Source organism: Ambystoma mexicanum, chromosome 10 (genome assembly GCF_040938575.1).
Source record: "Ambystoma mexicanum isolate Mex_15411 chromosome 10, UKY_AmexF1_1, whole genome shotgun sequence".
NCBI classification, from domain to species: domain Eukaryota; kingdom Metazoa; phylum Chordata; class Amphibia; order Caudata; family Ambystomatidae; genus Ambystoma; species Ambystoma mexicanum.
The window spans coordinates 782,347,331-782,419,419 of record NC_090932.1 but is presented as its reverse complement, the minus strand read 5'-3'; positions in this window follow the sequence as shown (position 1 = coordinate 782,419,419).

Sequence of the window (72,089 nt, the reverse complement as noted above, 5' to 3'; positions counted from 1 at the left end):
ACCAAAGGGCACAATACAATTCTAGACTGGTCTGTAGGCGACCAAGGGGCACAATACAATTCTAGACTGGTCTGTAGGCGACCAAGGGGCACAACACAGCTGACATGTGGTCTGTGGGCGACCATAGGGCACAATACAATTCTAGACTGGTCTGTAGGCGACCAAGGGGCACAACACAGCTGACATGTGGTCTGTGGGCGACCATAGGGCACAATACAATTCTAGACTGGTCTGTAGGCGACCAAGGGGCACAACACAGCTGAAATGTGGTCTGTAGGCGACCAAGGAGCACAGTATATTTGTGGTTTACCATGAGGCACAGCACTAGGCATAGCATGAATCATATAACAATCAAAAGCACAACATAGGACAATGGGTGTCTGGGCCAGGGCAAGGGGCATAGCACGTGACAGGGGTAACAGGGGAGCACTACTGTAGCTAGTTATAGCATAGCAGTTTAGCAGTAACAGTACTCACGTGGGTTAAAGTCCAGTAAATAATCTCTCATCCGCGTACAATGTGCTAAAAAGTTTTTACCTTAAGAAGCAGTAGCTCCCCGGAGCGAACAGGGGCAAACAGGGCAGACGGCCTTATGTTGGCCTTGGGTGGCCGCCGGCTTCCGCCTGCCGGCGGATGTGTGGGCTTAAAGGCAGCCTACACACCGTTGCTAGGCAACGTGTGATGCCAAGCCTCGCTTTCGGGCCGCATCGCGCCCGACATTTTGTTTTTGTTTTTTAAATAATGTCGGCGCGCGTGTTTCTCGGGGTGCAGGAGGCGGTAGGGGCTTCTGTGCTGGGGTGCCCAGGGGGAGCAGATAGCCAGAGCAGGGGGGTGCCTCTGCGGATCCTGTGCTCTGCGGATCCTGTGAGGGGATCACGCCGTCTCCGTCGAGTCGGGGGTCTCCGTTGGGATCTTGGACGTCCTGCGGTCCTGGACGGTGGTGGGGGGCTCCTGCCCTCTCCACGTCGATGGGGGTCGATGGTATACACGTTTGAATATAAGTTGCAACCTCTGTACAGTCTCAGAACTTGCATAAGTGTTATAATAGAATCCCCTTCAATTCCTACCACCTCCTGCTCTTCCTTCTATGGCATATCAGTGCTCAGGGTTATCTTACTCAATTACCCTCTTTTAACTCCAAACCTCTGATGGTAGAGTTTTCAGTTTGTGTGGGGTGTGGAAGGTCTGGGCTTATTCAGCTATCACTGTGGCGTTAACACATTGGCCCAATACCCTGGCATTTACCTTCTCTGTTGTTTTGCCTGATTCGGCGATCCATATCTTATACAAATTGATTACATTATGCAATTCAGTGGTACCCTTCAACATGCTGGGCCACAGGGTTATAATACAGATGCAATATAAATTCGGGAATATTTAAGAAAGGAACACGATAGGTGGGATATACATTCCTTGAATTGGGAATGTCCTGGCTATAGGGCGGTTCACTTTTGACACTCTGAGGAGACCAACAATGAAGTTTGGAAATTGTTATGCAACTAGGAATGTGCACATTCTTTGCACTAAATGATACTCTTGTCTTTAACTTACTAATTAATAGCTGATTTCTGGTATCAGCATAGTTCTGCAAATTATATCTCTATTTCGGCACATGACTTTATACATCACAGCGGAATTGTAGTTATAAAATCATGCCCTCTGTGACAAGTGCAGAAATTCAGACGAACTGTGACAGGCATAGACGTAGAATGTGTATGTGTACATAAAAACAGATATCCCACAATGTTGTGTTCAATTAGCTCAGCATTGGTCAATAATTCAGTCCAATCATCCCATAGTTCACCTAAGAAAGATCTGAAACACTGCTCCACATACTTTTTGCTACCTAAAGTCTGCCCACAAAACAGTGGATGAACGTTAGGCGACAAAATGCAATTCTAACTTTCTTAAACCGGGCATATCAATTGGTCGTCAAAGCAGAAGAGATGAAATAGCCATGCAATTTCCGTATTGATAATAAACCTTGCATTGTGAAAACATTTTCCATTTCTGAAAATATTACACAGTATGAACGCCCATGCTCACAGCTGAGATCCGTGACAGAAAGCAAAATCTGAGCATGCAATTTCAACCAAAACCAGTATCATGCCAGTGTAGAGGAGAAGCCAAAAGCCTCTACCGGAAGTCCCTCCCCTAAATTGCCTATATGTTGGGAACCGGAAATGGTGACAAGCAAGATACCTGTAATGATACCTATTACACGATTAGTCTTTGAAGCAAAGTATCCATTAAGGAAACCATTCTTTATGTATCCACGACAAGCTGACAGCCGTGTGGTGAAGTCACATGAAGCACAGTGATACACCTCAGAAGAGATGACAAGAAAGAAGATGAATAGACCATATAGAACATGATGACGAAGTAAGAATTTCATATATAGGATGATGATCACACGTGTGAAGAGCACCGAAGAAAAAGAAAAGCATTTTATAATTATACAGATGCAGTAACGCAAGTAGACAAAGTAATCATAAGGCTGGCTATGTAGTGAATAGATTGTGGAGATGCGCCAAGGTATACATGCATAGGAATCTGGAAGTTTTATATCGTATTTGGGCAAACTGGACCCCAAGAATAGAAGGGCTGAAAAAGTGTGGCGCAGCAGAATAAGCTTGGCTGGCGATGGAAGAAGAATCAAAGAGGCCTGCCGCGCCCAGTGTCAAGGGAAGAGGCAGCCAAGAAACAAGTTAATTATAATGAAAAGATACAATGAACAATGAACAAGAAGGCGAGAGCCGAGCTCCTGCTAAGGTGCAGCAGAAGGACATTGAGTGCCAAGTTTTATTCATTTAATATTATTAAATACAACAAGGAAGTCTCCAGTCATATGGTCAGATGAAAATAGACTTTGGGCAAGCTACACTGAGACCAGAAGATAAAGTCATGCTCACATTCCCTTTTATTCCGAGGAGCAGTGCTACTTGTAAGGTCGAGTTCAAAAGACTATTCTCATGGCAGACATCTTGAGTGATGATGGATGATGGGCTAATTGGGTGGGGAGGCCTCACCAGGCCGAAACTACCAGCCCCTGGGGTACCAGCTTGTATGCTGTTAACGAGTGGAATATTCCAGAAGGGTACAAGCGTGCCAACCAATTATAAAGGGCCACGTACCAATGAGCCCTATAGTTTAGAGATCCAATGAGACGTTGTGTATTTGATGATGCTCACAATGACTTGCACTAGTGGTAGGCAGAGTTGTCCACCTGACAGTAGAGATCCAATCACAAAACCAACCCTCATAGAAAGTATATCTAGATGTCCCCCGTTACTCTATCATAGTCTCACATAAGTTTTTTCAGTTTGCCACGTATTGTGACGTCAATGATAATGAGTTTTTAGTATATAAGTTTGTTTTTTATGAAATGTGCTGAGATCATGCTGTCAGACATCCGATGATGTCCGTTGTACTCCCTGTTTTAGATAATTGTTATTAAGACAGACCAAGGCTTTTGCCAACTTCCTGAGTCGGTTTAATGTTTGATGTTTGAGTAATTTCTCCATCCCATCCACCCTGTAGAGTGTTACCTCATCTTAAAGAGACTAAGGGTTCCCCGGTGTCTGGGAAACAAGATGCTTGGGAACTCACGGCAGTGCCGAGCAACCTAAAACAGGACTGCCTCATACTCTGGATGGAACTGAAGACCATCCTATGTCATCATACTTTGGTGACATCTGAAACCCTACCCGAAGTGGCCCACGAGCATATATGTTTGCCTATGAACCTGTAGGCAAGAAGAAGTTTCACAGAGCTTAGCAATGAATTTCTATTACAACTGAGCCAAACTTGTATGTTTGGTCATATGTCCCCATGCTCCACTCTATGCAACCTTCTAGAGGAACTTAAATGCACATTTTGTGTTTAGCTGTGAAAGTGTCCTGGCTCGCCAGTAAATGATTTGTATATGTTCGCCTACTGTAACCACTGCCCCATCCTTTTGAACTCCTTTGCATTCTTAAGTGGCTGCAGGCATAGTCAGCAGCAATGCAATACATATAAATTGATAGGTAAAAATGCAGAAATGTATGCCATGACTATCTAGGAATCCTTAACCAGAGAAGGCCAGCAGCCACAGGAACAAAACAAAATCTTCTTTATTAGTTACAGCACAAGATAGTTCAGCCCCAGTAGATACACAGGACATACTTTTAGGTAATGAAGGGACAATCCACTGGCACGCCCTCGCACATGGCCAGCCTCTCTCTAACTGGCATACATGGAACACTCAGCAGACACCACATTCCACTCTCAGAACTCTCATGACATCACCTTTCATGTATAGAAGACAAGGCATGAAGAAATCACATTACAGCACATCTCCCACATTATCAGAAATCAGACTTTGAACACAATCACATGAGATGTACGCAATCAATAGTAGAACCACATAACCATTTCACTTAAACAGCCTAACCTAAAATCCAACGCCTCTACATGGACCACACAGGCCTTCATTCTTACCTCAACCATGTGCAGTTACACTTCCATTCACACAGAATATTGCTTACTTCACCTTAAGTAGGTGAAGCACTGCAGAATACTGTCACACCAGCCAGAGACTAGTACCCTCAAAACTTCCTCTTATGCCACACAAAGCACACGCCCATGTGACACTGGGAAAAACTCCACACCCGGCTACCATCATGCCAAAGCAAAAAGGAATCAAAGGAGAGGCTGACAACACTCAAAACAAATATAAAAGGATACCCTGACTAAACCAAGCAAACTCACACCTAAGCATTCTACCATCACACTTACTATCTGGTAACCACCCTTCAGACAGCAAGTATGCTCACGTGCACCAGGACTCAAACCAAGTGACTACTGACCCTGCTCCTAAAACTATGTACCTACAGTGTGATGCCATACATACCTCCAAGGAATACTACCAGCTTCACACATCCACTGTGTGAGCACACGATGCCTTCAGTGACCAAGTCACATGGTGTACTCCCTCGACTGCAGCTCTAATGCAAATGGTGTCCAACACCTCATGCATACAAAACCAATGGTGTCAAGCACAACATGCATGCAAACAACACAGTGCCCAACCCTGAACGCACACAAACTACCAGAACCTCCTACCATAGGTGTACAACACCCGAGGGCAGTACATAGACAGTACAATACACCACAAGATCAGGCAAACATCAGTCTATAATATTTCACACTACCACCACCCTCTCAACCCCAGCATACAGTGGTCAACACTTGGTACTGTACAAATAACATATCAACATCTAGACATCGTGCACACTTCCCCACCAACACAAAAGCAATACGTAGGTTAATATAGACATAGGTAACTGTGGATGCATTGCAGAGTGCCTAACAAGATGCATAGTCCAACCTAACATTTGCTTAATTTTTATGTCAGTGGAAGAAAAAGCATATGAAACCAACAGCCAATTATGATAATTACAGTCAGCACATTAGCTTACAATACACCTTTGCAATTAATCATAACTAAACAGAGGCCACGGCATACATAGTCACACAAACCCTACACTTCAGGCCTCAACACAAATTACTCCAGTGCAACAGCAACATAGGCACCCCATTACTCATACACCAACAAAAGTCACAATTGCTACACTTGCTTGAGAGATTCATGAAGCCGCAGTCCCCTGTAATTAGTCATAGTAGCGGCACGCAGGCATTCTGGAAAAACTAGGTGAGAAATGGCATCACAGGAAATACTCACCAAAGAGTACCCACAAGTACTCCATAAGCAGCCAAAACAAACTGTGCCCCACCAACCCACATTGCACATAACGGCATCCCATGGCCAGAAAACTTAATAGGTTCCCACACCTATACACAGTTCCAAGGTATATGGCCACATGCAGCAAGAGTACCTGACTACAAATATTAATGTTCCCCTAGGCAGACTTGGGGAGGTATCCTGCAGCAGTTATTGCTCCCTCTCAGCACTGAGAGCCCTCTTCACAAGTGCTCTGGTCCGTCCATGAAAATTGTGCACACATACGCATGTGTACCCATGACCTACATAGTAGCCGTCATGCAGTGCATCAATGTACCTTCCACAAGCGGTTATCCGCTTGTGCCGATGTCATCATTTGCATTTGAGCCCCATCCAGCAATGAGTGAAGAGCTCCCCAGTCTGCTATTCAGTGTGTGGTGACTCCTTGTTGGGTGGGCAGTCAATTTTGGCATCAAGGAATCAACAGGCAACTAGGGGAAAGAACAGGGGAAGCAGATTGCCCAGTCTTAGGTTAGATGATGAGTGTATGTGAACCTAGGTGTTAGGGATGAGCCATTCCTTGAAGAAGAGGGTATTCCACTGCCTTTTTGAAATTTAAAAACAAAGAAACAAAGAAACAAAGAAACAAAGAAGCAAGTCTTGTATTGATGGGTAGGTGGTCCCATATTCTGTGGCATAGATAGAGAAGGCCTCGCTTCTTGTTCTTTCCTTCCTTCACCAGAGGAGTTCAAGTCTGAACATGTCCTTACTTTTGGTGGACCGTAGACCTCTGGAGATGTGGAGCTTGTCAGTAAGTACTTGAGGGCAATGATCTTGTAGATGATACAGCAAGATCTGAAGGTGATACATGCTTGTTGCGGGTGACAGTGCAATGTGATGAGGGTCAGGGTGATGTGATAACATTTGCAAAGTCTTTTGAAGAGTCATGCTGCAGCATGTAAGACACATTTCATGTATGCCAGTGCGGTCGCCTAAAGGACTTCCAGAAAGGCATTGACGCCATCCAAGTGGAAGAGGATAAAGACTTAGACAGCAGATCTGAGATGTTTGCTGGGATGAAAGGCTTGATTTTCAACAGGAGGACAAGTTGGCACCAAGCTATTTGCATCTTCATTTGAATTTTCAATGTACTCCTTTAACCTTTAAGCAGAGATGTCTGTCATTGAACTCAAAGCACTTGGTGCAGGTGGTCAGCTGGTGTGTAAAGCCCTCGAGAACTATAGCAGAAAGCCTGGTCTGGGTGTTTGATGTTGTTGGTCAGAAGTAGTAATTTGGTGTTGAAGTGCTTGACATTCAGGTAAGCACTGGACATCCAGGACTGGATCAATGTGAGGCAGGCATTGAGCCTTAGGATGTCTTCAAAGGAGGATATCTTGAAATAGGTCTGAAGCCTAATTAGTATGACGGAAGGAGGCTGTTGGTGTCGGTGTGACAGAGGAGTTGCATGGCTACTGCTTTCACAATGACCTTACATAGGAAGGGAAGATGGGTGATGGGGCGGTAGTTGCTGAGGTAGTATAGGATTCAGATAACAAACACATATACAATATTGCCAACATATCCACAAAACAGCAATTAGAAGCAGAGCATTATAGAAAGGTAAATTGAACAGTAATGGACTTCATTTTCGGCTCAATTAACAAGCCAATGAGCAAAGACTAGCACTGGACATTTCCCAGTTATTAGCAAATGGGGAGAGTGCGATCTCCTCCGCCGTAGTCACAGTTATAGCCCAATTAGAAATTCCACCAGCCAGTCACGTGGTGGTGATGATGGTCCCTGTGAAGGAAATGGAGAGCATGTGTGTATCTGAGGAGAGAGTGGCAACAAGAAGGGATGCATTATGGGAGTCAGTTTAAGCGGTACATTAGCAAAAGGGGTAATTAGTAGAGGGGTCAACTAAAACTCATTTTTCAATACAATTGCCCCCCAAATAGATCAAAAATACTCGCTGTTTTCAAGGGTGTGCCCTCCTCGTGAATACTCTCCTCAGCGGTTGTAAAAGTAGTAGAATTTCATGAGACAGGATTTCTTAACAAAGGCGTGGTGCACTTTTATTCCTAACTGGCATGGAGTTTGGTCAACTCCTCATATGAATCTATCCTTTAAATAGGTTATGATTCCTATCAAACTACAGTTATGCGTGTATTCCTGCCCTTGCCATCAGCACAGAGTAACGCCATGGAAGAGAGGAGTTTTGATAATAGCAATCCTCCCAATGTTTGTTGTAGAATTGATACAGCAGGTCAGAGGCTTATCTTCATTCCCAATCATGAGACCAGCCCTATGAAAGACTGAACTTCGCTTCCAGCCACCTTGTCATCCCACATTAGATCTCGTTCAGGATGTTAACAGAAATCTGCTTTCGCTCGTATGCTGGAACTCGCATGGTTTTCATGGTTTTTTAAACAACAAAATGTTGGAGTAATTTAGGAAATGTGATTATTTTTTTACAAGAAGCTTTTAGATACCCCTATCATTGACGGTTTTACATCTTTTATTAAAAAAGCAAAAAATTGTGAGTGTGGTAGATCATCGAGTGGGCTATTGATCCAAAAACAAAATAGCCTGAGGTTGGTTCCTGAGTTAGTCGATTCTGTTAATCAAATTGCTTAATTATTTTAAGAATAGAGTGAATGATATACTATTTATCAATATCTATTGAAATCCAGGCTTTGAATCTGATCAACATATTAGTCAAGAGCTGGATGGCATTTTATTGCAGTGGATTGCTGCGTATTCATTGCCTTTGATTAAAGGGGCCGGGACTTTAATTGTTTTCGACAATACAGACATCTCTTACTTGTCTTTATTGGTACCCTCCAAAAAATAAGGAAGCAAGGGGTTTGGCATGGGCTAAGTTTTGGAATAAATGGAACCTCTTGAAAGTTAACGGTAATGCTCCTGGGACTACCCCGACAAGCCCACTTGGTTTGGCCCAGTATCATGCACCACAATCAACTTCATTTATATGCCCAGCTCTCTCAGTGAGAATACAAAGGACCTGATTGACAGATTTGTTTTACAATGACGCAATCCCCTAGGAAAATGTTCTGTGAATCAGGCCCAAAGTTTTCAATTTGTTAAAAAACACAAACAGTGATCATGCAGTGCTAACTTTAGGGGCTGTGATGCATTGGTTGAGGTCTAGTAAGGATAACTTTGTGTTCAAGAACATTGCTGTTAATACTCCAGGTACCCGTATATCCCAGACTTTTTATAATCCAAGAGGGTTAAACATTAGGGTGAATAGAAGCGGAAGCAATTGTCTTCTTATCTCTTCTCCATCTATGACAAGGGTCCCTCCTGCGGCACAGGATACCATCGAGCTCAGACAAACTCTCGGAAAACAAATAGTCTGCATGGTTCCGCCTGGAAAACTGGGACCCGCATGGGAGGGCTCCATGTCCTGAACTCTCTGGTTCCGTTCTGAAGCTATTATGGGGCCTCACCACTGTGGTCTGACTGGTATTTGGAAGTCTTTCTTCTGGCTCTATCCACAAGCAATGGCAGTATATTGTCTGCCATTTCCGAAACTGGCTTATTTGGAAGGGTGCTGCGGTTTGGAGGGTATGAGGTCTGGTAACAGGACCCTGATATGCCAGAGTTGCTGGGCTACAGAATGACCTCCAGGATTTGGAATGTTTTCAATCACCTAACTACTTCTTAGTACAAGAAGAGTATGAGACTCTGACGAACAACCTGGTGATGAGTGATAGACTTTGTCCAGGTCTGCACATACAGCTCACGAGGAAGTCACAAGGACTGTCAAAAAGCGGATCTTCAGAAAGTACAAGATAAGGGCCTCATTAAAAATATGGGGCTGCCCACAAAAAAAAATGGAATATCAACTTCAATAAATACCATTGTTTCGATCATCATATCCATAGCTAGCCTGGATTGTTAACTTGGGACAACTGTATTGTCCCAAGTTTAAATAAAGTTTAAAATAACTTATTCGAATCTGAAAACATTCAGGTGGTTCAGAGTTTGTACAAATACGTTCACCCATGTCAAGACCTCGGCCCATTCTAAGATCTACCTTTTTTAAGGCCGTGCCTCACTTTTACAGAGAAACGTCATATATTTATTTAAAAGCACATAAGATGCGAAGCAAAAACTCAGACACAAGCCTCCGTTGTAGTGTTAAAGAAGGAAGCATAAGGGTTGTAGGTTAGGCAGATGGAGTAATTCGTGCAGAGTGACTTGATTTGAATGCACAGCCTGTTTTTCTAAGCATTTGACACGCCTAGCATGTCCCTGCATTCTGTGGGATGCCAAGGCAAGAGGAGGAACAATGAACAGCATGCATGGCTTGGAGTGAAATGGAAGTCTTGGTGGTCAGCACGCCGTGACGGACTGTGGTATCTGGTTTAAAGGCTGTGTCCATGAGGTGTGTATTCATAGGTGGTGTGTGTGCAAGAGGCGTGAGAAGGTACAGCCATGTGGAGGGTGGCATGAGAATTTGACATCTGTTCAGCCATGGCGCTGGGCATTCAGGGGACTTTATCACCTGAAACGTATGTTGAGTACATTCGACTACAGCCCTGTGTAGCCTCTAATGAGGACACAGATGCGGCAATATATGTATAACGTGTAACTATTTATTAACATGTTTAAGTAATAGGAAATAGGTAATGCGAGCTCCACCTCTCCAGCTCCTCTCTCCCTACCTTCGCCCTTCATGCTCTCCGCCACGCGCCTCATTCTCTTCCTTCTCCCTTCCACACCGTGTCATTAGGTTCCATGACACAGTGTGCGACGTATGCTACAGTCTGAGGCTTAATTATGCACTCACTGAACTGTCAAGTTGCTATATGGGCAACCACATAAGCCATTTCCTTTCTCCCATCCTCTATAGCCTTTGCTGCTCGTAATCCAGGGCCACAATATATTTAATTTCATTTTCCCTTCTCCGTCATTTGGGCTATCAAGGTTTGGGATTTATTTCCCAATCCAACCAATTTGCTAACCATTCTGGTGCTCATAACCTATGCTATGAAAGCCATTTTTTGGAAAAGCTCTTCCAATTCTTTGTTCTTGTCAAGTTCCCAAAAGTATTTTGAGTTGGTTGGTTGCCTCTGCTTAAGTTAATTCACTTAGGAGCTGGCTGCCAACCGGTTTCAGACTTTTAATAAGGAATGGAATCGTTCTTCTTCCCCCAGCGCTTGGGCTTCAGCTGAGCGCGCGAAGTGTTGAATTTCCCATCCACCAGCCAGGAAAATGTTCTAAAAGTATTATCTCCAGTGTAATTGGCTAAATCCTTGTCAAAACAGAAAACTGGACTGCTCACAATATGTCTATAGTGGAAACTAGATTAGAGATTAATTGCTGCCCCATGCGAACATTAATGGAGCAGAGTGGGGCAAAAATAATAAATCTGCTCACTCGGCAAGCCTATTCTTTAAAAGAAAAGATTACATGAAAAAAAGAAACCTGCAAACCCTGATCAGCTTCCTATGTTCTCTATGCACGTCATTATATTCTACTGAGTGCTCATAAGGAAGTCCCACTGAGGTCCTCATTATGAGTATGATCGAAAATGGGCCTACATTATAAGTGAGGCCGGAACTGTAACCTCATAACTGGCAGTATTTCTTAATACCACCCGTTTTAACACACCACCTGACTATGGGCTTAGATACCCACCCATTTAAAATCACCTACGTCGACACAGTGGTAATACCTCCATGATAGTAGCAACCATTTTCGAGGGAGAATTACTGCATGCATTAATTCTGTTGCGATGCAAGTCCAACACCCCAAACGTGAGAGAAAGTACAAGTTAAGGAAATCTCTCTAACATGAGACATGACCTACATAGAGGGCCAGTCACTTTGCTATTTCGCATGACATATAAGCCTTATGTGAAGCTGACAAAGGGATGGACGAATTTCTGAGAACAGTCAAGGACGAAATACAGATTAGACACCTAAAAGCATCTAACATTGAGAGTGCAAACTGTGTAGGAGGCGACTAACATATAGCAGCACAGTAGAAATAGGGTAAACTTACAAATAACCGAAGGAGGCACATGGCACTTCCTAGAGTGGAAATAATATGTAGAAACATTTACTAGACAACAGTAATAGAAATAATGGGGAACATATAGAAATTCATATTGGTAAGATGCCATGAAACAGCTGGCGTTTGTGCCATTCTAAAAAAGAAAGCATTTTGAGAAGCAGCCCTCCACAGTAGTTAGAAAACTAGGCCACAGAGAAACGTTCACATTTCCAGTAGTCAGATACAGCTAATTCCTGCTTCTCTCAGACGCTGTAGAAAACAAGGTCAGAGCCCATGAGGGAAGATGCAAAAAGCTGCACAGGGATTGGCTAGGAGCAAAGGGTGCAAAAGGTTACCTGAATTATAAGAAGCAGCTGTTGGGAGGCTGTTGAATACATCAACCATAGCTTCTGCCTCTCCCCTGCATCAAAACTGCAAAGGTGAGAGACCTTACTCACTGAGACAACCGTTACACCCTCATCCCCTGTAACAGTAACAGAACATGCATTAAGACACAAAGCAAAACATGCACTCCACACATACAATAGGTAATATATATACTTAGACATGAAAAATATTAACATAGCATCCACAGACATGAAGAACACTAACATGACAAATGTATAAGGTGAATGTCACATGAACGACACCCGAATATAGTTTGACAACACAGAAACAAGAGTGTAATTGGGCAGCCATCTTCTTAGAAATGGAAGTAACAGCCAGGGGTTGAATGAGCAAAGGCCACACCACCTCTGGAAAACTTGAAAGGCTGAGTCCACAGAAATACATATCCGTGCAAAGCTCAGACAGTATCTGACAACTAATGCCAAGGTTATAGTGAGATAAGGGAGGATTGGAACGGCAGAACGAAGACATGAGATTACAATTCCCAACATGCAAGCAGTATATTCCCAGATGAATTAAGTTTTTAAAAGAGTACAACCAGTCTTTGTTAGCCATGTGCAGCAAAACAGAAAGCTAAAACCTAAATAAATAAGAGGCCATTCAATTTAATGCACAGTCTTTTAGCACATGGCCCATAATTGGAGAGTACTGGCTATTCATTAGAAGCCAACATAGATAAGACACCTGCAGTACTCTATAGATGCATGTTTAGATGCCAGGTGCCACACAAGGACAAGTACAAAAGGGATTGCCAGTCTCATGACCTAGGAATGAGGGATGGTAACTTTTAATTGATGAAAGAACAGTCCATGGGCCTCTCTCACCCTCGTCTCCATCTGGCTAATATCCTGATGACCTGTTAAGTGTCCAAGGTTGGTTATCAGAGAGCCGACCTATCAAAATCCCTAGTATCATGAGACCCATTAAGGAGTATGCCAACAAATCACTTGTAGAGATTATGTATGTTTTTATGTTTTTTCAATATAGGGGCGGCATACACACTCGGCAGCAACCAAGCATGTATGCACAGCCCCCTTTCCCCCACTGATGCTACTCAGCACCTCAACCCTTAACCAAGGACCATCACTGTATTATACCGTATTGCCTTGACAAAGACCCATTGGTCAAAACATGTGTTGACTTTATTTTCATGTTACTGGCAAAAATGTTGCTCACTAGAATGCAGCAACCGCTTTCCCATTAAAACCTGTACTACGCATACCTAATAGTCTCGGGACTCATCATTTTGCCAACCTTGGAGGAAACAACATGAATCAGTGAAAACCAATAGATACTTCACCTATTACATTCGGGGTTCCAGCACCTTTCTCACTATCTCAACGCACAGGACTTTGGGAGCATTTTCCCGCAGGAACCCTGGAAAGGCTGCAGGAGCAGCTAGAACTCAACCAGACTAGCGCAGGGATCCGTCATTCCCTAAAGCTCCCCCCTCTATGCCTACATATATGCATACCCTGTCACATGGCAATACAACATAAAGAAATACCACAAACAGTATTGACTGCCACAGCAATACCATCACAGTTATATGAGGACATGGCAAAAGTCTCCTGTCGTATATGGAACGACAACTCACATGAGGTAGAGGCTACTGAACAGTAATCGGAGCAGTAAGTATCAAACTCTAAACAGGTGCAATACTAACTAGTGTAAAACAATACCCATTGTTGAGGGGAGCAGTTGAAGGACTATACGGTACCATTACTGCACTAGCTGAGCAAGGCATTATAGGGCCATCTACTTCCCCATGCAACATGGCTATTTGCCTAGTGAAAAAAAGCAAAAGGTTAATTGTGGAGGTTCCTACAATATCTCTGCCCTTTCAACAACACAGCGGAGTCAGAATATTCATTAGTGCCCTGCCCAGCCTCGATACTATGCAGTATCCCCATAGATGCATCTTATTTCACTGTGATTGACCTCACAACTGCATTCTTTTTAATGCCATTGTATCCAATTCTCAGTATCTCACTGTGTTTACTTGCCACAGACAGCGATCCCAACACACCAGTTTACCACAAGGGCACTGTGAGTCCCCCAGTGTCTTTAACAGGGTCCTCCAGATGAATTTAGGAAACATTCAAATACCAAGCACAGTACTACAGTGCATAGATGATTTGTTAGTATGCAGCTCAGCAGAAGAACAGCGTAAACCAGGCGCCATTCAGCACCTAAGAAGCCTCGCAGACAAGGGGTAGAAAGTTGACAAAGAGAAGTTGCAGTATTTTAAAAAGGAGGTAGTGTACTTGTGACAGAAAACATCCTCATCAGGGAGAACAGTAACCCCAGATAGAGATACAGCAGTGTGTAATACATCAAAGCCCAGTACAGTCAAGGAGATGAAGCAGTTCCTAGGGTTGTGTAACTACTGTATGACATGGATTTTTGACTACTCCACATATGTCAGGCCCTTACTGCAAGCACTAAAAGATGCCCACAAAAAAGAGGGAGCTCTTGAATGGACAGACAAGATGACAGAATGTTTTGAAGATCTCAAAACAGCAATCGGTAATGCTCCAGTGTTAGTAACACCAGATCACAACAAGCTATTTTATTTGCTCTCGCATTCGAAAAGACAGGTAATGACACCAGTTCTCACACAACAATCATCTTTGAAACATGGGCCTTTAACATACTACAGCGGGCTCCTAGACCCAGTAATGCAAGTCCTTTTTCCATGTGGGCAGGCTCTGGTAGCCGCTACATTTGCAATTCAGAAATCTGACACAATCCCAATGGGATGCCCAGTAAGATTATATGCTGAGCATGCATTTTTCACATTTCCGGAAAGAAGCAAGTCAACCCTCACCACACAGAGAGTATCTGGATATGAGGCAATATTGTCCAACACATCCATTACCATAATTCGATGTCAAATTGTGAATCCAGCAACATTTTTAGCAAAACCTGTTGAGTCACAAGATCAGGTACACGACTGTGCAGTGTTTGAAGGAAGTCCTGAATAGAGCAGCAGTGTGAGTGAGGATTCACTCAGTACAGTAGAAGTTCTGTACATTGAAGGTTTATCAACGATATATCAGGAGAGTGGTCAGAGGCACACAGGAGCAGCAGTGGTGAGATATATGAAGGGTCAAGAAGAAGAATATCAGACAGTAATGCAAAACAGATTACCCTCACTCTACTCAGCAAAAGCAGCAAAAATCATAGCACTCGTAGAAGTGCATGAAGCGTCATCAGATGATGATGTCACTATATTTACTGATTACACATGTTTAACATCAACGGTACACTCAAGATGGAGAAGGAGAGGGTACAGAAAGTCAGATGGGTCCCCAGTTCAACATCCAGCACTATTATCTAGCCTAACAGATGCATTGAAATGTCACCCAATGCAGCAACTGTGAAGTGTGCAGCACACACCAGTGGAACAGATCCAATTTCACTTGCAAACGCAGCTGCAGAAGTAGTCACAAACCAGGCAGTGTATATGCCCTTTCCAATGGAAAGCAAAACACCTGTTATAGCAGTGCAACAAGAGCAATTATCAGAATAGTACAACCCAATGTCCATGGTGGATGTTGTAGAGTGGCAGGTAAGAGCGTCACCTCAAGACAAAGCATTATGGGCAAAACCAGGGTGCACATTATCACCCACCAATATGGTATGGAGACAGGACATTACAGGTAAAGTAGCAATGCCTTTACAATTCTTAAACATTGCCCAGGAGCAGCTTCACTACCCCACACATGCACCCAAGCATCACATCGCTGCTGATGTCTGCGAAGACTGGTTCATTCTGAACCTAGTCGAGCACGTGGACACATTTGTGGCCAGTTGCACAATATGTCTCAGATTCAGTTTGGACTATAATGTCTGGTCCACCAACCCCCTCCTCACCTGAATCCGTATGGAAGGCAGAGGAATTGTCTGTGCCGGTGTCCCAGGAGTCGTCTGACGGGATCTCCTTTCTTCTCTGTCTCCGGGTATCGCTGGGTTCCTTGTATGTCCTTTCCCTCTGTTTGGAGTAATGGGTGTGAGCTCCACCGGAGGCCACTTTTCCAGTATTGCTGTTTGCCTGGCAGTGGGGACCCCAGGGAGCCCACCCCAGACCAGGGAAAAGCCTTGCCAAAAACCCTAGCAGGTAGTAAGTGATGTTCCGGATGAGGACTACCGTTACCAGAATGCACTGCTGTGATGAAGATGAAGTAGTGGCTCCAAGAGGGTGTCCAGGAAAGGTTCCAGCCAGATAGAAGTACAGACTAGGCTATGTAGCAGAAACTCCTTGCAGACACGGACAGAAGACTGAGGATGTAGGATACCAAGCACGGAGCAAGAGGGGTGTGGCTAGAGGGGAGTAGCGAGCACAGAGGAGTAATGTTCGGGACAGGGTAAACGGGAAGGAAAGGGAAAAAGCAGGTAAGCAAGCAGCAAGAACGAGGAGGAACAGCAGCCAGAGCGCGGAAGGAAAACAAACACACCGAAGCGCTGGTAACACTTCCCGAAAGCGCGTTACCAACTTCCGGGTCTTTAAAGGCTGAAAGACTAGAGCGCTCACAGCGTTACTGAGGGGTTAGTCCTGCCTCCATCTTCTCCACGGCCGGCGAATCGTGAAAATATGTCACATGTTCCATCCTGGCCATACGTTTAAAACCCTGAAAGCAATGCTGCCCCGCCCTTCTGAGTCCTTCATTGAACTCCATGTTGACTTCATTGACATGGTTAACAAGTGCAGTAACTTTCTTTACATGATTGTAATTATATGCCCATTTTCCTAATGGATTGAGGCTGCTCCATGCGTACACAGTAATGCAAAATCAGCAGCCACATTTTTGATCAGAGAGGTATTTCCTAGGTGGGGAATATGTGATGTCCTGAGGTCCAACAGTGGCCCTCATTTTGAAAACAAGTTCTTCAGCGAGATCACCAAATTATTGGGAATAAAACAGAAGCTTTGCATAACATACCATCTCCAAGCCAACGGGATATTGGAAAGATTCAATTGTCTGCTAAAAAACAAGCTGTCTAAAATCTGTAACATGCTAAAGAGGAGTTGGCTATATTGCCTGACCTTAGCATTGTTCAGTTTGTGCAACCAGTCAAGCAAAGATCACCACTTGTCACCACATAAGGTGGTGATAGGTAGGAGGCTGCATTTGCCAGTTGTCCCAATGCAGATGACTGCAAACATTCACAGGAGTGCAGAGATCCTGGGGGAAGGATTTAATGCATACCTTAGGGACTTGTCAACATGTGCCAAGCTTATATCTCACCCTGTAACCTCCAAAGTACTCCAACCGGCCACACCAAACTCAAGCAGCAGAGAGACATATCAACCTGTTACAGATCCACCCTGGAGAAAGAGTCTACGTGAGAAAGCACAACAGAATTTGGAAGCAGCTGAAATTCACAGGTTCTCATGAGGTGATGTACGCCACCTGTAACACAGTGAAGCTGAAAGACAGATGCTCCTGGATTCACCTGACAGATGTACGAAAGGGACACCAGCACAACAGCAGAGCCTGCGCAAGTACCAGACACAGGAGAAAGCACCATTAACCAATTTTGAGTAAAATAGAGATGATGAAAACCTGTGTGAAGTCTGTATGCCCGTTTCGGAAAACAGGAGCAGGGTAGTCAGCACACATCTCTGAAGCACAAGCCAAAAATAGTAGAAGAATGAAGAAATTGTACATAAGGATAGGTTGTGTATTCTTTTCTTTGTGCATATGTTATGAGAAAAATAATAAATGTAGGGATTAAAAGTAGGAGAAATAATAGAACTGAAGTAGTGAATGTAACAGCAAGTAGAAAAAAACTTGTGACCCGAAATAAAAGATAAATGCAAACAAAAGAAGGTATAAATGCTATTTCATATATGAACACTCTTCAAAGGGAACAAATATCTGGTACGACACAATGAAAGAGATAGGCAGGACCTAGTATAATGAATCATGTTTTGTATGTGGGTTAAGAAGAGAAGGATAGGACAACTATGGCACACCCTAGTGAGGAGAAATATTTGTAAATGGCAAGAGTCAACTTGGATACTAGGTGTTTGGAAAATTTGCTAATCAAGTATGAGGTGCAGAGGAGAGAGGGGCAACCTTGACACCTTGGTTGCACAGTACAATGAAGAGAATATAAGTTCCCAAGCCAGGAACTTACGTCCCCTGCACACTATCTAATATCTGGAATACCAGACCAACAATAAGGTTTATCTAACAAGTAATGTTTCTTAATAAATTCAAGAAAATCTGTAAATGGTAATACATAGAGAAAGGTAATTTGTACAAAAAAATTGACATTGAATCAGATAAGGTTACAAGAACCATTCATCATTGTTTATTCTTGATGTTGAAGCTGTGGAAGGCCCAACGCGTTTCGAGTGCTACAACACTCTTCATCAGGGGCAATAACCAAGGTTTCTAGGAAAAGATATATATAATATGTACATTAGGAATCTATTTACACCAACAACGTTTGTTCAACAACATTTCTAAATAACTCATTTTAGATCAGGATATGTATCACAATAACCCATGACATGCAAGGATTACATATATGGGTGAACGTTTGACATTTTAATTGTACAGATCATACACTAACCCATTTATCAGACAACCTGTCCCTCATTAATATGTATAGAAACTGATGGTAAATTCACTAGGTTAATAGTATCTTCTCTGCTGTGATCGAATGAGAAAATATATAGACAAAATATATAGAATAACTACTGATAGTGGATTCACTGAAATTCTAATATGACAAGGTAAGAAACTGTGCAACTATTTAAGGAGTCTAACCTTGTGGTTTTTTATGAAGGAGGTTCTTCAAGAGAACGAGGGTGGTCTGGGACGGGAATCCCAGGCCTTCATCTAAACAAGACAGCGGGTCTTTAATGGTAAATCCTTATCTGTAAAAATAGAATAGACATCAAAGACGTCTATTTAGACCGTTGTAAGTGACATAGTGAGGATAAAATAAGTTAAGACAGTGATGAGTCACTTACAGCGGTATCGCGGTTGACCAGTATCAAGGTAGCTGAGGAGGAGTGGTAGTCATAAACCGCAAGTGGTCTGGAGGTTACTCAGGACTGGAGCGCTGAGAAAAAGTGGACAGAAAAACGAAGGTAGAGTCTCAGTAATGGACCGAGGAAGTGAACATAGTGTTCACAAGCTTTGTTCTGAAATAGAATCCTGGGTCGAGCCAGTATAAGAAGACTTACATTCTTACCAAGTGCATGTCAGTGTGGCACACACGGAGACCAGCTGCCGAGGGGTTGCTCGACTCCATGTCAAGTACCGCCACTGTTTATAAAGTAATTGGTAGTGTGACGTAATCACGCGCTTACGTGTGGTACGTCATAATGTACACTGAGCTCCAGGCTCAGATGGATGAAAATTAGACAAGATGGAATCTAATTAGCCTCCTATGGGAAGATGCTCGACAGGGGCAGGTCGGGCTATAAGAACTTAATCAGTCGAGTGAAAAAAAGAAAAAAAAGAAGAACGGACCGCGGCGTGTTTACAATGTGACATCATCACGCATGCGCGTGCATGACGCCACATGTACACAAACCTAGTGTCGGGGTGAAAGAAATATAACAATATGACCTCTAGGGGAATGGCAATGTCCAATATGTGAATGACCCTTGATGGTTGGAACTAGTATCATTCATCTGAAGGTAAGAGCTCATGATGACTAAGCTTATAAAATTCATGTGGAGCAACGTCCACGCATTTAAAGTGTCATGAATAGTGTAGAACTAGAAAAGCGTTAGAGTTAGTGAGATGTTCTAGGCAGGACCTGGAGGCTGAAGGACCATGGGAGGGCCAAGGAGCTCACTAAGGCCATTACGACTGCCTGACTGGAAAAAATTGATGGATGTTGATTATACATCGACCTATGTATACTATAGGGGTCATAAGACAAAATAAAATGGCGGACTGTGATTTATTCTGATTATAGTCCTGCATGTGAGATCTGTGTTTTAGGGTCCAAAGTGGTTTGAAGACCTTATCAATAGTTGTAGTAGTAAACATAGTTGATATTAATGGTTAGGTACATTCTTGTTATGCAACCAACCAATGCCGTTCTGCCCACACGTCTGGTTCACAGTCTAGTGAAGGGAGTATCAATTGTACAGGTTTTACATTTCCGAGATAGAGTCAACGGAATGACTGGATATGTATAAACTTTGAAAACATTTTTACATTTCTATCCAACTGTCCAAGTTAAATGGTTCACAGTCTTATGATGTGGTTATGATAATTCTGACCAACAATCCTATCAAATGTTTTTAAAGAGACATTGATGAAGATGAGCAGAAAGAGAGAATTTAACGTAGGTTTTCTTTAAATGAATGGACCTAAATAGTAGTCTTCATTTAGACCGAGTGGTTTTGGTTTTGAAGAGATTGATGAGTGGATTATTAATTTGCGGATGGAAATTACTCTGGTTCTTCATCTCTAGAAAATCATGTTTTTTGGCTGCTGTTATATCTCCCAGATTATCAAAAAAGACTTTTAGTTCCATTCTGCGTATCAACTTGAAAAGATTAACTTCTTCTTCAAACAAGTTAGTTGAGTTCGTGGGGATAAATGATATCCCAAGACTAAGCGTATCAGTCTGGGCTTTAGATAGCTGTCTGGAAGAGATATTAATGATCAGGGGTGAGTCTATTTGTTTTTTTGGCGTGGTTTTCTTTTGCCCTCTTCTGGTCGGGCGTCTCCTAAAAAAGGCTGCGCCGGGATTGTTGGAATAGATGTATCTATTATCCTTGGGATTGGAATAGTACTGCCCATAAGTCCCAGATTCGAACAAAAAATGTGAAGTCACCTGTATTCCGGCATTTTAGAGACCATAAGCCTAACATCTCGCAAATGAGATTTGCAATACTGGAAGTATTACACCCCCCCCCCAACGAGGTGGTGACCTACCCAAACTTTTGGCACAAAAAGAATTGTACTGGATTCATAGACTAGATGCAATGACCCCACTCGGTCTAAATGAAGACTACTATTTAGGTCCATTCATTTAAAGAAAACCTACGTTAAATTCTCTCTTTCTGCTCATCTTCATCAATGTCTCTTTAAAAACATTTGGTAGGATTGTTGGTCAGAATTATCATAACCACATCATAAGACTGTGAACCATTTAACTTGGACAGTTGGATAGAAATGTAAAAATGTTTTCAAAGTTTATACATATCCAGTCATTCCGTTGACTCTATCTCGGAAATGTAAAACCTGTACAATTGATACTCCCTTCACTAGACTGTGAACCAGACGTGTGGGCAGAACGGCATTGGTTGGTTGCATAACAAGAATGTACCTAACCATTAATATCAACTATGTTTACTACTACAACTATTGATAAGGTCTTCAAACCACTTTGGACCCTAAAACACAGATCTCACATGCAGGACTATAATCAGAATAAATCACAGTCCGCCATTTTATTTTGTCTTATGACCCCTATAGTATACATAGGTCGATGTATAATCAACATCCATCAATTTTTTCCAGTCAGGCAGTCGTAATGGCCTTAGTGAGCTCCTTGGCCCTCCCATGGTCCTTCAGCCTCCAGGTCCTGCCTAGAACATCTCACTAACTCTAACGCTTTTCTAGTTCTACACTATTCATGACACTTTAAATGCGTGGACGTTGCTCCACATGAATTTTATAAGCTTAGTCATCATGAGCTCTTACCTTCAGATGAATGATACTAGTTCCAACCATCAAGGGTCATTCACATATTGGACATTGCCATTCCCCTAGAGGTCATATTGTTATATTTCTTTCACCCCGACACTAGGTTTGTGTACATGTGGCGTCATGCGCGCGCATGCGTGATGAAGTCACATTGTAAACACGCCGCGGTCCGTTCTTCTTTTTTTTCTTTTTTTCACTCGACTGATTAAGTTCTTATAGCCCGACCTGCCCCTGTCGAGCATCTTCCCACAGGAGGCTAATTAGATTCCATCTTGTCTAATTTTCATCCATCTGAGCCTGGAGCTCAGTGTACATTATGACGTACCACACGTAAGCGCGTGATTACGTCACACTACCAATTACTTTATAAACAGTGGCGGTACTTGACATGGAGTCGAGCAACCCCTCGGCAGCTGGTCTCCGTGTGTGCCACACTGACATGCACTAGGTAAGAATGTTAGTCTTCCTATACTGGCTCGACCCAGGATTCTATTTCAGAACAAAGCTTGTGAACACTATGTTCACTTCCTCGGTCCATTACTGAGACTCTACCTTCGTTTTTCTGTCCACTTTTTCTCAGCGCTCCAGTCCTGAGTAACCTCCAGACCACTTGCGGTTTATGACTACCACTCCTCCTCAGCTACCTTGATACTGGTCAACCGCGATACCGCTGTAAGTGACTCATCACTGTCTTAACTTATTTTATCCTCACTATGTCACTTACAACGGTCTAAATAGACGTCTTTGATGTCTATTCTATTTTTACAGATAAGGACTTACCATTAAAGACCCGCTGTCTTGTTTAGATGAAGGCCTGGGATTCCCGTCCCAGACCACCCTCGTTCTCTTGAAGAACCTCCTTCATAAAAAACCACAAGGTTAGACTCCTTAAATAGTTGCACAGTTTCTTACCTTGTCATATTAGAATTTCAGTGAATCCACTATCAGTAGTTATTCTATATATTTTGTCTATATATTTTCTCATTCGATCACAGCAGAGAAGATACTATTAACCTAGTGAATTTACCATCAGTTTCTATACATATTAATGAGGGACAGGTTGTCCGATAAATGGGTTAGTGTATGATCTGTACAATTAAAATGTCAAACGTTCACCCATATATGTAATCCTTGTATGTCATGGGTTATTGTGATACATATCCTGATCTAAAATGAGTTATTTAGAAATGTTGTTGAACAAATGTTGTTGGTGTAAATAGATTCCTAATGTACATATTATATATATCTTTTCCTAGAAACCTTTGTTATTGCCCCTGATGAAGAGTGTTGTAGCACTCGAAACGCGTTGGGCCTTCCACAGCTTCAACATCAAGAATAAACAATGATGAATGGTTCTTGTAACCTTATCTGATTCAATGTCAATTTTTTTTGTACAAATTACCTTTCTCTATGTATTACCATTTACAGATTTTCTTGAATTTATTAAGAAACATTACTTGTTAGATAAACCTTATTGTTGGTCTGGTATTCCAGATATTAGATAGTGTGCAGGGGACGTAAGTTCCCGGCTTGGGAACTTATATTCTCTTCATTGTATGTGGGTTAATACAGGATGCAGTTGGAACCCCCTGATTGTTCATACCAAAGGAAGTGTCGAAGTTAGAGGCACAGTGCTAAGCACACTCAATACTCTGCAAGCGACAAGGGCAGTTTCTGGGACACACAGTACAAGCAAGATTGGAAAGAATATATAAAGCTGAATGTGCAGGGAAAGAAGGACAAGATTTTATATGATGTGCTATCAGACCACAAATGTACATTGATGGTGCAACTAACTGGAACAAAACATGGGTGAAGGGGAAAGCAGTGTTCCAAGCAGAGGGACTGGTGGGGTATACAGACGATGCCATAAAAAATGCTGATGAAAAGTTAAGGAGTTTATGGGCGGCACATGTAGATTGACAACCTTCCAGCAACATGATCAACCAGTTAAGGTAAAAGAAACTCACTCGATCTTCATTTTGTTTCAGGAGCAAAGGAAACGTACCTGTGGGTCAAAATGTAAACTGCAACAGAAATGTTACCATGCTAGCGTTACATGACAGATCAGCCACGTTAATGGATATCTTCTGGCACTGTCGCAGCAAGGCTTATTTGCATTAACCGTCAACCTGGAATGGCATATGCTGCCTCGTGACACTTCATGTGCCAGTGCTACTCATCTTGGAGAAACACCTTTCAATCCCAGATGGACAAAAGGCCATAGACATTACCCCATAGAAAGAGATTGAAATACTTTAGTGAAAAAGCAGACGATGCCCTGGAGAAGATATCAACACAATACAGGCTTTTCTCAAAGACAGAACTATTTTTTACATCTTGCCTAGCCAGAGGAGTGCAAATGCCACCAATTCTAAATGGCTCCAAGTTGTCAGATGGAATGTGGTCCAGTTGGCGAATGCCACAGAGCACGACTTCAATGCTGTGTGAGAAGAGTTAAGAGCCCTGCGAATTACACAAAAAAAATATATGTTATTGGACCCCCTCACAGCCAAGGAGGGAGGGGTTTGTAAGAAGATTGGGGCAATGGCTCATTAAGCATAGCCATAGCCATCCATGCACGCCATAATTTGCTAACAGGAATGGAGGCAGCAGGAGGAATCACTAAAGAATCTGACTAGTTGGCCGAAATATTTTCCTGGATGACAAACTGGCTAACAAATATATGTAGAATACTTTTTCCCATTCTGATCCTCCGAATTTTTATGATTTGATGCCTGTGTCAAATAATAATGGTGTGTTGTGTTACCCAAGGAAATACAGTAAGATTGCTTACAATAAAAATATGAAATGTCACTTCTCTTTGCAAAGATGAAGACACTCGGAGAGGCGAAGTAGAAATAAAAGTAAAACCAAAGATGGTACGAATTAAGCACCCAATAGGCCCACCGGGAACACTTTGGTTACCACCCCCAAATCCAGAAAATTATCTTCAATGCTATGTAGATCCCACAGCAAATGCAAATGGTAGCTTTCTAGGATGCAGCCCATGGAATTAGGCAAAGGGGATGGGGGGAATATGAGAAATGGAAGCAAGATATGGGTCCCCAAAGGTATATATGACAGGGCAAGAGAACCTGAATTGAGGAACAAGGAGTTATGAAAGAGTTGTTACAGAAGGAACGAAAAGGTGTAATGTTGCTATGCAGGCCCAACGCCCCAAATGTGAGAGAAAGTGCAACTTAAGGAAATCTCTCTAACATTAGACATGGACTACATAGAGAGCCAGTGAACTTGCTCTTTCCCTCAACACATGGGCCTTATATGAAGCTGGCAAAGAGATAGATGAATTTCTGAGAACTGTCAATGACAAAATGCAGATTAGACACCTAAAATCATCTAACACTGTGAGTGCAAACTGTGCACAGTAAAGTAGGAGGTGACTAACATATCGCATCACGGTAGAAATAGAGCAAACGGACAAGTAACAGAAGGAGACAAATGACACTTCCCATAGTGGAATTTCTATGTAGAAAAATATACTAGACAGCAGTCAGAGAAATAGTAGGGAACATATAGAAATTTATATTGGTAAGGTAACATGAAACAGCTGTAGTTTCTGCCATTCTAAAATAAAATGCATTTTGAGAAGCAGCCGACCACAGTAGTTCGAAAACTATGCCGCAGAGAAACATTCACATTTCCAGTGGTCAGATACAGCTCCTTCCTGCTTGTCTCAGACACTGTAAAAAACCATGTCAGATCCCATGAGGGAAAGTGCGAAAAGCTTCACAGGGATTGGCTAGGAGCAAAGGGTGAAGCAGGTTCCCAAGCCTCAAACGAGCAAAACATATAAAAAAAAGAATGTTCTTACATATCACTTAAAAGTAGCAAGATGAAGGCCACAGTTTGGTGGGAATGAGGTAATGTGCTGAGGTGGGCACCAGGCAAAGTTGATCAAGCAGCAGACACACACTGCCCCCTGGCGGAAAATATTCACCTAGGATTGGAGCTACAAGTACCAAGTAACATGGGTACTTTGACTAAGAATATAAAGAAATAAGTATTTATGACCATAGAAGCAAGGAAACGCTTGATCAATCCAGGAAATATAAAAGGGTATCAGGGAAGAGTGGGGGATACATCAAATGTTATGATACCAGATATATTCACATGAGCTAGGACCACTCTCACCCACACACACATAAATGCACAGTTCAGATTCACACATGGTCGTGGAGCAAGGGTCCCATTGGAAAAAGATGAGCTTTCTTCCCTATTGCCACACTGTCTACATCTCACAAAATGATTAGTCAATGAATAGTCAATTAAGGTGAAAGAAACCAACCCTTTCCAGGGGACAGCCAGTGGGAAACTGAGTTGTATGTTTCAAAATGTTAGAATGTTTATTGTCCAATTAGAAATGGAGAAGCTGGATAACCCCATTATTAGGTCATTGTCAAGAGGAAGCATTAGCATGCCCACGAGTAATAGGATAGGCCAATAGGGCAAGGCATTGAATAGAAGCCTATATGGGACAGCAGCCACTGTCCAATTAGTGAATGTGAATTTACATCTCGAAACAAAGTTATGAAACTTGATGTCACTCCTTCCTATAAAAGCTGACATTTAATGATGAAATGTTGAAGGATTTTTTCAAATATTCCCGGCCGAGGCTGCATGTAATAAAATTTGTTTTATCTTGCTTCTCGTCCACTTTTATTGGCTCCTTGGATTGTTTTTGTACGCCTCTGGTTTTTGGGCCTACCTTACATTTCCACCTATCTGCAATGGAAAAAAACTAACCCTAAATTAGGCAAGCTCTAACAGTAATTCAGTATAAAGAAAGCTAACACCACCATACTTGCAATGAGACTTGTGATAGTTTAAACCGCAACTTGTGTTTAAATACCACCTGTTTAATAGTTGGAATCTCATGGAATATTCACCACCTGGGGTACGTAGAAAGTAATGCATGGGGTTATTAACCCATATTGTCCCCAAGCATACTGTCTCTGTAACCCATGAATATCCCAAATGGTCCCAACTCATAATTTGGTGATATTTGGCATTAGAAATAGCACCTGTGTTTACCGTTACCACCCAATTCATAACAAGACCCTAACCTTACCATAAGACCAGTTCATTATTCATTAAATACTTTGCACTACAAAGGACCTATCTGAAAAGCTATATTCTCTATGCAGCGATGTTGTGGATGCCTGCCAAAGACATTTGAAATCAAAATATAGTTAAAATAATAAGAAAGAGATTTCAGTGAACATACAATAAAGCCCCTGCGGTCCACTAACGCAAGGAAGTTATGCAGAGTTAGAGCCTGCGGCTATAATTTGGAAAAGCGTAACATGCAATTTTCCTTGTAATTCGCGACTCAGTGCTGAGATGGACGTTTTAGGAACCGTATAAAAAAGCAACATCTAAAAAAATCTTCGAGCCTTATTTAGGGTAGTGTGTAAAAACAGGCAGTAATTCCGGAATTAGTAATTACCGTAACCACACACAGCGAGAAGAGGCATGCTGGATGAAGTCTCCACCACAAGACATGCAGAAGTGACAGTGACACCAACCTTCCACATGCGAGGATACCGGAAACAAGTCATCACATGCGGAAATACCGAAGCAGAAGCACCACTTCCACAAACCCGAACATGTATTTACCGGTTAAAAAAAAAACATTCTGCATCAGAGCCATGGTCAACTATCCGTCCGAAAGGAATGGGCCACCAGAATCCTGAGACGCAACAGGAGCCAAAGGGGGTGGTCAGTGCAAGAGGGGGCCAACATTCACAGAAGAGGTGCAGGCAGTTGACCAAGCAGGGGCCCCAAGCTGGTGGGCAAGCTCATGTCACAAACACCAAACACGCATGCCCAGCTGTGGCGCAGGGTGTGGGACAGTGTGTGGTTTATGTTAACCCATCCATGGAGCACTTAAAACTGCAAAAAGAAGTGGGATGATCTTCAATGGCTCGTGAGCATCACCATGTCAGAACACCTGCAAGAATGCCTGGCAACACGAGGAGTCAGAGTGCCTATATCTTTCATCATCCAAACATGCGTGCATGGGAGCAGAAGGCAGCCAGTATGGGGAATGTAACAGGAGCAATTGGAGCCAGGGTGTGGTGGTCAGAGCAGGCACGCAGATTTCAGAAGGGTAGTATGCATACAGCAAAGTGATGCAACTACCCTGTGTCCACCTGGTTGCAGTGTCTTAGATAGGAAGATGCAGATGCATCTGTCCTGTAAGTAGAAGCTATGTCAATGCTGCACTATAAGGTTTCAGATAGTAGAACAGCCCCACCCCTCATGCAGCCCATGCCTGCTGAGTGACGCAAAGTGAAATGGCAAACAGCAGAGAAGCCACAGAAGCAGACTGTGTGACTATCACGTGTCATATAACCAATGTGCATGAAAAAAGGAACGCCCACTATTTTTGACAGACAGTCCAAAAGTGTGAAAACTGCATCCCCACCTACACAGATGAGACAATACCCTTTGGCAGGCTACACTGATGTGGATTCCGTCTGATGACCATAAATATCAGCACAGGTCTACCACCAATAATGCTTGATCAGGTTACTGCAGTCACATCATATTCACTCATGTATATGCTTTTTTATTTTTTATATTTGCATTTTTAAGAGGCGCTGTTACAAGAAATGTTTGTTTTTTAGTTGCGTAATTGTTTTTGTCTTAGTTGCGTATTTATAACACGCTTAAACACCCAGAGGCTTCTGAGCGCGGACCCTTGCTTCGTGTCGTCTTGCTTCCAAGGCACGCACCGCACGTTGCTGCTGAGCTATCCTCCCAGGACAATGTCCATGTCAGCTTTGACGCAGTCAACACCCACTTGTCACCCGTATTTCCCAATAGAGAATATCACCAGTGAAGAGGAATGTCCATCCACATCCAAGACACCAGCCACCTGAGGGACGTCGAAAAACACTGGGGCACCTAGGATCAGCAGAAGCACCACCAACACCAGACCTTCCACAGAGGCCACGATGAGAAGCATGAACACAGCAACACCAGGGAAAGGAATGAAAGGCACGGCAAAGGCAACACCACTCATGTTGAACCCACTGATACACAGACAGTGCCGACCTCCCCACTAAGGAAATCATGTCTGTCTATTTAAAATTGTATCACTACATATTATCCCCACCAACAATATCGCCGTATGTATGGTCGTCTGGAACGCCATAGGCGATGTTTTTGGTGGGGGATAATTTTTGGAAGCAGGGGTTGCAGGGGTGTGCCCCGCACATTTAAAAATAATCCAGGGGTTGCAGTGGTGTCCCCCGCAGGTTCCATGCCTTAATATTGCTGCAATAATATGGCGATATTTGTGTATGGCGATATTTTTGCGGGGATATTAGCACATGGAACCTTTAAAATCAGTGGGCACAGATGGTGAGACCCAGACACACGACGCTCCTTATGAATTCGCCTGTAAGCCCATGCAGAACACCTTATTCGGATGTAAACATCAATGTTGGCCATGATATCGCAGAGCGTGTTAGAGAGCCCACTAATCCCGCATCAGCCCCATGTCCAACAGGGAAGGCTCACAGCCTGGTGCATGCAGGATTACTTGAAACATAGCATGAGGCGATCCTCACAAGACCCTGGGACATGGCGGCCAGACAGGATCTTCAGGGGGAGCTTGCCTGTCGACAACTGAATGTCCTACAAGACAACAGGAAAGCCATCACAGAAATAGCAAAGAAATTGGGACGTATAATGCTCGCCTGTGTGCTCCTACACCAAACTGGTTACATCCCTCACTTTGGAGAGCCAGTGGATAAGGGAGGGCACTGAAGCCACCTTCTTAGGATTTCAAGTGATGTCAGGGACCCTGAGAGGTTAGAGCAATCCTTGAATCCCACCCCATCAAACTCAGTTAGTGAGGAATCCCTGCTGGGTACACCACCATGCTGGGATACAGGACTCTCGCACCCCTCCACATACCAGCGCCCATTCTAGAGGCAAAAGGCATGTTCTCTTACCTGTAGAATCAAGCATGCATTGGTCATGGGTTAGTTGTGGGTGGAGCGGTGGTTAGAGAGGGTACCAGGTGGAGGGGTTTGTAGTGGAGGTGCTGGCTGTAGGGGTTTGTGGTAGGGTTGCTAGATGGAGGGGTGTGTATTCGGGGTGCTGGGTGGAGGGGTTTTAAATAGGGGTGCTGGGTGGATGTGTGTGTAGTGGGCAAGTAAATGTATAGATATTTTTATTATGACAATAGAAGTGTGTTCAAGGAGGTGAGTCTCAGGATGTTTTATTCCATTCTAATTGCAATGCGTATTGCCGTAGACATCCATTGAATGCCAAAGTCCGGGTTCTACACTTCCAAAATCCATATCTAGTTCTGTACAGTATATCGTCACACAATCACTTGGCATCAATGTAATGTAATCCTTCTAGGCCATGTACTTTCAGATCTTGCAAGTGCGGGTATTTATTGAGTGCTCGTTTTTTAAAAGTTTGTTTTAGTGTGGATCAGGGATTCGAACCAGTGTTGCTCAGCATAGTCTTGCTTCCAAGACGTGCGCATTGCCACTGATCTATTCTCCCTTCATAATGATGTTCTGAAAGTCAGAGTTACCGATGGTGATGTCCCATGGCTGGGTTTGTAGTGCAGGAATAGGAAGATTCCTCCCAGGCCCAAATAGACCAAGAACACTTGGAATGACCTTTCCCTAGGCAATACGGCAGTGATACTAGGTCTAAAAATAACCTCTTCACCATCTGCTGCCTGGTGATGCAAGCATCACGTTCATCCCATTGTGAAGGTCCCATATGGGCCTCCCCTTCCTCTATGTCGTCAATCCGATAGCTGTCTCCATAAGTTTAGATACCGGAAGGTACGAAAGGTGCGGGCTGTGGGTGCAGCAATTACTGTGTCCTACTAAACTGCCCTACCTTGCGCTTACTTCCTTTTCAATGCGATTCTTACCCTGCACTGTCTCCATGCATCCATTAGGCTGTCCCTCTCCCAGGTAGCCGTACTCTGTTTTCTGCATCTCTAACTGTTTTCTTTACATTTTTCTTCATTTTTTCCCTCTAGGTAAACGGTTTGGCCCCCTTCACTGTCTTACATTTCCTCTGCAATTACTTCATATTTTCATTCTAGATGATTGAATTGGCCTCTGTTTCTGTTTTGTGCATTGCCGCCCTTGGCTAGGCATACTGAGCCGGCTCCCACCGCTGTTTCTCACTGCCTTTGCTGCCTTGTTTACTTGTTCTCTGTGCTCTGTTGTAGCTTGTTGTTTACCCCTTGCCCCCCCTCCCTCTGCATCCCCTTCCTGTGCACCCTGTGTGGCATAGCTCTGTGCAGTGTTCCTTTCGCTTCTCCCGCCCTTGCCAGCCCTATCCTCCCTCTATCACACCCATTATGGTGCTCTCTATTTCCCCCATCCTCTCTAACTGTTTTTCTATCTCCTATCCTACTCTTCTCACTAGGACTGGTTGGAAGAAGCTTAAGAAGGATACCCTGGTCTCCAACCCAGGCCTTCCCATCTCTGACACCTTTGTCAGTGCTTCCTTCAGCGAGAGTCTCACCGACATCCTCTTTGTCGTTCCTTCACCTGACCTATGGACCCTACAAATGGTGGCTCTTCTCTCTCCTTCTTCCTCTTCACCCATTAATGGTGGCCCCCAATGGGAGGTCCTCATGGCCTTCTTCCATTCCTCCAGATTCATCTTTAATGTCTATCTAAATGGCAACATCATAGTCCAGGGGCCTCAGCCCAAACTCCTACTATTGTACAGTTGCCTCCCTCGCCTCACCAACTTCCTTCCTTGTCCTGCTATTACTGCTACCACTTCTCTTGCTCCTCCTCCACCTCCTTCCTCTACCGTTCCAACTCCTCTGCCACCTACCGCCTCTCTGGCTCCTTTGCCATTAACCTCTCCTCTGGCTCCCTTTCCCCTCCACCCCCCACCTCTCTGGACCCATTGCCTGCTGCCTCTCTTCTGGCTCCCTTGCCTCCCTTGGCCTCCACCTCTCTGGCTACCTTGCCATCCACTACCTCTATGGCTCCTCTGCCTCCTCCTCCCTTTTCCTCTCAGGCCCCTCTGCCACTTCCGATGGGTACCTCTCTTCCCTTTACCCCTCCACGGAATTCTTTCAAAAGTGGCAACCTGCTCGACATTGCTACTCTCAACTCTCGCTCTGCTGTCAAACACTCCTCTGACATCTGCCACTTCTTTGAACTCCTAGACCGCGATGTACTCGCTCTTACCGAGACACGGTCTAGGGCCAGCTCTGTCACAGGTTTTGACACACTCCTACCTGAGGGCTACAAGATCCTCTCGGAGCCCAGGCCCACAGGTCCGGAGGTAGAGCGGACCTGATCTTACCTGAGTGGATTTCACCCTCCATCATCCCCACTCAAACCTACTCCTCCTTTGAATGCCTGGTCTGCAGGCTCTCCATCTCTCCTGGCTTCTCTCCGACCTTGGCCACCTTCTACAGGCCATCTGTCCAGGTTACCTATTCATCTCTGAATGGGCTGACCTTACTCCTCTCCTTTCCTCCACCTCCTAGCTTCTCCTCCTTGGGGATCTCAACATCCACCTGGACTCTCCAGACTCCCCTGGGCTCTTCTGCAAACTTTATCCCTTTGCATTCTACCCTCTGGTCCCACTCACTCTGCTGGGCACACCTTGGATGCTCTCATCACTTCAGACATCCCCCCTCTAATCCTCTTACTACTCCTCTCTCGTGGACTGACCACTCTCTTCTTTCTTTGCAATGAAAGCTTCTTGTCCCTTTGGCAATGGCCCACCCAGCGTTGCCACCTTCCTTTACGGTCATTCGACCTATGAAACGAGTGTCCATGACTGCCTTTGCCTCCACTTTCTCTCTACTACCTACTCCTGCGGCTGACTCCCATCCTGATACAGCCCTTTCCAAACTCCAACTTTCCATCTCCAACACTCTGGACATCCTTGCCCCTGTCATGAGGATCTGCATGAAGCCTGTCAAAAAGTGCAACTCTTGGTACAACTCCAACCTGGCTGCTCTGAAATGCAAGTGCAGAGTAGCTGAACAGAAATGGGGAGCTTCGGGTGCACTCTCTGACAAACTGGCCTGCCGCCTACTCCAAAAGCAATGTAGACTCTCCATCTTCTGTAAAAAGAGAGTCCATATTCAGGCCTGCATCTCTGCAGCCTCTAACAACACTGGCGAACAATTCAAAATCTGCAAGAAGCTGGCCAATCCTATTGCAGTATCTTCCTCTTCTACACCTACCTAGGCACTCTGCACTGCCCTGGCCTCTCATGTCATCACTAAAACCCAGAACATCTTGTCTGCACTCTCTGCATCTTCGCCCCTCTCGCCCTCTACCTCTCTCAGGCCTCCCTTTCCCACCCTCCTTCTCTCCTTCTCTCCTCCCTATCTTCTGTCACACCTGATGATGTTTCCAGACAAGTCCTGTCTATGAAAGTCTCATCCAAACAGGTGACCCCGTGCCCCCAGAGCCATTAGGGACAACATTGGTTCTCTCCCTCCAGCCTTGGCTGATTTCTGCAATCACTCTTTTGCCACCAGAGTTTTCTGCTCTCCTCTCAAGCACTCCCTTGTGCACCCCTTTCTTTTCTTTTTTCTTTTTTTTTATTGAATATGGTTAAAATTAACCTTTCACAATCATATCGAAATCACATTTCCGTCCTTCACATGTAACAAAACAATTCATTAGTCAATTTGATTACAATTAACAAATCAAAATTAAAACCTATATGAAATATAAAATTGCATTTCCACAAAATAAAGGTAAAGTCATTGCCATATCACAGCACACCTTCTTTTATGCAAGAGCAGCAAATATAACATCTCTCTGTTGTCTCATTTCTTTCCCCATTCTCCATTGGGTTTCAGATACAGTATTGGGTCCGGGCTGCACTATGCTAGGGTTGCTTGATTAGGTGTATACAGCACTAAGCCTGAGCCTAGAGCTCAATCTTGCAACTCCCTAACATTTGTATCACCGCATATTGTCATGTCTTGTGATTGCCAGTCAATCAGTCTATCCTAGAGAGAGTCTTGCATGTGGTGTGTTGTGAAATTGACAAATTTGCTAAAGAAGTGTTGCCTAGCAAGTCTTGTGCCTTCACATACCATCAGCAAATGTTTGATGGATTGGGTTTCTGGGTTTTTACAGATTTGACACAAATTTATTGCCAGATCCCCCATTCCTCTTTTTGCTAAAAATTCACCAGTATGAGTAACATTCAGCCTCAATCTTAAAAATGTGTTCCTGATTCTCCAATCAGGGAATATTATCAAGTACTTACTCAAGAAGCCCAATTTCCGATCTACTGTCTGTAAGGGATTTGGATTGGCCCCCAATCTTATTTTTCCAATATTATGGATCCAATCCATTTCATCCTTGCGCATCCCCTTTTAAAACAGCCTTCTGCCGACCCTTCCATCCCTGTAAACTATCTCCCGATCTCTATCACTCCTTTCCTGGGCAAACTCCTGGAGAAGGTGGCTATCTCCTAGCTAACCCTCCACACCAAAGCTGTTGGTTGCCTCCATGACTATCAGTCTAGCTTCAGAGCAGCCAGAGGCTTGGAAACTGCTCTGCTGAACACCTGGTCTCTTACCTTGACTCTAGCTCTCTCTCTGTCCTCATGCTCCTCGACCTAACTTCTGCCTTTGACACAGTGCATCACAACATCCTGATCACTCGTCTCCGCAATACCCTGGGCATCATGGATCAGGATCCGGCGTGGCTGTCCTCTCTACTCTTGGACCGTTCTTCCCAGGTTCAACTTGGGTCCTTCCTCTCCACCACCTCTCTCACCACATGGCTTTTCAATGTCTACCTGGCCCCTTTGGCCCTCCTGATCTCTACCTTCTCCTCTAACTTTCATTGTTATGCAGATGACACGCAGCTCTCTTTCAGGCTATCCTCAGCCTCCTCCTCGCTCATCCCTGACTGTCTATCCGCTATTCAGGCATGGTGCACCTCTAATGATCTCTGCCTTAAAGCCAGTAAGACTGAGATCCTTCTCATTGGGACCCCACCTCCTGCTTTTCCCCTCTCACTCTGGCCAGCCTCCCTGGGCCCTCTGCCATCACCCTCTTGTGTAGCAAAAAACCTTGGGGTCATCTTCGACTCCACTCTCTTCTTCTCTCCACACATCATGGACCTTGCCAGAAAGGCCCGATTCCAGCTCCACCTCCTTAGAGGTATTCTCCCTTTTCTCACCTACCCCCAGAAGCTCACCATCTCCAGTGCCCTTGTTCTCTCTAGGCTGGCCTACAGCAACAGCCTCTTTCTCAATCTGCCTAACTCTACTCTTTGCCCTTTACAACTCATCCAGAACAGGGCCGCAAGACTTATCCTTGACCTCAAGCCCACGGACCACATCTCTCCGGCCCTGAAATCCCTCCACTGGCTGCCGGTGGCTGCAAGGATCAAGCGCAAGACCCTCTGCATCGTTCACAAGGCTTTCTTGGGCCGGGCCCTCGCTATCTCCAACTCTCTTTTCCTAAGTACCTTCCAACTAGAGCCCTCTGCTCGTCTACTTCTAATTCTCTGTGGGTGAGTGGCTTCTCCAAGCAGAGATTGGAGGGTAGATCTCTCTCCACTGCAGGTGCCTCCCTCTGGAATGACCTCCCTGCTTCTCTTTGCCTTGAGCCGGATCTCCTTAAATTCCGGTAGCTCCTAAAGGCCTTCTCTTTCTCCTCTTCTTTCTCTCTTCCTCGCCACTGTTAACCTTCCCTTCTTCCTGCAATGTTCTGCTGACTGTCTGCTTGGTGTTCCCCTGAAACTTACAGGACACCAGGCCTCCCCACTGTCCATTCCCCCTGCACTTGCCTGCTAGCCTTCATGCACTGCCGACTGGCCTCCCGTGCACTACCGTGCTGTGATTCCCCTTGGAGTCCCAGCCTTCCTTGCACTTAACTCAGGGCCCTGCTGCTCTGGGCGCACTTGTACCCGTACCCTCTCCCCTGCACCTCTTGTCTGCGCACTTGCACTATCTAAGATCGCGTGTCTTGTCCTCCCTCATTCCTCCTCCCAATGCCTGGTTGCGCCACGAAAAACTTGTGTATAGGCACATTACAATTAACATATCAATCAATCAAGCAATCTATAAGGCTCAGATGCCCTTCTCCTTGTACAGATATGATGCAATGGGCAGCACGTAATGACAGTGTCCCCCACATTTTCAGGTCTGTTGATCGGAGCTCCCTCTGTGCGATGTAGGCACCAGACTCTTGCCTTTGGGAGTCCAAAAGCCCTCTCAATCATGCATCTTGTGCAACTATGTGCATCGTTGCTGCAAATATGCTGTGCCGTTTGTGGACTGTGACACAGTATGATCAGCCAGAGCAGGAGTGTACACCAAGCACCAACTATGATGAGAAGAAAACAGTGACCAGGAAGTGCTTCCTGATGTACATCTTCCATTGGATCATGGTGCACAAGAGGGTTCCCGAGCCTTCACCTGTGCGTTGAGGATGTGGATGAGGGTACGATGTCCTTTCGTCGTGGGATGTTTTTTCGCAGGGTTTTTTACCGTGAATTTTTTGGGGAAAAAAATCACATTTTTTGTATAAAAGGGGGCGGGGTTGGTGAGGAACCCCCCCTAAAAAAAATGTATGGTTTTTTTCGAAAAAAAGTTGCAATAAAAAACCCAGCAAAAAACCATCCCACGATGAAATGACATAGAACCGTGGATGAGGGCATTTCAATGTCAATATGTGGCAAACTCCCCCCCCCTTCTGATACAAATGCATACCAGGTTAATCATCGCATAACCCTAAACTCACTGGGTCTTAGGGTTTACCCCAACCTTTTTAAGATAACTCCCCCTTCTGGCCATCAGTACACCAGCATTCCTACTGATACCCCATGACAACGTTCACTCTGCCTTCCCTCCCCCTTTCCAGGGCACCAGCAGTCCAGCTGCATTTGAGCACATGTGCCAGTTAGGTTAGGTTGCAGTGATTCGGTGATAGCCATGTTCTTTGTCCTCGGTGCGTGGCAATGTAGTCTGAAAGGGTGTTGTTGCGCAAGATCATGGCATTACTGAACGACCTTGCGATTTTGGTAAACCTGTTCATGGGGTGGCACCAATGAGACATGTGTAGAGTCCAGGGCACCGATCACGTAAGGCAAATATGCAATGTCGTAGAGTCAACCTTTTAGGACATCGATACCTTTCATGGTTGTGAGCAGTGCAGTGTTGACTGAGGTATGGTTACAGAGGGGTGCGTAATACCTGGGTGAGCACTGTTGAAAATGTGGGCTGTGAATTTCAATGCAAAATTCCCACTGCGTGCTGTAATGGATCTCTTGCAAACGGTATGCAGTAATAAAATTGCAGCAAAAAGTCGCCTTTACAAAAAATCAAGGTAAAAATGCTGTGGTTTGACCCGGTAAAGGTGTACCCCATTATACCATTTAAGGGGAGCTCCCCTACAATGGTATAATGGGTCTACGGGTTGCGGGGGTGTTCCCGCATCCTTTACATGGATTGCAGTGGCAAAACCACAGCCTTTTTGCAGCGATTTTAACACATGGATCCGTTGCAAAGTAATGTAGCACAGACACCAACTTCCACAGAGGGGGAGCGGTCATGCCTGTGCTGATTTGGCATTCTAGCTCCCCTTCTATGAGGTGCAGTATTTCCATTATTGTATTCCTATACAACCTGAAGAGTGTCAATACTGTACTGTCTGTGAGTGCCCAGATGCAGGGGGCTTACTCTGGGGTTGTGTGGCCTTCCCTCCCATGCCTGGGGTGCTGGCTGTGGACTCTGCTGCTGTATAGCGTCATGTCTTTTGCTTTCAGATATGGTACGTATAGCTCTCCAGTGTGAAGGGACAGAGCTCGGCCTGGCTGCCTGATGGTGTAAGTGTGCTGTGTGCTTTGGGTGGGGCTTTTATATCCGTTTAGGGCTGATGCGAGGGACCGGTGTTTGATCGAAGTGCACCTGGCATTCAATATTTGTATTTGTTTATTTATTGTATTGGGACGTTGTAAGGCGCCTATACAGCAAGAATTGTGTTTCCAAGCACCCATGTTATTTGCAGGAGGTGCATGTTAGTGGTGTTTCAGCGTTTTTGTTTAGACAGGTTAATGCCTCTTAATCTGTCGGTGTTTAACTGATGTGTTACATATGATTTAGGACAGTTTTTTACAGAAGCAATATCTGTTCATTTGAACATGCAGCTTTGTTGCTTGTTCCTGTTTAGTATTTGCACAAACAGTATTCAGGTGTGAACTGTGCAGGACTGAAAAACAGGCGGTATTCGGAAACAGTGCATGTGTTAAGGTTACCGCAAAACTCTTAATGCCCCCCTTAGCTTCTGTTTCCTTTTTTCAGCCAATGGGAATTTCAAGACTCAGGGCCTCATTCTGTCCGGAAACAAGAGTGCGGGCAAGCTCACCGGCACCCTTGTTTCTGGATCGGCAAACACTGAGTCTGCCTGCCGTGGCCACTGTGCCCGACAGGTCTGACCGTGCTGGGTGCTGCGGCCATGGTAGGCAGACTGTTCACGGAAGTACTGGCACTGTTGCTAACAGTGCCGGTGCTTCCGTGTCCCCACTCTCATAGAGTCCTGTAGGGATCTATGGGAATGGGGACTGACAACTTGCCGGCGGCGGCGCCTGACTTCCCGGGCCCCCGGGTCTCGCAATAAGCCGGTGGCGGTGGGAAGTCAGGCGCCGGTAAAATATTACGGGTCCCGAGGCAACCCGCCAGTAGCACTGGCAGGGTTACCGCCGGACCCGTAATGGGGCCCTCGGTCTTAAGTGTGATAATTTGATATCTATCTCTGAGTGAGTGAGCGACTGAGTGCACGTGAATACAGTCTTGTATTGGGAATACTGGAAGTAAGCGGCTATGTCATAATCCTGCAGTGCTCCCCTGTGGAAATGATAGGCAAGAATTATTTTGGCAAAGGAAAGTCAGTGTTCTGTTTTCCTTTCCACCGTGGGCCGCAAATGTGGGTACTGGATGTCCTTTGTCAGTTTGATGAAAACAAATGGCAAATCCACATATGACTATTTTATTTTGACAAATTAGTAAACTGACAATAGATCTATAGGGTGAGAAGCAAATGTAAATAAATTAAGAAAAACATGAGTAAAAAAGAAAATAAGTGGGTTAAAAAAAAGAGTAAAGGATGGGAAGCGATTGGAAAGGGAATGGGACCTGGAAAGGGTGTTTTGGAGGGTCGCAGTGGCTTTTAAAGTCCTTTTCGGCAAAGGCCCGGTCTACCTCATGCTCTGCTTTAAAATAGCATGTATCATCCAGAGCCAAACCGGTCTCGACTTATGTTCATACATCGATACCAACGCTCTAGAGCTTTCGGTAGGGCCAGTGCAGTTGTTGGGGCCACATTTCAGAACCGCCTTCCTGCAGACCTTCGCAGAACTGACAATCTTTTTCTGCTCAAAAATAGTGAAAACATTCCTTTTCTAGTTCTTTTTTCTTCAACTTTGGATGCTTGGGCATGCGCTATGAGACCTCTGGGTTTTAGTGCGTGTCCCTACTTTCTACCACACGATATAAAAGTTCAAAAACAAATTGTAACAGAAAGAAGGAAATTGCCCTTTTCAGAGGGGATGCACAAAATTACCAGGTTGAAAAAAATATATAGTATCCAGGTGACAGAGTGAACAGTTATAGGCCTGGACTGACAGTATACACAGTAGCTCTCTCTCTCATATAGAGTTGGGTCGGCCATAAGAGGCTCAGGGTTACTGTAACTTGGTGGAGAGTCGTGGGCAGATAGTGCGGGGAGTGAGCAGGGGAGTACTATGCACGGCTGGCTCCATGGCGAGATGCACTTGGGGCTAAGGACATTAGGAGGTGCTGGCTCTCTAGAGTTGGGTGTGTGGCATGAATAGTGCGAAGAAGAGCATTGTAAGGGGTGGCAATATACACATTGCAGACACGCTGACTGACATGAGAGGGGTCCTCTCCTGTCAGGCAGTCTGTCCACGCTGTTAGCTCAATAATGGGAGGCAGTGGGGGCAGTCTTCCGCATCCCCTGCGCCACCCATTGCGTACTACTGTAGTGGCCTTTAATGAAACTGTACACTTATGGAGGTATGAGGTATTTATTTTGTCAGGCTACTCTGGTACAACAGGCAGCAGTAGGTAAGCACAATTCAGTATGGACATCAAGTTATTGTTATTGTTATTGTTATTTTGCATTTATATAGCTCCTTATATACCATTGGTATGGTCTGAAGGCGCTGGTAGGTTGAACGCCCTTGGGAACCGAAGTTCATATCAGTAGAGAGAGTAGAGAGAGACAAAAGGGTGCGTGTGGACACCGGTTATGTGTGCAGCTCCTGCGGTGTCCATGTAATAGCTGCATTCTAGCGGTAGGTGTGCTGGTTGAGAGGTCAGGAGTATGTGTTCGTTCTGGCAGGATTTATCCAGAGCGGATGTGGCTGCGTTAGGCCTGAGGAGAACGCCTGGCTGGGGGGGGGTGTTACCAGCAGTGATTACTTAGAATGATGTGGAGTGAGCGGCGAGTGTTGGTATGAGGACAGTTATACCCAATGGTGTCATAGTATCACTGTGTTCTAGTTGAGTGGTGATGTAAGGAGAGAGTAAGCGTGGTGGTGGGATAAAATGGGTTATATACGCTTTCAGATAATCTCTGCATTCCAAATCATACTATATACGTCGGGTGCTCCAGACCGTTCCATGCACTCCTATTCACTCCATAGATCCCAGTCTGTTCCATATATTTAGGTCACGCATTCATGCATTCCGGCTTACCGCGTTCGTTTGAGTTTGCGCCATGCGCTCCAGTTAGCCATGCGTACTCCAGTCATTGTGAGTTAAATGCTCTCTAAGCGTTCTCTGCGTTCCAAACCATACTTTATATGTTGCGTAATTCTATGCGCTTCAGTCCGTTCCATGCCCCCCTATCCAGTCTTGTTTGCCCCACGCATGCACTCTTGTCTACCTCAAGCATGTACCCACTCACCCCCCTACCCACTCACCCCCTCTACGCACACAAACCCTTGATGCGCTCACCCCCTTTACGCACTCACCCCCTCTACGCACTCACCCCCTCTACACACTCATCCCTTCTTCGCATTCATCCCTTCTACGCACTCATCTTCTCTACGCATTCTTCCTCTCTACGCGCTCGACCCCTCTACGCAATTCAACTCCCTTTACGCACTCATCCCTCTATGCAATCATCCCTTCTGCGCACTTATCTGATCCCTGCACTCGTCTGTTTTAAGCACTCGTGTCTTTCACGCATTCAACATCAGTATTCTGTCCTATTTATTCATCTCTACACTCATCTGTTCTATACCTTCGTCCATTATGTACACTCATTTACTCTGTACACTTATCCACTCTGTACACTTATCCACTCATACGCTCTAACCCTCATCCGCTTTATCCACTCATCCACTCTATTCACTCATCTGCTCCATCCACTCATCCGCTCAATACACTCATTCTCTCATCCATTCTATCCACTTGTCCGTTCTATCCTCTCATCCACTCTATTCACTCATCCGCCCTATCCATTCATCTGCCCTATCCACTCATTCTCTCATCCGTTCTATCCACTTGTCCGTTCTATCCTCTCATCCGCTCTATCCGCTCTATCCACCCACCCACTCTGTGCATTCATTCCCTCAACGCACTCACCCACTCTGCGCATTCACCCCCTCGACGCACTCACCCTCTCGACGCACTCACCCCCTCGACGCACTCACCCCCTCGACGTACTCACCCCCACGATGCACTCACCCCTGTGACGCACTCACCCCTACGACGCACTCACCCCCACGATGTACTCACCCCCACGATGCATACACCCCCACGACGCACTCACCTCCTCTGCGCACCCACTCCCTCTGCACACACACTCCCTCTACGCACCCACCCCCTCTATGTTCACACCCCCTTTACGCAATCATCCCCTCTACGCACTCATCCCTTCTATGCACTCATCCCTTCTACGCACTCATCCCTTCTACGCACTCATCCCTTCTAAGCTCTCATCCCTTCTACACACTCATCCCTTCTGCGCACTCATTCTCTACGCACTCATTCTCTAAGCATTCTTCCTCTCTACGCACACATCCCACTTCTACACGATTCAACCCCCTTTATGCACTCATGCCCACTACGCACTCATCCCTCTACGCATTCATCCCTTCTACACACTTATCTGATCCCTGTGCTCATTTGCTCCCTGCACTCATCTGCTCCTCGTAGTCATCTGCTTTAAGGGCTTGTGCCTTTCACGCATTCAGCAGCGATATTCTGTCTTATATGTTCATCTCTACCCTCATCCATTCTAAACTTTCATCCGTTCTGTACAGTCATTCACTCTGTACACTTATCCATGCATATGCTCTATCTACTCATCTGCTTATTCCACTCATCCAGTCTGTACACTTATCCACTCATACGTTCTAACACACCTCTGCATTATCCACTTATCCTCTCTATTCACTCATCTGCCCTATCCACTCATCCGCCATATTCATTCATTCTCTCATCCGTTCTATCCACTTGTCCGTTCTATCCTCTCATCCATTATATTTGCTCATCCACTCTATCCATCCATCCGTCCTATCCACTCATTCTCTCATCCGTTCAATCCTCTCTTCCACTCTGTCCTCTCCTCTCGTCTATCCACTCCTCTGGTCTATCCACTTCTCTGGTCTATCCACTCCTCCAGTCTATCCACTCCTCTGGTCTAACCACTCCTGCATTCTGTACACTCCTCCGCTATGTACACTCCTCCGCTCTGTACACTCCTCCGCTTTGTACATTCGCTAGGTCTACACACTCTTCACACTTCCATATTCATACGTTGTCCATATTGATGTACTCTACATACTCATCAGGGTCACATACCCGTCATTTCTACACACTTATCCCGTACATGCTCATCCGTTCTGGACATTCATCTGTTTTACGCACTTCTGCGTTCTAATCGCTTCCCTGTATTGCGCGCACATCCGCTCTACATGCTTGTCCATTCTACACATCCAGCCGCTCTACATACTCATCCATTCAACATGTTCATCCATTCCATACACTCATCCGGTCTACATATTCATTCGATTCCCAGATTCATTCAAACTATATAGTTATCTGTTCTAAGTAATTCATCTAAGCCATTCACTTTGTTCACTCCGCATGCATTCTATCCATTTCGGGAGTTTAAATCTCTTTCCTGTTCCCATATGATTTACTCTTATTAACCATTTCATTGCTTTGATCTACTTTATTTATTTAGTTCTGTTTGCCCTTCTAGATTACATTGGGGGTTGTTAGCTGTCAGTTTCTCGCATCAGGTGGTTTGATGGATTGGTGTCATTGAGTTGCTGTTGGTCTGTTTGGGTTAGTTTGGTATAGGTTGGTTTTAGGGGAAGAGCCAGGTTTTCAGCAGTTTGCGGAAAGCCATTAAATCCTCGGTCTGGCGGATGTGGGGTGGGAGGGAGTTCCATAGCGTGGGGGCCAAGGCTGAGAATGATAATCCGCCCAACCTAATTGAGTTTGTCTTCGGAATGACTAGGAGGCCGGCTGAGCTTGATTTTAAGGTGCGGGGGGGTTGTAGGGTTTTAGCTTGTCTTGAAGATATTGAGGTCCGGTTTTATGCATAGCTCGTTGGGAGATGCACAAGGTTTTAAAGGTCACCCTGCGGGCTACTGGAAGCCAGTGCAGCATCTTAAGGGCTGGGGAGATGTGTTCTCTTGGCCCAAGTGCAAGAAGCAATTTGGCTGCCGCGTTTTGTGCCCTTTGGAGTTTATTCAGTTGGTACGCGTGGACTCTGAGGTATAGGGGGTTTGCGTAGTCCAGTCTTGATATAACGATTGATTGGACCGCGGAGAGTCTGTTGGGAAAGGAGAGATATGGAAAGATGCGTCTAAGGGTTTTAAGGTGGTAGTGGCAGGACTTTGAGACGTTGTTGACGTGAGAGTGTTAGGTCAGAGTCAAGGGTGCATCCAAGATTTTTCACTGAGTTGGAGGGGGTCGGAGACTTGCCCATGGCGGAAGGCCAGGGTAGTGGTTGTGGGAGAAGTTCCAGGTTGCCACATACCATGATTTCAGTTTTGGAGGGGTTTAACAGGAGGTGGCTTTGGGTCATCCAGAGTTCTATGTCAAGGAGGCAGGAGGCCAGGTCAGGTCTGCAGTTGGGTTTTGAGTTCAGGAGTTTTAAAATTAGTTGGGTGTCGTCGGCTTAGTTGTAGCACAGGATGTTGTGCAAACGAATTATTGGTGAGAGGGTGATCAAGTAGAGATTGAATAGGAGGGTGGAAAGGCATGCTCCTTGTGGGACTCCTGCGTCGACTGGTCGGGCTTGGGAGGTATAGTTGGAGAGTATCGTTATTTGGTACCGATCTTTGAGGAATGAAGCTATCCATTTAAGAGTGGTTCCACGAATTCCTAAGGAGTGGAGGCGGTCTAGGAGGATTGAGTGATTGATTGTGTCGAAGGCGGCGGATAGTTCAAGAAGGATTAGTGCCGCGCATCCCGCGGATTCTGCAGTCATTTTAAGGTCATCCCAAATTGAGGTTAGGGTGGTTTCAGTTCCGTGACGGGCTCTGAAACCAGATTGAGCGGGTTCTAGGAGATTGTTGGCTTCGACAAAGGCATTTAGTTGGGAGTAGGCAGTTCGGTCAATGAGTTTGGCAAGGAATCTGGTGTTTGAGATGGGGCAGTAGTTTTTGGGCTTGAGAGGGTCGAGCGAAGGTTTTTTAATTAGAGGTTTGACATAAGCCGTTTTGAATGCGTCGGGAAAGATACCAGAGGAAAGGGAAGTATTTATGATGGATCTTGCGTGTTCACCTGCGCAGGTGGAAGTGAAAATTTCTTTGAGGGTTGTGGCTGGGCAAGGGTCCAGTGGCGAGCCAGATGGTTTGCGGGCAGTTAGAAATTTGTGAAATTGCTCTGGTGATATTGGACTAAAGGATTCAAACGTTGGCTGCGTAATGGTTGCATCTGGTGGGGTGGCCGGTATGGGGGGGGGGGAATTGGTTGGAGGATGTAAGAGAGCTAGGTTGGTGGCTACAGTATTTGTTCTTTCGAGAGCTGCGGTGAAGAAGTGGAGGGAGAGTGAGTCACACAGTGATTGTGAGGGAGTCGGGACGGTCGTGTTGCAAGCCGGATGGGTGAATTCAGAGATGATTTTGTGGAGTTCTTTGCTTGGGTTTTTGCAGTTTTGGATTCGGGAGTTGTAGTGGGCTTTTTTTGCTTTCCTGATTTCGGCCTTGTACTGATAAAGGTGTCGGGTCAATGTGGCCCTATTCGCCTGGGTTTTGTCTTTCTGCCATTTGTGTTCTAGGTATTTATATAGTTGTTTAGTGATCTTCAACTCAGGAGTGAACCATCTGGGGAAGAGGCCGCGGTGGTTGATGGTTTGCAAGGGGGTGTGAGCCGCGTCAGACATGCATTGAGCCAAGAGTCAAAGGCGTCAGGGGTTAGTTGTTTGTTCAGTAGGCAGGTAGGTGGTGGAGACTGGAGGAGTGCGTCGGCTAGGTCCAGGACGATTATTAGTTTTTTCCAGCATTTGCGTAGATTCGGAGGTTCAGATTTGAGTATGGGAGGGCGGTCGGGTGAGTGAATGGTGAACGAGAGAATGAAGTGATCAGACCAGAGGATAGGGGTGGGGGGTTTTAAATGAATCAGGTTGTTGGAGCTAAAGATGGCATCAAGAGTGTGTCCTTTGTAGTGGGTCGGGCCGTTTGTGTGGGGTTGGAGGTTAATTGTGTCCAGACCGTCGACCAGAGAGTGTGTGTTGAAGTCTCCAAGAAGGGTGAGATTGGGGTGGTTTAGTTGAAGGTTGGCAATAGAGTCGCAGAGGTTGTTTGTGAAATGTCTATCATAGCCAGGGGGTCTGTATATTATTAGGAAGCTGTGTGAGAGCGACTGGGAGAGGGATAGTCTAACGAGGAGAGATTTACAGGATGGAATGGAAAGTTGGCTGTCAATGATAGAGGCGTGGAAGAGAGACTTGAAGACGAATGCTATTCCTCCTCCTCTAGAAGGACGGTTCAGTGTGAGGAGGGAGTATTCGGGGGGGAAGACATCAAGTCCTGCAATGAGTCCTAACATAGGGCACTCTCTCTCACTGGGAGTGGTCAGGTTGTGTCCAGAGTCCTTATTGGGCCTTCTATCAGAGCCCCGTGGTGAGCGCCTGGTCTTTGTCAGCTGCGTGCTCAGTCTGGCGCTCTCGTGCCTTGTCCCATGGCCAGTCTTCATTGGGAATGCAATATCAAACCTGTTACGGACATTTTAACAAAGAAGCCCCTGATGTATTGGACTAGATTGAGGAGCATCCCAGGACTTGCAAAATACAGCGAAGCGTTAACAAGTCTAAAGAAGATTTCTGGTTCTGGTTCCCTTCCCTGGTTTAGGTTAATTCGCAAAAGGTTGGAGGCCCTGGAATTGACTGCTGTCTGGTCTAGCACTGAATGGTTATTACTCAGCTCTAGAGATTTCGTCAAAACAAAGTGTAATGAAGCGTCAACCAGAAATATGAAAAGGGCTTGCGCAGTGCTGTCCACAGGCGCTATGTATACTGTTGAAGCAGGAGGAAGGATTTGAGCCCTATTTAGTTAGTGTGGCAGCAGGCTACGCTTCTGCCTTACACCTCCAACTGCATACAATTACTCTAAAGGTGGCTGTTTTCACGGCAAAATGGTCTAATCCCCTGGACACCCAATGCAAAGTCTGTGGTAACTGAGAGGGATCGGTCAATTACTTTTTATTTCTTTTGTCCTGGATATGCAGGTTTGCGAGAATGTTATCTGTTGCCAATTTTGCACCTGAGGGAGATTAGACATATCGCTGCTGCTGTGGCATTCTTTAAGAACACTAACGACCTGAATGCAGTATATTTCATTTCAAAGTTTATACATAGGGGTTGGTTAAGAAGAACAACGTTTGTAAATTAGCCTTGGAAAAGTAATCTGGGAACGTGTTCTGCATTTGTAGTACCCATTGTTGTCGAACCATCTGTATTTTAATCATAATAAACGTGTACTGTGTGTGCATTAGATGTATAGGGATTTTAGGTTTTGGCCTGTCAATTTATGTAATGTCACTGCTGTCTTTGGATTAAATTCTGTATTATTATATATTGTGATGCAATGTTGCTTTCATGGTATTAAAGCCGAATAAATCTATGTTTGAACACAACTTTGATATGATGTTAAGAACCATCTTAATAGTTAATTTAATTGTACATGGAGTTTGTGTGGTAATTAGCTAGGTATGCAATAGGAAATGTATATGTTTCTTGGGAACTTAAAAGATTGGAAATATGTTATTCTGTCACAGAATATAAAATGATTGGTTGTATTTGTCTCCCATCTTTCAGGATTTCTATCTGGTGGTGTCCATATAAATTAAGAACCACCCATACAAAACAGGTGGATTTGTTTGTGACCATGGATACTGAAAATCCTAGGCCTTGTTTTCCAAATCTGTTGGCTTTTATAGGTAATGCACCTATTTCTGTTAAATACCAACCTGGTGAATGTAAAAAAGTAGTAGATTACCTACTGCAAAATCATTTCTAAACAAAGGAAGATGTTGGATGTGAAGATGATAGTGTTGATAATCTCTACTGCAGCCTAACATCTTCTATGGACAAAGTATCTTGAGTGCAGAAGAGTATTGCTTGACACTCAATGAAGACTAGCATGTTGCTTTGCCATGAGATCTATAAGAAGACTTAAAGACTTGTTTCTTCCTAGACGTGTGAGAAAGAGAATCATGAAATTGGGACATTAAGAGACAAGAGAAACTAAGAGAGAGTGTGTGGCAAAATACTATTTTGACCAGCAGAAAGAAAAGGGGGACGAAATATTATTTGACGTGTGTTCAAAATTGTAACACAAACTGGCACAGAGGCATCTCCACCATAAAAGGTTAATACGAAAAAATAGAAAGTTGACTGCCTTCACCTTAAGTGGCTTTGGCCAGGGCAGGCTATACTCTACAGAGAGGGAAGTCAGAAGATGATCGGGCTAAACAATCATAGTTCAGTAAGTACTAAAGAAAGAGAGAAATCCCAAGTCTATGTTTGAAAATAGCACTATTTACTAAGCACATTACACACTAATAACACCAACTACTGTGAGGAACCAGGAATGCGACACAAACACAGAGACATATGGTTTTGGCCATAAACATTTATTGACAAAAGAAAAGGGGTTGTAAAATGCCTCTCTTTCCCTAGACTAAGAGGTGTTTCACTACCTCAAACAAAACTAAGGGTCTGAAGGATATCAGTATTTCCAAAGTAAAATGTCCTGTGTCCAAAGTACTATTCTAGCCCGCACGTTCTAAAAATCAACTCCAAGGGGAAAAGGGAAAATGTCTTTGGCCTTTAGTAGTGTATAAATGTTCAAAAAGGAAAATGCGTACCTCCAACTCAAAGGTTCTAGAAGGATAGAGTTCCTTGCTCCAGAGCGTAGAGCCCTTCCCCAGGATTTCTCTTCACTCAGTTTTTTACATCCACAAATATTAGTTCCTTAAGTTTCTCTTGATTCACAACTGATAAACAAAACAACTTGGCTGTAAGTCTGTATCTTAGTACCTAATGTACTCCTTTGCCAGGTTTTCACTCCTTTACCTTTGGTTTAACACTGCCTTTTTCTAGGCCCGCCAAATCCTTCTCAGGACCTCTTTAGGTAATGTATTTAATATACACTGTTCAGCTTGCCCTTGCCTGGTGTACTCTCTGGCCAGGGCTTCCTTATATGAGCAGACTTGCCCTTGCCTGGTATACTCTCCTGCCAAGGCTTTCTTAAATTAACACACTTGAAACTGCCTGGTATACCCTCCTCCCAGGAATTTCTTATATGCATACATTTACAAGTGCCTGGTATACTCCCTGCCATGGCTTTCTTAAATGAACACACTTGCAACTACCTGGTATACACTCCTGCCCGGGCTTTTCTTATAGATATACTCTTGTAACTTTATGTTCCCGGTATACTCTCCTGCAAGGGCTTTTCACATATATGTATTTTCTTTGCACCTTTAATTTGCCTGGTATTCTCTCCTGAAAGAGCTTTTCTCATGTGGGCTTTGCATACACTTCCAAACGTGATAGTCTCTTATGTTTGCTTACTCTTGTACTGCATCTGCCTATCTGCTTGGTATACTATCCTGCTGGGGCTTCTCTTCGATGTATATTGCAAACACTCACAAACTTGAAAGTCTCTTATACGGATTCCATTCTACCATTTAAAGCAATACTCACTTGCTTGTTCTCTTTCATGTGCTTCATTAAAAATTATTCGGGTTTTGCATGGCTACAAATACGCCCCAGTGCCCCTGCTCCCCCCCGGTGGACTCACCGGCTCTTGCTGGCATATTCTGTTTCTCCTGCAGCAAGCCACTGGCGGTCGTTCAGTGTTTCCTTCCTTCTTGCTGCCTCTGTCTCTCAGCTTCTCTGCCTCTTACGGTTCCTGCTGGGCTCTTCTGTGTTGTTTCGGGCTTTCGATAAGGCAGAGGCTGCTTACCAACACCTGCAAAGGCCCAGAAGCCCTCCATTGGGTTCTGGCGTTCACGCAGCATGCTCTCTGTCACGGTCAGCTTCCCTTTTCCTTGACCCATAGTCGGTTGGTGCCACGGAACACTCTCTAGCCCATCAGTCTCTTGGTCCAAACCAAGAGGAGCAGCCTTCTCCTGCCAGCAGCGTTCCTCTGTCAGCTGCTTTACCTTTTTAAATCTCCCAGGCCACAGGTATGTGCTCGCAACAACTAGAGCGTAGCTTGTGCTCTTGGCCTCCATTGATCTGTATTACTCGGTTCAACCTTTATTGTCACATTGTTGTGGGAATGGAGGTTCATTCTTGACAACTTGCACATAAAGTCTCGGTAAGTATTCTCAGTGATTTTAAGGGCAAGTCAGTTCAGGATGACTTGTAGGTAGAGTCTGAAAAGGTGTTTTCATGAGTCTTAAAAGGCAAGTGAAATTTTGACAGTTTACATACAGATCTTTGTGAAAAGGTGTTCAGTACCCTTCCTAGGTGGATGAGGGGAGATATGGCAATATACCATTAAGGCATTGAACATGGATGGGGTACCCCAAAAGAAAAAGGAGGATACCATGTCTCGTCCGATGATGCCATGATACTACCCCAGAGGATGTATCCCCCCATGGGATCCTCGTGTAGCCTCCCCCAGGGTCAGCATCAAGTATCGGCTGCTGTCCCCTGGCCACATGGGGAGAGACTACCACCGGGAAAGAAGTGAATACACCATGGAATTCCTCACACTATCCACTTCTGCAAGAGAAAAGCCAAGCATAAAGAGACTACATATTTACAGTGGACAGATTGGATAGCTGGTAATTGTACTGCAAGCAGGGTGTGAAAAATTGGCCACTAATTAGAGCTGGGAACACAATTCAAAAATAATCCATCAATAGCTTTCTTCGAGTCATTGGAAGGATAGGGGAATTAACAGTATCCAATGAAAGTGTAGCCACAGAAATGTAGTCAGTGAAAGGATTGTGGTGAAAATACCTCTGCAGTGAAAATATTGCCAAGCAAAACGTAGTCAGAAAATGCAGCTGAAAAGTAGCCAAAAATGTAGTGCTGCTAGGGTAATTGTTAGGGTTAAAGAGGGTTCAGTGGGCCTCCGATTGCCTGGTTTAGGGTTAGGATAGGGTTTAGGGTAAGATCAGTGTTAGGATTGGAGTGAAGATGTTGGGCTTTGGTTAATTGGTAGTGTACATTTAGGGGCTGATTCATGGAATGTGTGTGCCGAAAAACAGGGATGTGTGTGCCATTCTGCCCTCAAATCCCTGTTTAACAAATGGGGATTTGCGGGCAGAATGGCGCACAAAACCCCATTTTTTGCCGTACAAATTTCATGAATCAGCCCCCAAGTGTCAGGGTAAGTGTTTCATAGTCGGGGTTATGGAAAGGATAAGGCTAACAGAGTAATGGTTTGGGTAAGTGTTAAAGAAAGGGATAGAGATGTTGGAGAAGGATGGCTGGTGATGTTGGCACAGGATAGTGATTAGGAAAATCCTAGTGGTTAGGGTAAAAGTAAGCATATGAGTAAGTGGTAGAGTTGAAGTTAGGGTAAGGCTAAGGTTAGTATTAGAGCAATGTTGTTTATTGTTGTTTATTTTCTTAAATTGCCAAAGGTTACATTTTGTGTTTTTTAACGAAACCAAAATAAAAAATATTTTTTTTATAGACGAGCAAGTGCTTGGCTTAGGGCAAGTGCTATGTAATTTGATGCGAGATGGTGATAGAGTTGGAGATAGTTTCACTGTTTATTTTCTGTTTATTCTGTATTTAATAACATGAACATAAAATGTTTTAGTGTGCTGAAGTGTTAATGTTCTGTAAGAGTTTAGGGTAGAATAAGGGTTGTAATTAGACTTGGCGGAAGGTTTAGAAATGAAGTTAGGGTAATTGTGGACGTTATGTTAGAGGTTTGGGTCATATGTAGGGTTACAGCCTTGTACTCTTGTGTTTTTAAAAATACCTTTTTTAGCAACTTTATTACTGGCAACATTTTCACACTTTTCATTGCTTGTTTTGAATGACAATATTTTTTTAACTACTTTTTGCGGACTACATTTTCACATGACTAACTACATTTTCCTGGAGACATTTTCACACATTTGCACTCATCTCTAAGACTCAAACTAAGGTTGGATTGCCAAGGCTCTTGGTGTGCCTGGGACTAGCAACCAAATCACTGATTCACTACATTTCTCTTGGTAGCTAGACACTTCAAGTTGTTCTTTTTGTTGCTGTGGTTCACTGTCTTTGAGTCAGCTCATTCTTGGCTATTGCTGCAACGTCTTTACATGAGGTGGTTCTATGAACACAATGGCACTCGGTTGACATTGTCGTTGAGATGGGTCACTCAATGGGTTCAATCAACAGCCCAATTATGCAAATCAGATTTTATTAGGTTTCATGAGGTTTGCGAGTCAACTTGATGGTCCGGCTTCTCTGCAGTAATTCCCTCAAAGAACCTGGCTGAACCGGCTCCATCACCAGTTTTATGATACGAAGCAGGGCCATTGCATGGGGATGCATAGGTTACATTGGAGGTTCAATGGGAACCCAACTGCAACAGCAATAAGTAACACCTCTTGGCTCAGGGATGTTGGTGGTTACTCGTCCAAGTTTCCCTTGGACAACAGCTTCTGTTCACTGCCCTTGGGCCGAAGTCATCGGAGACACCTACATTCACTAAGTCTTCCTGTTGGTATCCTCGACGGCAGCAAGGCCCTTGATTCTCACTGCAAATTTCTCTTTTGTTCTGCATGGTGGTGTGGAAAGGGTTTTTCTCTGTCTGTGATTCTCATCTTTTCGTTCAAATGGATGATATTTTTGAGTGCTTATACTCAAAAAAGTAGCCAACAAGAGTAGCCATTTCCTACCACATTTAAATAAAGACCCTGGTAGAGGGTTGGTGGAATCCAAGTGCCCCTACATGATGCAATGGGGGTACTGCCAATGTGGAGTGTTCTTCTTTTGTACCAATTTCCAGGGTACCTTGCAGCTGGGGGAGCTGCTAGAAGAGAAAATCAAAGCATGATGAGTGCTGCATTGATCCTCAATGTCCCAGATAAGCAGGTCTGCCTTAGCTCAGTCCATTTTTGACCTCCCCAGAACAAAGGCCCCTGGCTGCATTTTCTAATCCCATGCCCTAATCTGCTCATGTTCTATAGTCTCCAATGCTCTGTTATGGTTTGAGGTCTGAAGTCCACCACTTCAGACATTGATGAATTCTGAATACATATAGGGTTAGGACAAGGGGCTGTCCTTGGTTGGGCTCAATGCAGTTGGCGTCGGTTCTGAGAGAGGGGCTACTTTATCAGCCTTTGCACTCTACCTCAGGACCAATTAGTGAATAGAAAGTTTGGCATGTTTATTTACATTAAAATATTATGGTAATGCATGTCTTTCTGTTCATACCAAAACATATTGCTTTGGCAACATGTAGTGTGATACTTAAGAGCAGCTACCATCCAATGTATAGGTTTGTAGTGCATTGCCAATAGGTATGACAGAACATTGCAAATACCAAAACAAGTTGGAGACTTACAATTTGCAATTAAACCTCAGTGCTGTTGGGCATGGTTTTTTGTAGGGGACATCAGTGTAACAGACATGTTTTCTATTGCCAATTAGATCTTTCGATGTCATGGGAGGCTGCTGCAGGTTTTTATGAGCACATTTCAGGCTGTATGCAACTTTGCTTCTGCAAGGTTCCCATTCCAGTTTACTCTCCAGCCGCTGGGCGCGGTTGGTCTGTCCACACCAGAATTATCTATTTATCCGCTATATGGATTCCAGTTAGACCAGAATCCTGCCAAGGTGTAACGACTAAAAGCTCCTTGCAGCTACAGAACATACATGGAAAATGCTTTTTTTAAAGCATACTTTCCTGGAGGCTCTACTTTTACTTTGTTCCAACAATTTTGAAATAAGGTCAAGAGGGTACAGCTCGCAAATAGCATGCTATCAGACACACTCAGCTAAAAAAACAGATGAACTAGTCCTTCTATCTATCAGCCTCATATTCTTCCTGAAAGGATCTCTTGAGGCCATACACATTGGTGTATTCTCATCCAGGCTTGTGTTTGATGCCCATATTCAATTACTGTAACAATAAAGCTCAGTGAAAAATCTGTGAGAAACTCATTGTGACAACAAGTAAGACCGACACAAGTGATAACAGTTCAAGAGTGTTTATTGAACAATGAAATGCTGTATGCAGGTTGGAAAAATGCTTAATCTAACCCTAAATCTAAGATGGGATCAAGCGTCAACCATTAAATGAAAAGTAAAGCAGTCCTAGTGTTGTTGTGTGAAATCAAAAGGCCTATACTAAGAAACCTATTGCCAAACCTCACAACTAATACAAAAAGGGGTGTGGGATAGTTCTAAAAAAAGAAAGAACTGTTCTTAAATAATAGATCAGATGTGGTAGCCTAGGTCTCCCTTCCCCACGTATTCACCACGGGGTAAGATGGGAACTTGGAGCACAGTACAGTTTCGGGCCTTTCAGCACGAGATGACAGTTCCAATGGCAGTTCTCAGGACAGTTGATGTCCAAGTGGCATTTCTGTGAAAGTCTCTTGCCTTCGAGGCCTGATGTGGTTAAATAACAAAACAAAAAAAGTTCCTTTAACAAATGAAAGTTTGTTTCCAATTTCGCTGGGTGACAGGATCACCCCTGGGTCCCCCTCTTCTGGGAGTCGACCCTTCTCAATCGCTTATCACACTTTTATGTAGGGTGATGATTTCACTGTTGGGACCCCTTCTTCTGGGTGCTGACCCTTCTTGTCTCGTATTCCACAAATATATCCTTTATCAAACAACTTTGGGTGATAGTTTCACCCCTGGATCTTCCTCAGTCGGACTCGAACACCTCTTGCTTCTTGCAGGATTTCTCCTCCATCAATTTCTCAATGTCTTTTGCTTGGGTGATGGTTTCACCCCCTGGATAGCATCCCTCCTTCGGGTTTACGCTTGCCATCTCTAAACTTTGCTTGCACTTTCAATCTCGGGCTGACAACTTTTTACCATTGGATCTCCCTCTGCGGGGCTCCGACCCTTCTCGATTCTTAGCCTCCCTTCACCGGGATTACTGTGGCTCTCGATCAGGGTGATAGTGGCTTACCCCTGAATCCCCCTCTTCTGGGCGCTGACTCATCTTTACTTTCAATGTTCTCTTTTTAATACTTGCAGATCAAAGTCTTTCGATTGTACTGGGATTTTGCTCGACCCTCAGTATGACCACGTTGACCTGTTCCGCTGGCTCTCCTGTGGCCTTCTGGTATCTGTAGTTTCTCTCATATGGGGTTCGACCAGAGTCTCTTGAATTAGCACCCACGTGGTGCCAGTTCTTATCAGCTCTTCCCTCGACTCACCGACTGTGATGAACCGCTTGGATGTTGCCTCTCTGGAGTCAAGGCCGGTATCATGGTTGCAGGAGCTTCCCTCGCTCCTGCTTATTGGCATAGGTTTTGCCCCGTGTAACGTTGACATCTGCTGCAGGAAACTTGTGCTATTGTTTGTGGTCTTAGGCTCTACGGATCTGAGACAAAAAGGGCAAGGTCACTTCGCTCCATCGCCACCCTCTCGATTGATTCCGCCTTTCTTCTTCTCTTAAACTGCCGTGTGTTAGCCATCTCGTCATGCTGTCTGCCATGCTCGCCTTGCTTGTACTGTGCTCTCTTACTCCAGATTTTATCCCTGCGGGGAAAAGGAACGGCCGTCAGGTGTGTGTGATCTAAGTTTAATTGCTTGACTTTGCCTGACCCTTGTGTCGGGACATGTCAGGTAAACAGATTTTACATTATTCCACTGTCTTGGGTGGGAAAAAGTATTTGTGTCGGAAAAGGGGGGTGGGTGGTGGAGTGTCAGAATAATCTGCGGGACAGGGTAGGGAAGGTTTGTGTAATGGACGAGAATGACCGGGATGAAGATTAGAACATAGGGGATTGTGGGAGTGGCAGTATTCTGTCATAGTAGACTGGATTTTTGGAAGATGCCAATCAGAGCGATGGTATTGGCAGGATTTGCGGGGCAAACGGGAATGACCGGGTCGTGACATGAACAAACGGGATTGCGGGAATCGTAGTGTTTGTCTGATCAGGTTGAGAATGTGGAAAATAACAATCAGAGGGATGGGTAGAAGGATGGGGAGTATTCGAATGGGGATCGGTAAAACAAGGATTCTGGGAGTTATGCTTTTTGGGTGTAACAGGGTTTGAGACCTTAGAGGATTTATTATGCATGGAGGGGTTATTAGATCTAAGTAAGAGATATCTTTTAGGTGAAAGGGAGGTTGAGTTGGTGCAACCTATAAATGCTTCTGGAAGCTTGTCTTCCTCATCCCTTTCTTCGGCATAATACTGTGTCTCACCTTGGCTATTCCCCCAAGGATAACCCCGGGTTGCCCTACCCAGGCAATCCTCCCCCACTGGTCCACCCCCAGGAACTGGATCCAACAGCGATGGCTGTGTCCTGGCCACCTGAATAAGGGATTCCTGAGGTCTTACTGGGAGATTACCCACAGGTTTCTCACACTATGGAGTTTATGGTCGGTCTAAACAATGAACCGTGACATACACATGTGGGGTTTCAACTTCCAGAAAAACCAAATAACAGGAAATGCCACTTTGATAATGGTGACTCTTTTTTGGTGGACCTTCTAAAAATGAAGGCTGTTTATTTCTTCCCCTATAGAGTTTAACAGTCCTACAAATGCTCCAATTCTAAAATTACTGGTGCCTGCCTGGCTCATGAACTCCTGCCCTCCTGTTCAGGGGTTTTCAGACTATGGATAAACCATCTTGCATGCTCCAAAGGGCTTGCTGCAGGGATTGTACAGAGTGACATCTTTTGTAATTTTTTTGAGGTGAGTGTTTTCAAGGGAGGGGTTATGGTACAGTACTCTTTGATAAATGCTCAGTAATAACCAGGGAGACAAAGAAAGACTCTCACCTGTGTCTAGAGCACTGAGATGTCTATTCCCAGAAAACCTGGATTTTGATTAGAGAGGCTGTTTCTTACTCCGATGAGCTACTGACCCATTTAAGTTTCAGTTCCCTTAGCTATATAGTAGTCAGTTCTGGAAATAGAAATTATTAACCGTGGGATCCCAACACCCCATTTACCCTCCCACCTCTGTGGTGTAAGGCGAGAGGGGTTAGAGGGAGGGGAAGGCACAAGCTTTTTTCAGCCCCCTGCCGTCCAATAAACAAACAGTGCCATTTCAGGAGATTCATTAATAAATGAATAACAACTAGAACATAACACTAGAAAGGATGAGTGTTTCCTATATTGTTGCAAGCAAAGCATAAAAGGTGAACACCTTTTAAAGCTATATTGGTTTTCTGCAGCGTACAAGCCTCATAAGCTCATTCACAAGTAACCTGATCAAACGTTGCAATGGTCTAGGGGATAGGTCTCTTGACTTTGGTCCTAAAGACCTGGGCTCGAATCCCTGGAAAACATTAATACACTTGAAGATTGCAAATGGCTTAATGGGATCCTTGGAAACATTTTTTTGCAGGATTCCATATTCAGGAAAATCCTGCCTAATGACCAGCACTGCTAGCACTTTTCGGTTCCCTAACCTAAATTATAATCCTCTGGAAACTGTAAGGTTTATTGTTTAATCAAAAAGCCACCACACTGAATTAGAAGTGCCCTGTGGAAAATGCTGACCGCACCTTGACATCATCCAATTAGCACCCCTGTGAGGTCGAAGGTACTAAGGAATTGGGCAGTGGCTAACTTTTCAGTGAGTCTACTGGCTTTAAATGTGGGGTGGGCATCTGCTTACTCTCAGAATTGAGGCCCCTGTAATCCACATAAAAACAAGCATTCATGGTTTCCTGGGGTACCAGTACCACAGGACTAGCCCATTGGTAGCAGGATGGCTCAATCACCCAACATTTTCAACACTTCCTCCTTTACGATTTTCCTAACTCTGTTAGACATCCTGCTCTTAATTGTTTTGCGGTCTCCTTGGCCAATTTCACACTAGCCTATTTGACCGGAAGTGGGCAAAAATAAACTAGCAAACTGCCCTGCATGCGTTGGTAGTCCCGCAGTTGGTGCCATTCCAGTGGAGAAGAGATATGTACTGCTGCAACCGATCTATTCTGGCCTTTTGTGTGCAACAGGTCTGGCCGGGGTCACTTTCCTCCATGTTGCAAGCTTCCATTACACAAAGCTTCACCATGTAATCACAGCTGCTGTGGTTGTTATCATGGAACAACCTGTACTGTGGTAAACACCAAAGGTGCTTGGTTTCAATGAGGTAGTACACCTTGCTGATTGCCTCAAATATGATATCTGGTTGACTAACCATGAAGTTCACGATGCTTGCCAGCCTCCATAAAGCATATTCCTTGTTACATAAAAGTGCCTTTCCTCACCTTGTATCGCGCGCCATCTATCCTCAAAAGCTTTCAGCATGCATAGGTGTTTCTGAAAAAAGAATTCAACTCGCTGTTGTCAGGGGCTTGATGGCAGAGAGGTGCCCACAAAGCCAAGGGGAGAGAAGTGCACAAGAGATAGGAGTGCAAGGAATCCTTCAGACAAGACAGAAAAGGCAAGAACTACAGAGAGGCAACAAAGGCAGTGAACAGAAAGGGGCAGGGAGTACAAGTAAGACAAACACATTAGGTTCCCAATTGTGGTGTACTCAGAATGGGGGAAGAGTTTTACACTGGGTCTGATGAAACTGTAGCCTTCTGAGCTGATCGCTGTTACAGGGCCCCACTCTGAATGCTCATGGAAAGGAGTAGCAAGAGTGGGTGTCTGTGTCTGGACCCTAAGACACACACAAGGAAACAGTACTCACAAGACTGAAACCTGTACGGGTCCAGAAGGAACTGAACAATGACTGCCTTCTCAAACAGGAACCAGCACACTGTTAAGAATATGGCACAAGTTACAATACTGAAAAGCGACAAAGGAAAAGGGCAGTGATTGCTGAACAATGGAATTATTTTCTTATTTGTGCATTTTGGTTGTACAACCTTGACACAAACATATTACATCATAACACAACAACACAAAGTTCATTAACAGACGAGCATCATTTTCCAACAATTTCATTTAACAATCATTTGTAAAACAATATCATATTTAGGTAAACAAAGGTTAAAAATGATCGAGGTTAAATAGAGTGCTAAGAACCCAACTGATAAAATCACTGATTATGTAATAAATCCAAGAAAACAATGATCAAAATATAATAATCAGGAGAATAGGAATATTTTAAATAAGGTGATATAATCAGTCTATTAGTTCAATCTGTCCTTAATCGCGTTCCAGTTGTGGAATGCTGCCGCCGTATTCACCAGAGATTCGGCGCTATATATGGGGCTCCAGAATTGATCCGAACAGTAATCCTGGAATCCTGCATAACCTTTTTTATATAAGGGAACCAAAAGGCTGCATTTAGTGAGCACACATCTGCAGGTTTCTATATCCTTTTTACACAGGTGATCCTCCCTTGGGATACCAGTCCAGGCCCCAATGTTGGCAAATACTGGTAATAACTCAAATCTCAGATATATGATGAATCGTATTAGAGAGGGAGGGTAACACTTAGTTAGGTAGCTGCAAGGTGTATCTAAAAAAAGGCCTTGTACATATCTTTCATACTTAGAGGTTCCTGTAAAATATGTTAGTGACTGGATTCAGTCCCATTCCCTATTCTTTTGACATGGCAAGACAGATAGAACTCAATAAGGATCTCAGGGAGTTTAACCACACCAAAATCGAGGAGGTGGTTTCTGACCATAAGGTCCAGGTCTGCAAACCAGTTGCTTCGGGAGTGCCTTGTCTGATGGGCCATGACTGAGCTCGTCAGTAGATTGCTAGCCTCGTCCGTGAATGTAATATTTGCCCATAGTCTACACACAGCAATTTTCCAACAAGATATTATTGATGGCAGACCCTACTCCAATCTGATCCCCTCAACCGGTGTTGCACAAGGTAGTCCTAAGAGAGAGCGTAATATTTTTGCCTCAAGGGACGTCAACCATTTAGTAGAGCATTTGGGGAAATCCTGTAAACTCGTACCTTGGCCTCAATGGAGCCCCACCCTCCAAATCTTGTCAATGATCTTCCTCAGGACCCACCACTTCTTCCAAGCCCTAGGTGAAATACTACTGGAAAAATGCATGAAGGCACAGTTGTTTCACAGATTGATACCTACATATTTGTACTTGCTGGTTCGTGCAATTTGAGAGTCCCCCACCCGCCAATTAAAGGTATTATTTGTTGGGACAGTCTTCCCAAAAATAGGAATCTTGGTTTTCTGGGCATTGATCACCAGACCATTTATTTTGTATATTGTTGCAATATTGTTAATGAGCATTGCAATCCAATCAGGGTTCTAGCAAAAATCGCTCTGTCATCTGCATAGGTATGACAGTGTAGATGTCTATGCCCGTAGCTAGGGGGGGTTATCATTTCAGACCAATTGAAGATGTTTGGGGAAATCAGAAACATACAAATAGTACAGCAGGGGTGCTAAAGGGTAGCCCTGTATTAACCCTTTGTTAGTTGGATACGATTCGGATAAATCACCCTCCTGATTTTAGTGTCAGAATATAATAGCTTGAGGAAATAAAGCAGTGAAGAATCGATGCCTCAACTGGTAAACTTAAACCACAGACGGCTTCCAAGGACACTGTCGAAGAGTGCATGAGTAGTCCACAAAACATACATACAATTGTGAATACGGGTTATGACATATATCTGAGATGAGGATCTGTATAACCCAGATCGGATGGGTAGTATTGTAATTCTATATGAATCCGGTTAGGGTAAAGTGAAGAAGACCCCTCCCTTCAGCCCAGGTTGTAAACAGTTCTAACTGCGGTGGCAGGGCCGTCTCTCTCACTTGCCAACCCAGATGAGTATTCCATCATCCAACTTGATAGAGAATCAAGTCGAGCCAAACGTGGGGTGTCACCTTCATCTCAAAAGCTGTTTTAGGCCTTAGGCCCATCTCTAAACAATCATATCCATCTGCAGAACATTTGTCTGTCAAGTTACCCATATCTGCCTCTCAAATCATTACTATCCACCTCATTTACAGACCACCTGGGCCTGTATCCTCCTTTGAAGAATACATTACTCTCCTCCTCACAAACAATAATAAGCTAGGTCCAGAGATTATCCTACTAGGGGATCTGAACCTGGGATTTCAATATGCAAAGGATACTAAGGCAACTGCCATAGCCAATACGATCACAGAATCGGGCTTTCAGCATCGTATTTCTGAACCCACCCACAACAAAGGCAGAACGCTATACTGGTGCTATCCAACACGCTGTGTGCTTGGTCAGACCTTCACCTTATATCATTCTTGATAAAGGATGAATGTAACCAGGGTAACCCTCACAACTTCGCCCCACCCACCCACACTAGGAATAATCGCAACATAACAGTGGAGAAGTTGCTTCATCTACTACAACTGATCATCAATTCCACCACTACTAAACATTCAGACTCTACGGTCTTAGTGGATTTATTCAACCGTACCCTACTTAATGCTATAAATACAATTGCACCTCTTAATCTGCGCAAGGCCAAACCCCTCATGCATTTAAACACATGGTTCACCCCACACCTCAGATCACTGCATAAATCCAAAAGAAATGCAGAAGCACTTAGGAATAGTCATCCAATAGCCACCAACAAGGATAGATACCTAATAGTCTCCCTTAACTACAAGGAGGCGATTCTACAAACCAAAAACGAAACCTACAACAACCTCATCACTCAAGCTAAATCAAGCACTAAAGAACTCTTCAAAATACTTAGAGAGTGGGACTCCCCGGCACCACCGCAATCACGTGCATCAAAGACACCACCTGGTGCACTAACATTCAGTCAGCACTACTTAATAAAATAACGATGCTACAAAACAAAATTGAAGCTAAGAAACTCATGCTCCCGCAGGTCGCACCCCAACCTACCACTTCAACTCCTCTCCTATAAAGTCACAACTTATTAAGCTTCTCTACTCTCACTACCAAAGAGATAGAGGACATCATCACTAAGCTAAAACCTTCAAGATGCCAGGGTGACATCTGCCCTGCTTCTATCATTAAAGAGGCAGCCATGAATCTGGCTCCTTTCATCACGTCGATAATCAACTCTTCATTTGAATCAAGCATAGTCCCCAACAACCTAACAGATGCTTGGTTCCTCCCTTTACTAAAGAAGCCGACTCTAGATCCTAACATTCCCACCAATTATAGACCCATCACCACGGTTCCATTTCTACTGAAAATCATTGATAGAGCAGCCTACCTGCAAATTCAAAAGCACTTAGAAATGAATAACCTCCTTGGCCTCAGACAATCAGGCTTTAATCCCAGGCATGGCACGGAAACAGCCTTGATTGACCTCAAAACACAAATCGAAGAATTAAAAGACAAAGGCAAACTGGTCCTCCTCCTATTATTAGATCTGCAGCTGCATTCAACTTAGTAGATCACAAAGTCCTCTGCAAGAATCTAACTTCCCAGCACACTTCTCTGTCAAAGCAACCACATGGATCCAGTCCTTCCTCGATAATAGATCAATGAGAGTCTTCTCACCTTTGGCCTCTGCTGAGCCTGCGCCAGTCACCTGCGGAGTACCCCAAGGTTCATGCGTGTCTCCTACCTTATACAACGTATTCACAAAGCCCCTGTTCGATGACCTTGACTGTCTAGGTGTCACCTACACTAATTATGCAGGTGACACCCAGATGCTCATACCCATCACCAAAGACTTGACACTAAAGTACTCAATGATGTCTACAGCATCATACAGGCCTGGATGGCTAAGCACAGACTATGTCTCAATGACGAGAAGACAGAGCTACTCCTCTTAGGCTCCAAATTAAAATTCAACAGACTAGACAACAATTTGACTCTTTCAATATAGATGGTAATTCCATCAGGGTCTCCAAGGATGTGAAAACACTTGGCATCTACATCGACTCATCTCTAACTCTATCAGGGCAAGTCAATGCGACGGCCTCTTCAACAGCATACACCTGCAAGCTAGTCACAGCATGCAGAGCATTTCTTACAACACTTAACTGCATCTCTATAGCTAGAGCTCAAAATTACACAACTGTAATGCACTCTACCTTGGAACCAGTCAACAGAACCTGAAAAAGCTGCAAGTTATACAAAACAATGCCATTAGATCAGCACTGAATATCCCCAGATCCCAACATATATCAGATTCCAGACGCAACCTGAATTGGCTATCAATCAAGCAAAGGATTGCTTTCAAATCCATGTCACTTACCCATAAGTTTCTCGCAATTCTGGCACTGCGTTACTTGACCAATAACTTTGCACGCAATACCTCAGATCGCCCGGCTAGATCTGCCCACGTACATTGCCTCAAAATCCCAGCTTCAACCTACAGAAGGCAGGAGGCAGCAGCTTTCCCGTCTTAACAGCTAAATTGTGGAACACCCTACCTTTACCATTAAGAACTGAACCCAACTACAACTACAACAAATTTCAGGAGAAATGCAAAAACCTGGCTCCTCGCCCAAGAGGCCTAGATATCCCTCTGCCTTATGTCTGCTCGCTAGCTAACCTTTGATAGCTCGTTAAATGTATGTATTGGAGGAACCTCACACTAGCAGCACATGTAAGAAATTTACATTTGTAAATATGTAACCTTTGCTTTGTAATCCTGTAAATTATTGTTGTGTGATTGTACAGCCTGTAACCTTTTCATGTAAGAAATCCGCCCAGATGCCGCAGGGCTGGGAGCACTTTACTAATAAACAAAATGCAAATACAAACAATACACTCGCAAAGATTTTAGATGAACTGTCCAATATGGCGAGCATATGAGAGTTTGATGGGATATCACGTGGGCCAGTTTTGTGGACCGTAACTAGGACAGAGTCAACCCACCTTTCTGGTATGGCACCGGTTTCACAAACATGTGTGAAAAGGAGATAGAGTAGGTTGGCCCAGAGAACAGGGTCATCCTGAATGACCATATTACTCATGCCATCAGGCCCTACCGCCCAGGAAGATTTCATTTTGCGTATGAGTAGCTCATAATCAATCTCTTTAAAGTGATGCCACACCCATGTGACAGTCATTTTTTTTTAGGGATAATGTTGAGAGCCTCTTTAGGATCTCAGTAGATATTTTTATATGGGATGCCCAGACCCCCTCAAGGATGTAGGTAATTTTCCTCATGGTGGATACAGCCATAGCAAAGTGTATTACATGCCAGAACTTCTTGGAGTCATTTGTAAAGATCAGTCTGTTAATGTAATTTTTGTTTGCATTGGTGGTGCCACAGCAATAGTTACACAGCCACTGCTTAAAGTGGGCTCTGAAATGGCAGATCTCTTCGCTTCTCTCGACCACCTCCAAGCTGTCATTTCTTTGTATCCGTCTCAGGGTTTTATTTTTTTCCCTCTTCATGTTAGCAATCTTCACATCATAGATCAGGCCAGGTATATGGCTAAATCTACATTGTAGAAGATGTCTTCCAGGGACATGACCAAACATTCTCACTATACCCTCTAATTGTCAGTCAAGTCAATTACCACTAAAGTCTCTATTTGTGGTTTGTAAATGTTAGCCACAGTACTGTTGAATTTTCTAATGTTGGAGGCCATCCATCAAACATGATTACCTTGTAAATTTACCTCAGGATTAACCATTAATTTGTCATTGGGCTTGTAGGAGGAACATAACAACAGAGAGAGGATTGCATGGTCACTTAGGTTTGTGGGACAAACATCCAGCACTGGGTTATACTGCTGCAGGATGTCATTAAAAAGATTAAATCAATTCTACTAGCGTACAAACCATTAGACCATGTCGGTCTAAAGCCCCGATCCTTGGGAAGCAGAGCATGCATGTCAATATCACACCAATCTCCAATCAATTTCCCCCTTTGTGACTTTGGTTTGCTCCCCAACCCAAGAGCTGTCTTAGTCAAACAGTCTACATTGAAATCTCCCACTAGTGTGATTTTGCCCTTAGGATTATTGGCGTGACAGTCCCGCAAGATATCCTTTACTGAGCTCTTCAGGGTAGATGCATAACTACTACCCTGGGGATCATAGAGGGTCACCAATAATGAAGGGCATTTATTAAAGGGGGCTTGTACATAGAGGAGATTGCTGGGCGACCCACTACCCAAAAGGGACTGCAATTTATAAGTTGACTTAGCACCCATGCAAAGACCACCCCAGCAACAGGAATCTCAGACAAGCTGAAGAGAAGGGTATAACCATCTAACTCAAAAGCGCTAGTCAGCCAAGTCTCCTGCTGAAAAAATATATTGGCATTCTTCAATTGTGCAAGCCCCTGACATTTTATAAAAAAAAGAAAGGTGTCTTTGTGTGTTCCAAGAGGTAAGATGTGTAGTGGTAAGTATGGGAGTCGTGAGTCAATGCAAAGTAGGGGAGATGTTTAACCAAGTAGCGGTAACTCGGGCTTCGTTCCTGAACTGATCCTTTTTCGTGTTGACATTATGGGGGCCTCTCAAATGGCCCTTTGGCCTGAGTTCGTAGTCAGTATCCAACAATTTAAAGAGTCTAAACTTTGCTAACTCAAAGCCCAGCTCAGTGAATTCATTAGTGCATTGGCAAATCGCCTCCTCTGCTTTAGCAGAGGCCATAGCCACCAGAACCCAATAAGTGTGGCTACCAGCACGAGGCAATTTGAGGGATGCGATGTCTGAAGCGGTCAGTTTATTTTAGGCTGAAATTAGCTAAAAAAATTGAAATAACCATGTTAGATTTAAGAATGGACTGGAATCAGTGGGACATCATTCCACAATTTTAATAAACTTTGAGTCTGGAGTCTGTCTACCATTGACATGCCCTTGCCCCAGATGTTATTTGCCTTGGTATGTCAATTCCACGAAGATAAGCCAGGACGGTGGTCTGTTTTTGTCACTCTTTTTGAGATGTTCCTTGGTGAATTGCTGCATGCGTTGTTCTTGGGGACAGGTCAGGTCAATCCACTCTGTGCTGGCTTTACCTCCACTAGGTACAATATCGCTAGGTGATGTTTGAGCTCATCCACAGTTTCCTGCCTCTCACTCATTCTTTTATCAGAATTCAGGCTATTAGAACCTTTGTCCCCAGGTTGAGCTTCACTGGTATAATGGGTATGCTGATATTGGGATGGGGGCTGCCGTTGTTATCATCCTCCGCCTTCGTACCATTTCAGACTTCATCTTGCCTATGTCGCTCCGCCATCCAGTTTCCGTTGGGTACTGTACAAAAGACATTTTGATTGGCTTTGGAGTCAGGTTGTAGGGTTCTGTTTGTCTGTTCACCTGAGGTTGTGGATCTAGCTAGTGGTTGTTTACCACAGTCTGATTTGACCGGTGTCATTGCCAGAGGCTATTTAACATCGACATCTCCACGCATAGGGCTTCTAGAACATGGTCCTTAGTGTGGGCCGCAATGTGAACAATGCCCTGTTCACTTTCTGTCTTTTTTGATAGCTTCCTTGTCTCCAAGGTCGTTATCGTCAAGGAGGTGCCACTTTATTCCGCTTGCTTGTGGGAGGTTTAGGCACCGTAGTCAGAGAGCTGCTCACTTTGTTTAAGGAAAAGATCTTTTTAGTTTGGGATAACTCACCAGCAACCAATCCATGCCTAACAATTTCCAAGAGAGATGTAGTATTGGATTGATTTTCTGCCAATTTGGTAACAAGCAGAAGAAGAGCTTCCAACTTTGATTTGATGGACTGGATTGCTTCTAGTGTTCCACATTCCACCTCCCCTGTGCTTGAGAGTTCATTGTCTTCACTGTCTTCCGTCACATCTTCAAAGTTACTGTCTTCGTCTTCAGAGGTAGACATGGAGGCAAATGTGCCCACGGCTGTGGTAACTGACAGATTTGTCGCTGGTACTTCCATCAGAGAGATGTCATCAGACCCTGAGATTTCTTCCTAAGATTTTCACATAGGTTTAGTAAAGACCTGTTATTGTCAACAGTGAAAGAATTAACCAGAGAAGGGGTCTCTGCCATTGAATCAAGAGGCTCCCAGTCTCCGCCCTCTGAAGGGATAAGAGGACTGGGGCCTCTTTAGTCTTTTGATAAAAAACAGGTGCTTTGCTAAAAAATCCCATGATGTTAATGTACCAAACTGGCCCGTTTATATCCATTTTCCCTCTTTTTGCATGTGGGAAAACACTCTTTATTGGGCCTGAGGTGCAGGGCTGTGCCCTGCTTACCTTTTAAGGCAATCAAGCTGCAGAGGCCATGTCTTGCTTTTCTTGTGTCCATCGTGGCAAGTGAATTTGAAGACAAGCACTCAATAGTGTTACGACAGATACTTCAACTACTCAAATTGGTAAGTGGGACCAACAGCTAAACTAACGATCTAAGACTCAATTGAGGTGAATGCACTAAAAGGATAAGGAAGCTTTTGATCCGAGCGGCACTTTCCACCATTTTCCACCACTCAGTCACAAAATAGTACCTTCAATCGTCACCATGTAGTATTTCGGCTCTGTGGTAGCAAAGCACCACAGGTGTCTCAAAGGGATCAAATCCCAGCAGTCACCACCTCACAATAAGCTGTTACGCAGGAGAAGAAAAGTCATATCAGTCTTCCCAAATGGGACTTTCTGGGGAAAGGCAGCCGTACTGCAACTCCCGCAGACCACTGCAGACCACTTTTGCCCACTTTCTGCTCCATGTTCTGCGGTCAAACAGAGTATTTGTGGCTGTGCACAGGAGTCCTCCAGTCAGTGCCACGCCTCCAGCAATAGAAATGGTGAAAAGACTCTTGCAGCTTCCCTCACTGCAGACCACTTTCGCCCAATTTCCTCTTTGCATTCCGCTGTCAAACAGAGTATTTGAGGCTGTACACAGGAGTCCTCCTGTACAATGGAATTACGCCAGAACAAGTGAGGACAAGAAAAGTAACAGAAATATCCAGGGAAAGAATAGGAAGTCAAAGTGAGCAACGTTCAGGACAGAGAACCAGAAGAAATTGGAAGAGCAAGAAGACAAGAATATAGGTGCAAGGGTAGAGGAGACCGGAACTGCAGACTAGAAACTAAGGACCGGAATCAAGGAACAGCGGACTGACTATAGACAAGGAACAAGAAAACTCAGGAGCATAAACTCTGGACTAAGATACCAAGGACTGAACTGCAGAATGCTAACAATGAATTAAAGAAATTGTAACAATGGCAGGACTGCAGACAGAAAACAAGGACACTCAGGACTGGAATCAAGGACGCAAATGCCAGTTAACACAGACGATGGGCACAGAGCAAGGAACTGCAGAGAGGGAAACAAGAGAATTGGTGTTAGAGAGCAAAGGGGCTGCAGAAAGGGAACTGAGAACTGCAAGCAGGGGAGCAGGGCAGCAGTGCAGAAAGCACAGAGGTGCAGGGCACAGGGTAGGGGAATGCAGGCAGAGGGTTGCAAAGCAGGGAGCACTGGGCACTGGAACAGGTTCTGGAAGCAACAAGACACAGCAGAAATCCAAGGATCAATGCTCAAGGGGCTGGAGCGATCTCATTGCAAGATCCCTGTGCTCCTGCAGGCAGTTGCTTCAATACTGTCATGGCCTGTGCTGAAGCAGTCTCATAAGCAGCACCTGGAGCACCACACCAGCAGGTAATCTGCCTCCTCACTGTCTGGTCCTGCGAAAGTGAAAGCAGCACTGATCTCTAAGGCTTCTGGGGATTGTAGTTCTAAGACTGCTGTATAGAAATAGCCTGGGAATGAGAACTGACACAAGGTGCATTATGGGATATGTAGTTTCAGAAATTAAATAAGGAAGTACCAAAATCTTGCAAACGGAAACTAAGGACAAAATGATGAATACGTTTCGTCCGGGAAGTATTATGGTGATGAACGAGTCCCAAATAGTCCACAATGGGTACCTATTGGTGCTCCAGTGGCACAGTAGTGACAGTTGTTCCCAATGTGAAGGATGGAAGCTTGGGAGAGGATGTGCAGTACCACTCTGCCCCTGGGGAGAGGGACCCACCGTACTGGGGAACTGCTGGAATCAGGATTCTGAGTGGGCCGGAGCAGCTAATCCGTATGTCGGCCCAGAGGAGATTGCAGGAATTGGAGATTCTGGGCACACACTGCTGGCATCTGCCATCATTTTGGTATTGGCTGGTTAATGCCATCTTCACCCTTCGACTATTTTTCTTCTGTCGCCCTCTGAAGTGGGTCATGGTGTCCTCAATGGGCAGAAAGTTATTTTAAAAAACCACTGAAGCCCTTCAGCTGGCAACTCTCTTGGCCTCGCCATGCCCTTCACTTTGTATGTGCCGTTGCCTGGAGTTCAGGCGATGCCCTTATGACAAAGAGCGAACCAGGAAGCAAAAAGAACCTAAGATGTGCGCACAGTAGACAGGATCTGAGCCGATAAATGATTTGCCTGCAGCAGTTCTATTCCTTTCATCGCGGATGGCTCAGCATTCCTCTTGAATGGGTTGAATAGGACCTCACGATACCTGCTCGTGCTCCTTTGTTGAAACGAAACACCAAACAAATGTGCAAGCAGTTACCAAAGCCCATTTTTTAATGTAATGTGGTCACGGTAAGGCTCTTCAAACTTTTACGGTTAAACAATTATAGCTCTGTTTCACAGAATAACGTTTGCAGTTCATTTTCCGCGCACTGCAATCAATCACCCGGAGCCTGTGCGCCATGTAAACACGATTGAAGTGACCGAGAATGAATGCGCGCATGTACGAGGGCGAAGCAGCCTTCTGCCAAAAATAATTTTTACAAAATGAAAAAATCTACATTTGCTTTGTCTGCGATGCATTAAGGCTTGGCGTAAAACAAAATCAGATGGCAGCAATTTACGTTTGGCTTCAGAGGAAGATTAATAAAACTAATAACAGTCAAATTCAAATAAAATTTGGTTAACTGGTAAAAGCAATTAGTTAAAAATCCGGAATCAACATGTAACAAATTATCACATATATTTTTAGCATTTAAATGCATGTATTCCAACATCTGTGTCATAGCACAATAGCTGTTAGAATCGCTCTGCAAATTAAAAGGGCTATTTAGTATAGCTTTAATCACATGAAACTGAATGAAATCTCTCAGTCGTAACAGGTTTTTAGCACACATTTTTTTTTTCTTATTTGTAATAATGTACTCCAAGGGACGTCATTTCACCAAAAGGCCAGGGGTAGCAGAAGTGACATCTCACGACCCTTGACATTTGATGACATCACAGGAAGTGATGTTATTTAACCCCCACCCCAGAGTGACATCACAGGAAGTGATAGAACACGACCTTTCACCACTTGACATTGTTCCTAAGTACACTATGAACAATATGCTTATGACATCACTGTAATATAATATACATGTCATACAAGAATGGATCACCATATGTATCGTTAATATAAGTGTGTGTATGTGCCGATATTATCATGTTACTGTCAATGCAAGCAGACGTCCAAGGCCATATGATAACGATGTGTTATAATATAGCACTTACTCTTAAATGCTTTATTTAGAACAAATATACACACAATATCACCGAACCTGCGTTAGCACACATTTTCGACCTAGAAAGGATAAAAGGCCGAGTTGGCATTGCCGGGATTCAAACCTGCAACATGCAGATCACACACACATTGCAGCAGCTAGCGCTCAATCCACTGAGCTATCTCACCAGCTCTAGCTACGTTACCAGCTATAGTAAAATGAGCAACTACATGTCTGAATGTTCTCAAAGTCAGAAAGCGAACTACACTCTGTAGTGAATACCATTAAACTAGTAACTGGGATCTAACAGCAGACCAGTTCATCTGCAGGTCTGGGGAAAAGTTTGCCACATGTCAAGCCTTTGTTGATCTACTGTTCCTGCTTCAGAGGTTTGCAAAATATATACTGCATTAAAGAATTTAGAGTAGCGCAGGGAAAGCAGCGCACTCACATGGCATCCCATACTCTGGGCACTGGTTACCTCATACATGCAAACAAACATCCTGAACAACATGCCAGGAAGATAGGAGCGATAGACACATTACAACAAAGCATTAATTGTGTTGTTTGTTTTGTGACTGTTTTTTCTTGCATCGGTTGTGTGGCTTTTGTGTTTGTGTGTGTAGTATGGCTGGCCCTTTTGGCAAGTGGGAGGTATGCGGGAGAGGAGAATGGAGCAGGGGGGATGTGGTTAGTAGTTTAGTAGATTTCGCTCAGGGTGTGTGGTTGTTTTGTTGTCTGTGCCATGACCCGTACTGTCCCATGTTTGCCTTAGGTCTGGGTATGAAGTGTGCCTGTTTTTATGCTTGTCTTAGTAAATGAATAGGCAGGTTTTCAGTAGTTTTCTGAAGATTAGGTGATCTACTGTCTTTCTTATTTTCTTCAGTACTGAGTGCCATAGTTTGGCTATAAAACAGGAGAAGGTGGTTCCTCAGAATGTCATTTTCTCCTAGTGTTTTGTATCGATTTGGATGTCGTTGCTCAATCTGAGTTTTCTTCTTGGTTGGTAGCAGGAGATTTTGGCTACGAGAAATTCAGCTCGATGTCCCTGTAGTGATTTGTGGGTGATGCAGAGGATTTTAAAGTTCATGCATTTTTTTAATTGGGAGCCAGTGTAGACTTCTCAGGGCTTCTGTTTAGTCTCAGGCGTAGTCTTGCTGCAGTATTTTGGATGCGCTGGAGGTTTTTTGTCATGTGTTCTGCCATTCCAAGGTAGAAGCTGTATGCGTAGTCTAGTCTTAATAATACCAAGGAGATGATTGTGAGGGTTCTGTGTGGGAAGGTGAGGTAGGGGTGTATCCCTCTGATTAGTCACAGGGGTAGAAGCATTTATTTACTATTGTGTTGACCTGTGGTTCAAGTGCGAGACCTTTGTCCATGAGTATTTCCAGGTTTTCTATCACTGAAGATGTCTCCAGTTGGGTTCCTATGCATGGTGGTCAGCTGAGGTGTGCATTTTGTCACAGTTTATTACACGGCTCACGCCAACTAGGGAACTCCTTCCCCTACAATGGATGTGACGCACAATAAAGCGCTTATTATTTTTAATATACTATGAATTCTTTTGATTAGGCCTCCAATCTGTCTCGCACCCAACCTCCACAAACACCACCTGTCACAATGGACTAGGAACCAGGCAGGTGTGTATTGATAAGATATTATTAATTTATTATTTAATGAAAAATCAAACAATTTCACAGCCACCAATGTTGTTGCAACACAAAATGCAATACTCTACAAAACCATCAGGTTAAGATATAATATTACATTGAATTCCATGTGTTCAATTTCCCACAAATGATAGCACCAATAGTTAAGAACTCCCCCCACAACATTCCCCCCAAACATCAATTAAACTTGATTCCATTGAATAGAAGGCAGTGGCAATGAGTAGGAATATAGGGGGGAAATCGGATTTGGGGTGAAGTCCACCACCACAAGATGGGAAGCAAGCAAAGAAAGGGAAAACCTGTTCTGGTGCAAAATCGCAGAACGAGAATTGTATTATTACTCTCAACTGCTAGGGGGCAGAATAGAAGAAAAATTGTATTGCTTACCATTAGGAGATAGGCAGAGTTTTAGAGAATACTAATCAGCACACCAGGGCAAAATAGACACGAAGGAGGAAAATCGGTTCTTGTGAGAAAGCAAATGTAACAGGAAAATAGAGTGGCAAATGGAAATGGCTTACAAAGAGAGGCAGCTCAAGGAAGGGGTTTAGCTTACAATAGGAAAATCGGTTTTCAGTAACAAGGACAGAGG